This window comes from Aulonocara sp. 'chitande type north' Nkhata Bay, linkage group LG9 (assembly GCF_057382095.1).
Source record: "Aulonocara sp. 'chitande type north' Nkhata Bay isolate Kocher_YH1m ecotype deep benthic linkage group LG9, A_spYH_male_GT1.1, whole genome shotgun sequence".
Classification (NCBI taxonomy): Eukaryota; Metazoa; Chordata; class Actinopteri; order Cichliformes; family Cichlidae; genus Aulonocara; species Aulonocara sp. 'chitande type north' Nkhata Bay.
This window is the reverse complement of record NC_141352.1, coordinates 10727527-10799615: the sequence shown is the minus strand read 5'-3', so window position 1 is coordinate 10799615 and position 72089 is coordinate 10727527. Positions and strand designations below refer to the sequence as shown.

Sequence of the window (72089 nt, the reverse complement as noted above, 5' to 3'; positions counted from 1 at the left end):
CGCAATTTATGACACTATGTTTGCACTGAAGCACCGCAGCAATTTCCTAATGTTGTAAACCTGCTCAACATTTGGCAATAAACCCCTTTCTGATTCTGATTCTGATTCTGATGTGATCATCCCAGTGTTTTCAGTGTGGGAGAAAGTACTCAGGGCCTTCAGGTTACACACTATGAAAGGCAGCAACAAGTTTAATGTTCAGAAACCTAAAGTCTGTATCAGCAGCAGAATGGAGCTAAAAATAAATGTTGGTTTCAGTTCTATGAAGCTTTGAGTATTTTGGATCAGTAGCACTGCTGTGTTTGTTGCATCATATTGCTGTAATTGTTTATATGCTTTATATATTCTGAGCTAAGTTGATCTATAGTGTTACATCATATTCTATAAGGATGTTATGTGTTTGTAGACTTTCTGCCCAGTTTGACCCATTTAGCAGAAGTCAGCCTGTTTAAGGCTCTGATATCTATTCTGTATGACTTAAAGCAGTTATGACATGGTCTGATTTTCTCACCCAATAAAGGAATATTTCATATATCAGTCTACTCTTCATTTTATCAGAAACAGTTATCACAGCTCGTACATTTTCTTTTTATAAATATATGTAAGCAATGAGCCAAATTTAGTAATGCCAACATACTGAAGGAACAATATTTGTCTCTTATGCATAATACATCTATATATACACTGTCAAAGATACTTGTCTTTGAGTGAAGATTTAAGGTGATAGAAAATATAAATAACTGCAACTTGAATCTTTGACCCAGAGTTCAAGCTCACTGTTGTAATATATATATACACACACACACACACACACACACACACACACACACACACACACACAAAACACCCAGCACGCCCCTGCGGGCGGTTTATCCTTCAAGCTCGGGTCCTCTACCAGAGGTCTGGGAGCTTGAGGGTCCTGCGCAGTATCTTAGCTGTTCCCAGGACTGCGCTCTTCTGGACAGAGATCTCCGATGTTATTCCCGGGATCTGCTGGAGCCACTCGCCTAGCTTGGGAGTCACCGCACCTAGTGCTCCGATTACCACTGGGACCACCATTACCTTCACCCTCCACATCCTCTCGAGCTCTTCTCTGAGCCCTTGGTATTTCTCCAGCTTCTTGTGTTCCTTCTTCCTGATATTGCTGTCATTCGGAACCGCTACATCGATCACTACGGCCGTCTTCTTCTGTTTGTCTACCACCACTATGTCCGGTTGGTTAGCCACCACCATTTTGTCCGTCTGTATCTGGAAGTCCCACAGGATCTTAGCTCGGTCATTCTCCACCACCCTTGGGGGCATCTCCCATTTTGACCTCGGGACTTCCAGGTTATACTCGGCACAGATGTTCCTGTACACTATGCCGGCCACTTGGTTATGGCGTTCCATGTATGCCTTGCCTGCTAGCATCTTGCACCCTGCTGTTATGTGCTGGATTGTCTCTGGGGCATCTTTACACAGCCTGCACCTGGGGTCTTGCCTGGTGTGATAGACCCCAGCCTCTATGGATCTTGTACTCAGAGCTTGTTCTTGTGCTGCCATGATCAGTGCCTCTGTGCTGTCTTTCAGTCCAGCTTTGTCCAGCCACTGGTAGGATTTCTGGATATCAGCCACCTCCTCTATCTGCCGGTGGTACATACCGTGCAGGGGCCTGTCCTTCCATGATGGTTCCTCGTCTCCCTCCTCTTTCTTGGGTTTCTGCTGCCTGAGGTATTCACTGAGCACTCGGTCAGTTGGAGCCATCTTCCCAATGTATTCTTGGATGTTCGTTGTCTCATCCTGGACTGTGGTGCTGACACTCACCAGTCCCCGGCCCCCTTCCTTCCGCTTAGCGTACAGCCTCAGGGTGCTGGACTTGGGGTGAAACCCTCCATGCATGGTAAGGAGCTTTCTTGTCTTTATGTCAGTGGCTTCTATCTCCTCCTTTGGCCAGCCTATTACCCCAGCAGGGTACCTGATCACGGGCAGGGCGTACGTGTTGATGGCCCGGATCTTGTTCTTACCATTCAGCTGACTCCTCAGGACTTGCCTGACCCTCTGCAGGTACTTGGTGGTTGCAGCCTTTCTAGCGGCCTCTTCATGGTTCCCATTTGCCTGCGGGATCCCCAGGTACTTGTAACTGTCCTCTATGTCTGCAATGTTGCCTTCTGGTAGTTCAATCCCCTCAGTTCTGACTACCTTCCCTCTCTTTGTTACCATCCGACTACACTTCTCCAGTCCGAACGACATTCCAATGTCATTGCTGTATAGCCTGGTAGTGTGGATCAGTGAATCGATGTCTCGTTCACTCTTGGCATACAGCTTGATGTCATCCATGTACAGGAGGTGGCTGACAACTGCTCCGTTCCGTAGTTGGTATCCGTAGCCAGTCTTGTTAATGATCTCACTGAGGGGGTTCAGGCCTATGCAGAACAGCAGTGGGGACAGAGCATCTCCTTGGTAGATCCCGCACTTGATGGTGACTTGTGCTATGGGCTTGGAGTTGGCCTCTAGTGTTGTACGCCACATCCCCATTGAGTTCCTGATGAAGGCTCTTAGGGTCCCATTGATCTTGTACAATTCTAGGCATTCCAGTATCCAGCTGTGGGGCATTGAGTCATAGGCCTTCTTGTAAGAAGGCCTATGACTTCAGGCCTGGTCAGTCTGGTCTTGCAGTCTCGGCTGACTATTCTGTCTACCAGTAGCTGGTGTTTTGCACCTCTGGTATTCTTGCCAATTCCTTTCTGTGTCCCACTCATGTATTGACCCATGTGCCTCTTCATCTTAGCCGATATGATGCCTGACAGGAGCTTCCATGGAGTACTGAGGCAGGTTATTGGTCGGTAGTTGGAGGGGACTACCTTGTTCTAAATACTAACAAGACCGAGACCATGATCATAGCTCCTCCTGAGCTACATTCTAAAATCAGTCAGGTTCTTGCCTCTTTCTGTCCATCTGTCAAGTCAAATACTCGAAATCTTGGTGTAATATTTGACTCTTCTCTGGGCCTTGACTCTCATGTAAAATCTTTGTCTCGTCCCTGTATCTATCATTTAAGAAACATCTCTAAACTGCGACATATGGTTTCCTCAGCTGAACTGGAAAAACTCATTCATGCATTTGTGTCATCGCGCTTAGATTACTGTAATTTCCTGTTTGCTATCTTGGATAAATCATCTCTTTCTCCCCTCCAAGCTATACAAAACACAGCTACCAGACTACTAACTCGCTCTACCAAGCGTGTTCACATCACTCCCATCTTATATTCTTTACATTGGCTCCCAATAGAGTTTAGAATTCGCTTTAAAATTCTTCATTTAACATACAGAGCACTAAATGGCCAGGCCCCAGATTATTTATCCAAGCTTCTTATAAAATACACTGCTGCTTATCATCTCCGCTCACAGACTGAGTCTGTTAGTTGTTCCCCGTACACGACTGAAGACAAAATGGGACAGCCTTTCAGTCTGTTGCACCAAGCCTGTAGAACAGTTTACCACTACAAATACGTTTGCTTGACTCTGTGGATTCTTTTTTTTTTTTTTTTTTTTTTTTTTATATGGCTCAGAAGATCATCATTGCCTAATAATTTTTTTTTCCCCCCTCCCGGATAGGACAGGGGGAAAGAATGAAGGAAAGAGAGGGAGAGAAAGAAAGAAAACCAAAGGGGAGAAGAGACGGTCAGAAGGGGGGGGAAGAGAGAAAAAAAAACAAACAAATAAAAAAAACAAAAAAAACTCCTGGGTCACCTGTATGGAGAAAAAAAAACAGAGGAGACAGCAAACAACAAAGAGCAACATAATGAGAGAAAAAAAAAGCACCATCACAATAAACTAGCTAGCAGTAGATATCAATAGTTACTAAATAATAAACAATATTGTGCAACACGCAAGATAGACAGCGCACAGTGTGCTTTGAGGCAGCAGCCAAGAAAGCTGTAGTCCGCGTCTGTGAATACCCATGTGTACACCTGTGTGCATACCTGTGTGGATCAGCATGCTTGCATTCCAAAGGTTTCTCCATGTAATGATCTGCTAGGGAGTGTGGGGAGCCACAGCCCTGTCCTTTATGGTATCAAGCAGGTATGGAGGAGATCAAAACTCCAGACATCCAGAGGCCCCCAGAACACAAGAGACCAAGGAAGACCCACAGAGGGGCAGCTGCGCCACTGTCCCAGTAAGAGCTAAGGAGAGTCCCAGATGAGGGCTCATTCAGCAGCCGCGGAGCAGAAGCCAGGGGGAGTTGCAGTGACGCGCCCGTGAGCTCCGCCAGCAGCCAGCTGTGCCTGAGTGACCGAGCCCCAGGCCGAGAGGCCGGGGGCACCCCACCTCCGAAATGGCCCGAGCGAGCCCCAATAAGCGGCCGCCAAGGAGTGAGCCGGTGTGTACCCGGACGCCCACCCCCAGATACAAAGCACCACCAACGCACCGACACCTGAGGGAGTCCGCCACCGGCAGGGGAAGTGGTGGTGGGTGGAGATAGGCCTCCAAACCTTGGAAGGCCCGAGATGTCCCCAGAGAGGTGGCGTCTGATACCCAACCTGACATATAGACACAAACATAAAGGCACACACAGACACAAACATCCATTCCCACCCTCATGCTCTCATGTGCACTTCACACTCAACCGACGTGGAGACAGACATAAAGAGACGCTGTATACACGATCACACTCCCCAAGCGTACTCTACAAACCGGGTCTAGGTACCCTTGCCCCTGGAGGGGGGAGCCGCACCCAGACCCAGGTGGTGTTACCCTTTTCCCTGCGGTGGGGAGAGGCAGACCGCCCCGACTCCGCAGCAGCAGGGAGGCCCCACACCCCAGACCGCAGCCGGACGGCCAACTCCTCCTAGCCCCCCCGCTCCAGCAGGCCGCAGAGAACGGGGGTGAGAGAAGACTCCAAACCTCCCTCCACCCACTCATAGTAGTGTTGATGCATGTGTGTTCTAAGGTGCAATTAAAACCCAGGAGGGCATGGAGCTACCTGCCAGAGAGCAGCAGGTAAGCGCATAGTCCCTCCTGTTAGCCCATAATGTCTACGTGCATTTAAAATTGAGAGGTGGGCAACGATGCCAGGGCTGAGGTGTACACCCTGATGGTAACTTGGACTCCGTGTATTGTGCCCATCCCCAAGATCCTATATCTCTGTGGATTCTTTTAAAAAACAGTTAAAAACTCTTCTGTTCAAACAAGCCTTTTGTTGATCTAGATATTTTATATTTTTTACATTATTTACATTTGATCTTTAACATTGTATATAATGTCTATTGATTTTATTGTTTATTTTAATATTTGTGTACAGCGCTTTGTGATTGTCTGTCTGTGAAAAGCGCTTAATAAATAAAGTTTACTTACTTACTTACAAGAAGTGCTCTTAATTATTCTTTTTGAATCATATTTGCATACACTGTTATATTGATATGAATGTTGAACTAGAAATTTCAAGGATGATAATTTTTTTTTAAATCACATTATGTCTTAAGTTACCACAAATTGTTTTTTAATTTAGAAGAACTTGAAATGTTTGTCAGAGGGTAAACAAACAGTATTGAACTGTCAGAAACATCAAGTAATTCTAAGTACTGTATAATTGCAATAAAAAAGTTGTCAGGACATTGTTATGCTAAGTAAGTTTTACTCAGTTTTATGGAGGCAACAGCTTTGCATATTTTCTTTGAGTTCTGGGAAATAATTAGATTTTGCAGTGTACAAGTAATAAAATATATCATAAGAGTTCACAGCTTCTTACAAAAGAACGGTGATGTTGCTGTGGGACTTGAACAAACATGACAGAAAGTTGGATACTGACGTGGAAAAACCTGTAACACCTGCTGCATTCCCCCGAAAATGTTTTCACTGACAGATGAGAAGAACAAACATTCAGGACGGTTTGCTGTGACAACAACATGTTTTTTAAAGAAATGTCATGACGACAAAAAAAAAAAGGAATTTCTCTGTAGACATTTCAATCATCAAAACTGTCATTGTCTGGTTTCAGCAGATGATTATCTTGTTCTCTCGAGCTGTTTCTGTTTCACTTCAGGATCATAGACTGTGTTGATTTACCTTAAATAATTTCTAAGCTACATGCAATCTTTGTCTATAAACACAGCACCTACTTAAACTATGGAGGCCAATCAGCTGATTCCAAGTGAGTGATTAACAGTGATTACAGTATTTCTGAAACATTTAAACACATTTCCAAAAATTGTGTGTAAACGTGTCAAAATTCTAAAGAAAGTGAAAACAGTTCGTTTTTTTTTTTAAACCCCTCACATTTCTTGCAAAATAAGACTTAAAATCATGTTCCTCTTCTGAAAACTGCCATTTGTGCTGCAGCTGTGTTTAATATCTGCCTCACTGTGGCAAGCTTTATGAATCACAAGAGAATCACGGTGGAGTGAAAGACTGGTTAGATTTGAAAATTATGTCTAAATGTATAAAAACTGCAAACTCTTTTTCTCGACAGCTGAAACCGCTGTTTACAACAACTTGTAAACAGGCGACTAACCCACGGCACAATGCTAATGCTACCACAGCTAGCAGCAGAAAGAACGAACACCAAGTGACAGCGAGGTTCAAGCTCATTGTAGCTCCAACCCACATGCACTGTACTTAAGGAAGTTTAAGACTTTCTTCTGCACTTACATTTGGATCAGCTGAATCGATGACAGTCATTCAGGCAGTAATGCCTGCACTGGAAACAAGCTATCCTTAAAATATGACAACATACCAAGCTGCTGTGTTTGAATGTAAAACAAATGTGTTGTTTGATCTAGAGACTGCACTTGTGACTGAGCAGCAGAGATGGGCAGTAACGCGTTACTGTAATCTGATTACTTTTTTCAAGTAACGAGTAATTAATTAGATTACCGTTACTCTCCCGTAGGAACACTGGGTTACTGCGTTACTAAAACCGTGATTTTTTTGCAAGAATGTCTCATGACAATGACATAAGCGAGTGCGACCTTCGTGACAACAGCTGTGCGCAGATTAACAATGGATAATATATTGAGTGCGGGAGAGAGTATGAGCGTGCAGCGTTTAAAGCGTGGAAGTACTGACCTTACTTTGAGTTTGATTCCATAAAAAGTGACAAAAACATTAGCGTCCGCTGTGCGTTGGAAGAAAACTTCTTTTTACAGTGAAAAAAAAACCCCTAAACTTCCAAGCAAGCACCGAGTGTGCAACGAAGTCATGGGAAATTCACAGAGAAACTCGCGGATTCTTCAACTGACCGCTGCGGCATACCTGCACCAGGGCAAACCTCCGCCTACCCTACTCCTGCTTTACAGGTGAAAATAGAGCAACAGGACCACTAGTCTTTGATTTTATTTATTTTCTGCTGTGTTTTACTTGCATCTATTTGAAAGAGTGAGTGTAAACACAAAAAATATTAAATTTTATGTGCTGGAATGTGCAGAAAATAGGTTTAAATGTTAAACTAATTTCTTCAAGTCAGAGAATGTTTAAACAAGTTTAAAAAAAAGAGACTTTTCCATTTGATTACATTTTGTATGATGGATTATGCAGAAAAAGTGGAATTGGGCTGAACGATCTATCGCTTTATCACCTATTCAGGTTGTAAATCATGTTTTTAAAAAGTAACTAAGTAACTAATTACTTTTGAAAATAAGTAATCGGTAAAGTAACGGGATTACTTTTGGGGGGAAATAATAGGTAATTAGTTACTGATTACTTTTTTCAAGTAACTTGACCAACACTGCTGAGCAGTAAATGCATTTTATCTTAATAATATAAGTAATGTGGGGATAGGTTAATAGGAAACTCTAAATTGCCCATAGCAGTGAATGTGGGAGTAAATGTGAGTGCAATACATTTTATCATGATTACATAAGTAATGTATCTTAAAAAGAAAGTTGTAGAAAGCCTAAACTTAGTTTCAGGATAATGAAATCTTTGTTTCATTGTAAGATTATAACAATGATGGCAACATAATTGCTTGTTGTTCAGCAGAACAGTGTCCAGTATGTTGGCTCATATACTTTTCTTTTGCCTTTGAAAATAAAAGTTGGGCTGATTTTAGCACCATTATAAGAATTTTTGGAATCATAATTGCATACAGTGTTAAATTAATATGAGTGTTGTACTAGAAGTTTCAAGAATTATATATATTTTTAAAATCACTTTATGTTTTACGTTACCACAAGATGTTTTTTTTTATTTAGCAGAAATTAGAAATTACATTTTAAATTTTGCAGTGTACCAGTAATAAAATATGTCGTAAGAGTTCACAGCTTCTTACAAAGGAACGGTGATGTTGCTGTGGGACTGGACTCTCCCAAACACGTCACTATAAGACTGGACTCTCACACACATAACATCACCACACGCACCACCACACATTTCCTATAATCCTATAATTCCTATAATTTATAACCTTTATAATCTCTCCTGCTATTTGCACATTCTTTACTGTAAATTCCTAAATTAATTTGTAAATTTTGTAGTAACCTGTAAATTGTAAATATTGTAAAACTTTTTTTCTGTCATTTAATGGTCGGGCATTGTACAGCTACAAGCATTTCACCCCCATGTCATACTGTGTATGGTCAGTGTTGGGAAGGTTACTTTTAAAATGTATTCCATTACAGATTACAGAATACAAGCCCCAAAATGTATTCTGTAACGTATTCCGTTACGTTACTCAATGAGAGTAACATATTCTGGGCGATCGTGGCTCAAGAGTTGGGAGTTTGCCTTGTAATCGGAAGGTTGCCGGTTCGAGCCCCGGCTTGGACAGTCTTGGTCGTTGTGTCCTTGGGCAAGACACTTCACCCGTTGCCTACTGGTGGTGGTCAGAGGGCTCGGTGGCGCCAGTGTCCGGCAGCCTCGCCTCTGTCAGTGCGCCCCAGGGTGGCTGTGTGGCTGTGGCTACAATGTAGCTGCCATCACCAGTGTGTGAATGGGTGGATGACTGGATATGTAAAGCGCTTTGGGGTCCTTAGGGACTAGTAAAGCGTTATATAAATACAGGCCATTTACCATATTCTGAATACTTTGGATTACTTAATATATTATCATGCTGTTTACAACTACGTGAATGTACTATTGCTGTGATTTATTACTGTTATTGAAGGTCTGCGGCTCCGAACCGTAGTAAAGGGACCTCTGGCTAATACGGTGGGTTCGTGTCGGCTCGTAGCCGAAAAATAGCTTTACTTTGTTGTCTGGGTCAACTTTGCTTGCGAGAGACAGAGAGAGGCGTTGAAAGGCTGCTCCAACGGAACTTGTTGTTTTTGGAGGAAAACACGAACACGGCGTACAGTCGAGTCTTAATAGCTTACTTACAACTGGGCTCATCAGGCTCTCTTCTTGGCTGCAGTGGTTATTATTATATTTACATGCTTCCAGCTCCCGTTTTTCCTTGATGACAGCTCGTACTTTTCCTTTTTCTCCCTCCTCGCGCTCACAGACACATAATCAGAATCAGAATCAGAATACTTTATTGATCCCTGGGGGAAATTATTTTTTGTTACAGTGCTCCATTTTAAACCAACATTAAGACAAGACAGACAATACGCTAACTAAGAATAGTACAATATATACATATATATACATACATACATACATAACGGGTATGGCAGTCCATTCTCCCTGCAACACGGACTACACTGCCCATGATGCTACATTCTTTAGAGCTATACCTGTAGCATTCTGCCTGTTAGCTTAGCACAACAACAATAAAAAAGGTGCTCTCTCACCCAGGAAACACGCAGAGAGACAGCATCACCCTGTAACCATGGCAACCGTAACGCTGCCGCCTGGAACAACAGAACATCACAGATGTCAAACAAAACCCAAACAGTCCTGACCCGCCACAATATGAAAGAGGAAAATACCGCAGTGTAATCCATTTATTTCAACAAAGTAACTGTATTCCGAATACCGCCTTTTTAAACGGTAACTGTAACGGAATACAGTTACTCATATTTTGTATTTTAAATACGTAACGGCGGTACATGTATTCCGTTACTCCCCAACACTGTGTATGGTTGTGTGTGTGTGACAAATAAAAATTTGAATTTGAACAAAGATGACAGAAAGTTGGATACTGACGTGGAAAAACCTGTAACACCTGCTGCATTCCCCCGAAAATGTTTTCACTGACAGATGAGAAGAACAAACATTCAGGACGGTTTGCTGTGACAACAACATGTTTTTTAAAGAAATGTCATGACGACAAAAAAAAAAAGGAATTTATCTGTAGACATTTCAATCATCAAAACTGTCATTGTCTGGTTTCAGCAGATGATTATCTTGTTCTCTCGAGCGTTTCTGTTTCACTTCAGGATCATAGACTGTGTTGATTTACCTTAAATAATTTCTAAGCTACATGCAATCTTTGTCTATAAACACAGCACCTGTTAGTTGTTCCCCGTACACGACTGAAGACAAAATGGGACAGCCTTTCATTCTGTTGCACCAAGCCTGTAGAACAGTTTACCACTACAAATACGTTTGCTTGACTCTGTGAATTCTTTTAAAAAACAGTTAAAAACTCTTCTGTTCAAACAAGCCTTTTGTTGATCTTGATATTTTATATTTTTTACATTATTTACATTTGATCTTTAACATTGTATATAATGTCTATTGATTTTATTGTTTATTTTAATATTTGTGTACAGCGCTTTGTGATTGTCTGTCTGTGAAAAGCGCTTAATAAATAAAGTTTACTTACTTACTTACAAGAAGTGCTCTTAATTATTCTTTTTGAATCATATTTGCATACACTGTTATATTGATATGAATGTTGAACTAGAAATTTCAAGGATGATAATTTTTTTTTAAATCACATTATGTCTTAAGTTACCACAAATTGTTTTTTAATTTAGAAGAACTTGAAATGTTTGTCAGAGGGTAAACAAACAGTATTGAACTGTCAGAAACATCAAGTAATTCTAAGTACTGTATAATTGCAATAAAAAAGTTGTCAGGACATTGTTATGTTAAGTAAGTTTTACTCAGTTTTATGGAGGCAATAGCTTTGCATATTTTCTTTGAGTTCTGGGAAATAATTAGATTTTGCAGTGTACAAGTAATAAAATATATCATAAGAGTTCACAGCTTCTTACAAAAGAACGGTGATGTTGCTGTGGGACTTGAACAAACATGACAGAAAGTTGGATACTGACGTGGAAAAACCTGTAACACCTGCTGCATTCCCCCGAAAATGTTTTCACTGACAGATGAGAAGAACAAACATTCAGGACGGTTTGCTGTGACAACAACATGTTTTTTAAAGAAATGTCATGACGACAAAAAAAAAGGAATTTATCTGTAGACATTTCAATCATCAAAACTGTCATTGTCTGGTTTCAGCAGATGATTATCTTGTTCTCTCGAGCTGTTTCTGTTTCACTTCAGGATCATAGACTGTGTTGATTTACCTTAAATAATTTCTAAGCTACATGCAATCTTTGTCTATAAACACAGCATCTACTTAAACTATGGAGGCCAATCAGCTGATTCCAAGTGAGTGATTAACAGTGATTACAGTATTTCTGAAACATTTAAACACATTTCCAAAAATTGTGTGTAAACGTGTCAAAATTCTAAAGAAAGTGAAAACAGTTCCTATTTTTTTTTTTTAAACCCCTCACATTTCTTGCAAAATAAGACTTAAAGTCATGTTCCTCTTCTGAAAACTGCCATTTGTGCTGCAGCTGTGTTTAATATCTGCCTCACTGTGGCAAGCTTTATGAATCACAAGAGAATCACGGTGGAGTGAAAGACTGGTTAGATTTGAAAATTATGTCTAAATGTATAAAAACTGCAAACTCTTTTTCTCAACAGCTGAAACCGCTGTTTACAACAACTTGTAAACAGGCGACTAACCCACAGCACAATGCTAATGCTACCACAGCTAGCAGCAGAAAGAACGAACACCAAGTGACAGCGAGGTTCAAGCTCATTGTAGCTCCAACCCACATGCACTGTACTTAAGGAAGTTTAAGACTTTCTTCTGCACTTACATTTGGATCAGCTGAATCGATGACAGTCATTCAGGCAGTAATGCCTGCACTGGAAACAAGCTATCCTTAAAATATGACAACATACCAAGCTGCTGTGTTTGAATGTAAAACAAATGTGTTGTTTGATCTAGAGACTGCACTTGTGACTGAGCAGCAGAGATGGGCAGTAACGCGTTACTGTAATCTGATTACTTTTTTCAAGTAACGAGTAATTAATTAGATTACCGTTACTCTCCCGTAGGAACACTGGGTTACTGCGTTACTAAAACCGTGATTTTTTTGCAAGAATGTCTCATGACAATGACATAAGCGAGTGCGACCTTCGTGACAACAGCTGTGCGCAGATTAACAATGGATAATATATTGAGTGCGGGAGAGAGTATGAGCGTGCAGCGTTTAAAGCGTGGAAGTACTGACCTTACTTTGAGTTTGATTCCATAAAAAGTGACAAAAACATTAGCGTCCGCTGTGTGTTGGAAGAAAACTTCTTTTTACAGCGAAAAAACCCCCCCTAAACTTCCAAGCAAGCACCGAGTGTGCAACGAAGTCATGGGAAATTCACAGAGAAACTCGCGGATTCTTCAACTGACCGCTGCGGCATACCTGCACCAGGGCAAACCTCCGCCTACCCTACTCCTGCTTTACAGGTGAAAATAGAGCAACAGGACCACTAGTCTTTGATTTTATTTATTTTCTGCTGTGTTTTACTTGCATCTATTTGAAAGAGTGAGTGTAAACACAAAAAATATTAAATTTTATGTGCTGGAATGTGCAGAAAATAGGTTTAAATGTTAAACTAATTTCTTCAAGTCAGAGAATGTTTAAACAAGTTTAAAAAAAAGAGACTTTTCCATTTGATTACATTTTGTATGATGGATTATGCAGAAAAAGTGGAATTGGGCTGAACGATCTATCGCTTTATCACCTATTCAGGTTGTAAATCATGTTTTTAAAAAGTAACTAAGTAACTAATTACTTTTGAAAATAAGTAATCGGTAAAGTAACGGGATTACTTTTGGGGGGAAATAATAGGTAATTAGTTACTGATTACTTTTTTCAAGTAACTTGACCAACACTGCTGAGCAGTAAATGCATTTTATCTTAATAATATAAGTAATGTGGGGATAGGTTAATAGGAAACTCTAAATTGCCCATAGCAGTGAATGTGGGAGTAAATGTGAGTGCAATACATTTTATCATGATTACATAAGTAATGTATCTTAAAAAGAAAGTTGTAGAAAGCCTAAACTTAGTTTCAGGATAATGAAATCTTTGTTTCATTGTAAGATTATAACAATGATGGCAACATAATTGCTTGTTGTTCAGCAGAACGGTGTCCAGTATGTTGGCTCATATACTTTTTTTTTGCCTTTGAAAATAAAAGTTGGGCTGATTTTAGCACCATTATAAGAATTTTTGGAATCATAATTGCATACAGTGTTAAATTAATATGAGTGTTGTACTAGAAGTTTCAAGAATTATATATATTTTTAAAATCACTTTATGTTTTACGTTACCACAAGATGTTTTTTTTTATTTAGCAGAAATTAGAAATTACATTTTAAATTTTGCAGTGTACCAGTAATAAAATATGTCGTAAGAGTTCACAGCTTCTTACAAAGGAACGGTGATGTTGCTGTGGGACTGGACTCTCCCAAACACGTCACTATAAGACTGGACTCTCACACACATAACATCACCACACGCACCACCACACATTTCCTATAATCCTATAATTCCTATAATTTATAACCTTTATAATCTCTCCTGCTATTTGCACATTCTTTACTGTAAATTCCTAAATTAATTTGTAAATTTTGTAGTAACCTGTAAATTGTAAATATTGTAAAACTTTTTTTCTGTCATTTAATGGTCGGGCATTGTACAGCTACAAGCATTTCACCCCCATGTCATACTGTGTATGGTCAGTGTTGGGAAGGTTACTTTTAAAATGTATTCCATTACAGATTACAGAATACAAGCCCCAAAATGTATTCTGTAACGTATTCCGTTACGTTACTCAATGAGAGTAACATATTCTGGGCGATCGTGGCTCAAGAGTTGGGAGTTTGCCTTGTAATCGGAAGGTTGCCGGTTCGAGCCCCGGCTTGGACAGTCTTGGTCGTTGTGTCCTTGGGCAAGACACTTCACCCGTTGCCTACTGGTGGTGGTCAGAGGGCTCGGTGGCGCCAGTGTCCGGCAGCCTCGCCTCTGTCAGTGCGCCCCAGGGTGGCTGTGTGGCTGTGGCTACAATGTAGCTGCCATCACCAGTGTGTGAATGGGTGGATGACTGGATATGTAAAGCGCTTTGGGGTCCTTAGGGACTAGTAAAGCGTTATATAAATACAGGCCATTTACCATATTCTGAATACTTTGGATTACTTAATATATTATCATGCTGTTTACAACTACGTGAATGTACTATTGCTGTGATTTATTACTGTTATTGAAGGTCTGCGGCTCCGAACCGTAGTAAAGGGACCTCTGGCTAATACGGTGGGTTCGTGTCGGCTCGTAGCCGAAAAATAGCTTTACTTTGTTGTGTGGGTCAACTTTGCTTGCGAGAGACAGAGAGAGGCGTTGAAAGGCTGCTCCAACGGAACTTGTTGTTTTTGGAGGAAAACACGAACACGGCGTACAGTCGAGTCTTAATAGCTTACTTACAACTGGGCTCATCAGGCTCTCTTCTTGGCTGCAGTGGTTATTATTATATTTACATGCTTCCAGCTCCCGTTTTTCCTTGATGACAGCTCGTACTTTTCCTTTTTCTCCCTCCTCGCGCTCACAGACACATAATCAGAATCAGAATCAGAATACTTTATTGATCCCTGGGGGAAATTATTTTTTGTTACAGTGCTCCATTTTAAACCAACATTAAGACAAGACAGACAATACGCTAACTAAGAATAGTACAATATATACATATATATACATACATACATACATAACGGGTATGGCAGTCCATTCTCCCTGCAACACGGACTACACTGCCCATGATGCTACATTCTTTAGAGCTATACCTGTAGCATTCTGCCTGTTAGCTTAGCACAACAACAATAAAAAAGGTGCTCTCTCACCCAGGAAACACGCAGAGAGACAGCATCACCCTGTAACCATGGCAACCGTAACGCTGCCGCCTGGAACAACAGAACATCACAGATGTCAAACAAAACCCAAACAGTCCTGACCCGCCACAATATGAAAGAGGAAAATACCGCAGTGTAATCCATTTATTTCAACAAAGTAACTGTATTCCGAATACCGCCTTTTTAAACGGTAACTGTAACGGAATACAGTTACTCATATTTTGTATTTTAAATACGTAACGGCGGTACATGTATTCCGTTACTCCCCAACACTGTGTATGGTTGTGTGTGTGTGACAAATAAAAATTTGAATTTGAACAAAGATGACAGAAAGTTGGATACTGACGTGGAAAAACCTGTAACACCTGCTGCATTCCCCCGAAAATGTTTTCACTGACAGATGAGAAGAACAAACATTCAGGACGGTTCGCTGTGACAACAACATGTTTTTTAAAGAAATGTCATGACGACAAAAAAAAAAAGGAATTTATCTGTAGACATTTCAATCATCAAAACTGTCATTGTCTGGTTTCAGCAGATGATTATCTTGTTCTCTCGAGCGTTTCTGTTTCACTTCAGGATCATAGACTGTGTTGATTTACCTTAAATAATTTCTAAGCTACATGCAATCTTTGTCTATAAACACAGCACCTGTTAGTTGTTCCCCGTACACGACTGAAGACAAAATGGGACAGCCTTTCATTCTGTTGCACCAAGCCTGTAGAACAGTTTACCACTACAAATACGTTTGCTTGACTCTGTGAATTCTTTTAAAAAACAGTTAAAAACTCTTCTGTTCAAACAAGCCTTTTGTTGATCTTGATATTTTATATTTTTTACATTATTTACATTTGATCTTTAACATTGTATATAATGTCTATTGATTTTATTGTTTATTTTAATATTTGTGTACAGCGCTTTGTGATTGTCTGTCTGTGAAAAGCGCTTAATAAATAAAGTTTACTTACTTACTTACAAGAAGTGCTCTTAATTATTCTTTTTGAATCATATTTGCATACACTGTTATATTGATATGAATGTTGAACTAGAAATTTCAAGGATGATAATTTTTTTTTAAATCACATTATGTCTTAAGTTACCACAAATTGTTTTTTAATTTAGAAGAACTTGAAATGTTTGTCAGAGGGTAAACAAACAGTATTGAACTGTCAGAAACATCAAGTAATTCTAAGTACTGTATAATTGCAATAAAAAAGTTGTCAGGACATTGTTATGTTAAGTAAGTTTTACTCAGTTTTATGGAGGCAATAGCTTTGCATATTTTCTTTGAGTTCTGGGAAATAATTAGATTTTGCAGTGTACAAGTAATAAAATATATCATAAGAGTTCACAGCTTCTTACAAAAGAACGGTGATGTTGCTGTGGGACTTGAACAAACATGACAGAAAGTTGGATACTGACGTGGAAAAACCTGTAACACCTGCTGCATTCCCCCGAAAATGTTTTCACTGACAGATGAGAAGAACAAACATTCAGGACGGTTTGCTGTGACAACAACATGTTTTTTAAAGAAATGTCATGACGACAAAAAAAAAGGAATTTATCTGTAGACATTTCAATCATCAAAACTGTCATTGTCTGGTTTCAGCAGATGATTATCTTGTTCTCTCGAGCTGTTTCTGTTTCACTTCAGGATCATAGACTGTGTTGATTTACCTTAAATAATTTCTAAGCTACATGCAATCTTTGTCTATAAACACAGCATCTACTTAAACTATGGAGGCCAATCAGCTGATTCCAAGTGAGTGATTAACAGTGATTACAGTATTTCTGAAACATTTAAACACATTTCCAAAAATTGTGTGTAAACGTGTCAAAATTCTAAAGAAAGTGAAAACAGTTCCTATTTTTTTTTTTTAAACCCCTCACATTTCTTGCAAAATAAGACTTAAAGTCATGTTCCTCTTCTGAAAACTGCCATTTGTGCTGCAGCTGTGTTTAATATCTGCCTCACTGTGGCAAGCTTTATGAATCACAAGAGAATCACGGTGGAGTGAAAGACTGGTTAGATTTGAAAATTATGTCTAAATGTATAAAAACTGCAAACTCTTTTTCTCAACAGCTGAAACCGCTGTTTACAACAACTTGTAAACAGGCGACTAACCCACAGCACAATGCTAATGCTACCACAGCTAGCAGCAGAAAGAACGAACACCAAGTGACAGCGAGGTTCAAGCTCATTGTAGCTCCAACCCACATGCACTGTACTTAAGGAAGTTTAAGACTTTCTTCTGCACTTACATTTGGATCAGCTGAATCGATGACAGTCATTCAGGCAGTAATGCCTGCACTGGAAACAAGCTATCCTTAAAATATGACAACATACCAAGCTGCTGTGTTTGAATGTAAAACAAATGTGTTGTTTGATCTAGAGACTGCACTTGTGACTGAGCAGCAGAGATGGGCAGTAACGCGTTACTGTAATCTGATTACTTTTTTCAAGTAACGAGTAATTAATTAGATTACCGTTACTCTCCCGTAGGAACACTGGGTTACTGCGTTACTAAAACCGTGATTTTTTTGCAAGAATGTCTCATGACAATGACATAAGCGAGTGCGACCTTCGTGACAACAGCTGTGCGCAGATTAACAATGGATAATATATTGAGTGCGGGAGAGAGTATGAGCGTGCAGCGTTTAAAGCGTGGAAGTACTGACCTTACTTTGAGTTTGATTCCATAAAAAGTGACAAAAACATTAGCGTCCGCTGTGTGTTGGAAGAAAACTTCTTTTTACAGCGAAAAAACCCCCCCTAAACTTCCAAGCAAGCACCGAGTGTGCAACGAAGTCATGGGAAATTCACAGAGAAACTCGCGGATTCTTCAACTGACCGCTGCGGCATACCTGCACCAGGGCAAACCTCCGCCTACCCTACTCCTGCTTTACAGGTGAAAATAGAGCAACAGGACCACTAGTCTTTGATTTTATTTATTTTCTGCTGTGTTTTACTTGCATCTATTTGAAAGAGTGAGTGTAAACACAAAAAATATTAAATTTTATGTGCTGGAATGTGCAGAAAATAGGTTTAAATGTTAAACTAATTTCTTCAAGTCAGAGAATGTTTAAACAAGTTTAAAAAAAAGAGACTTTTCCATTTGATTACATTTTGTATGATGGATTATGCAGAAAAAGTGGAATTGGGCTGAACGATCTATCGCTTTATCACCTATTCAGGTTGTAAATCATGTTTTTAAAAAGTAACTAAGTAACTAATTACTTTTGAAAATAAGTAATCGGTAAAGTAACGGGATTACTTTTGGGGGGAAATAATAGGTAATTAGTTACTGATTACTTTTTTCAAGTAACTTGACCAACACTGCTGAGCAGTAAATGCATTTTATCTTAATAATATAAGTAATGTGGGGATAGGTTAATAGGAAACTCTAAATTGCCCATAGCAGTGAATGTGGGAGTAAATGTGAGTGCAATACATTTTATCATGATTACATAAGTAATGTATCTTAAAAAGAAAGTTGTAGAAAGCCTAAACTTAGTTTCAGGATAATGAAATCTTTGTTTCATTGTAAGATTATAACAATGATGGCAACATAATTGCTTGTTGTTCAGCAGAACGGTGTCCAGTATGTTGGCTCATATACTTTTTTTTTGCCTTTGAAAATAAAAGTTGGGCTGATTTTAGCACCATTATAAGAATTTTTGGAATCATAATTGCATACAGTGTTAAATTAATATGAGTGTTGTACTAGAAGTTTCAAGAATTATATATATTTTTAAAATCACTTTATGTTTTACGTTACCACAAGATGTTTTTTTTTATTTAGCAGAAATTAGAAATTACATTTTAAATTTTGCAGTGTACCAGTAATAAAATATGTCGTAAGAGTTCACAGCTTCTTACAAAGGAACGGTGATGTTGCTGTGGGGTGGGACTGGACTCTCCCAAACACGTCACTATAAGACTGGACTCTCACACACATAACATCACCACACGCACCACCACACATTTCCTATAATCCTATAATTCCTATAATTTATAACCTTTATAATCTCTCCTGCTATTTGCACATTCTTTACTGTAAATTCCTAAATTAATTTGTAAATTTTGTAGTAACCTGTAAATTGTAAATATTGTAAAACTTTTTTTCTGTCATTTAATGGTCGGGCATTGTACAGCTACAAGCATTTCACCCCCATGTCATACTGTGTATGGTCAGTGTTGGGAAGGTTACTTTTAAAATGTATTCCATTACAGATTACAGAATACAAGCCCCAAAATGTATTCTGTAACGTATTCCGTTACGTTACTCAATGAGAGTAACATATTCTGGGCGATCGTGGCTCAAGAGTTGGGAGTTTGCCTTGTAATCGGAAGGTTGCCGGTTCGAGCCCCGGCTTGGACAGTCTTGGTCGTTGTGTCCTTGGGCAAGACACTTCACCCGTTGCCTACTGGTGGTGGTCAGAGGGCTCGGTGGCGCCAGTGTCCGGCAGCCTCGCCTCTGTCAGTGCGCCCCAGGGTGGCTGTGTGGCTGTGGCTACAATGTAGCTGCCATCACCAGTGTGTGAATGGGTGGATGACTGGATATGTAAAGCGCTTTGGGGTCCTTAGGGACTAGTAAAGCGTTATATAAATACAGGCCATTTACCATATTCTGAATACTTTGGATTACTTAATATATTATCATGCTGTTTACAACTACGTGAATGTACTATTGCTGTGATTTATTACTGTTATTGAAGGTCTGCGGCTCCGAACCGTAGTAAAGGGACCTCTGGCTAATACGGTGGGTTCGTGTCGGCTCGTAGCCGAAAAATAGCTTTACTTTGTTGTCTGGGTCAACTTTGCTTGCGAGAGACAGAGAGAGGCGTTGAAAGGCTGCTCCAACGGAACTTGTTGTTTTTGGAGGAAAACACGAACACGGCGTACAGTCGAGTCTTAATAGCTTACTTACAACTGGGCTCATCAGGCTCTCTTCTTGGCTGCAGTGGTTATTATTATATTTACATGCTTCCAGCTCCCGTTTTTCCTCGATGACAGCTCGTACTTTTCCTTTTTCTCCCTCCTCGCGCTCACAGACACATAATCAGAATCAGAATCAGAATACTTTATTGATCCCTGGGGGAAATTATTTTTTGTTACAGTGCTCCATTTTAAACCAACATTAAGACAAGACAGACAATACGCTAACTAAGAATAGTACAATATATACATATATATACATACATACATACATAACGGGTATGGCAGTCCATTCTCCCTGCAACACGGACTACACTGCCCATGATGCTACATTCTTTAGAGCTATACCTGTAGCATTCTGCCTGTTAGCTTAGCACAACAACAATAAAAAAGGTGCTCTCTCACCCAGGAAACACGCAGAGAGACAGCATCACCCTGTAACCATGGCAACCGTAACGCTGCCGCCTGGAACAACAGAACATCACAGATGTCAAACAAAACCCAAACAAGTCCTGACCCGCCACAATATGAAAGAGGAAAATACCGCAGTGTAATCCATTTATTTCAACAAAGTAACTGTATTCCGAATACCGCCTTTTTAAACGGTAACTGTAACGGAATACAGTTACTCATATTTTGTATTTTAAATACGTAACGGCGGTACATGTATTCCGTTACTCCCCAACACTGTGTATGGTTGTGTGTGTGTGACAAATAAAAATTTGAATTTGAACAAAGATGACAGAAAGTTGGATACTGACGTGGAAAAACCTGTAACACCTGCTGCATTCCCCCGAAAATGTTTTCACTGACAGATGAGAAGAACAAACATTCAGGACGGTTTGCTGTGACAACAACATGTTTTTTAAAGAAATGTCATGACGACAAAAAAAAAAAGGAATTTATCTGTAGACATTTCAATCATCAAAACTGTCATTGTCTGGTTTCAGCAGATGATTATCTTGTTCTCTCGAGCTGTTTCTGTTTCACTTCAGGATCATAGACTGTGTTGATTTACCTTAAATAATTTCTAAGCTACATGCAATCTTTGTCTATAAACACAGCACCTACTTAAACTATGGAGGCCAATCAGCTGATTCCAAGTGAGTGATTAACAGTGATTACAGTATTTCTGAAACATTTAAACACATTTCCAAAAATTGTGTGTAAACGTGTCAAAATTCTAAAGAAAGTGAAAACAGTTCGTTTTTTTTTTTAAACCCCTCACATTTCTTGCAAAATAAGACTTAAAGTCATGTTCCTCTTCTGAAAACTGCCATTTGTGCTGCAGCTGTGTTTAATATCTGCCTCACTGTGGCAAGCTTTATGAATCACAAGAGAATCACGGTGGAGTGAAAGACTGGTTAGATTTGAAAATTATGTCTAAATGTATAAAAACTGCAAACTCTTTTTCTCAACAGCTGAAACCGCTGTTTACAACAACTTGTAAACAGGCGACTAACCCACAGCACAATGCTAATGCTACCACAGCTAGCAGCAGAAAGAACGAACACCAAGTGACAGCGAGGTTCAAGCTCATTGTAGCTCCAACCCACATGCACTGTACTTAAGGAAGTTTAAGACTTTCTTCTGCACTTACATTTGGATCAGCTGAATCGATGACAGTCATTCAGGCAGTAATGCCTGCACTGGAAACAAGCTATCCTTAAAATATGACAACATACCAAGCTGCTGTGTTTGAATGTAAAACAAATGTGTTGTTTGATCTAGAGACTGCACTTGTGACTGAGCAGCAGAGATGGGCAGTAACGCGTTACTGTAATCTGATTACTTTTTTCAAGTAACGAGTAATTAATTAGATTACCGTTACTCTCCCGTAGGAACACTGGGTTACTGCGTTACTAAAACCGTGATTTTTTTGCAAGAATGTCTCATGACAATGACATAAGCGAGTGCGACCTTCGTGACAACAGCTGTGCGCAGATTAACAATGGATAATATATTGAGTGCAGGAGAGAGTATGAGCGTGCAGCGTTTAAAGCGTGGAAGTACTGACCTTACTTTGAGTTTGATTCCATAAAAAGTGACACCCCAGGTTTCTGATTGGCTTTCAAGCAACTACCTTGTTCTAAATACTAACAAGACCGAGACCATGATCATAGCTCCTCCTGAGCTACATTCTAAAATCAGTCAGGTTCTTGCCTCTTTCTGTCCATCTGTCAAGTCAAATATTCGAAATCTTGGTGTAATATTTGACTCTTCTCTGGGCCTTGACTCTCATGTAAAATCTTTGTCTCGTCCCTGTATCTATCATTTAAGAAACATCTCTAAACTGCGACATATGGTTTCCTCAGCTGAACTGGAAAAACTCATTCATGCATTTGTGTCATCGCGCTTAGATTACTGTAATTCCCTGTTTGCTAGCTTGGATAAATCATCTCTTTCTCCCCTCCAAGCTATACAAAACACAGCTACCAGACTACTAACTCGCTCTACCAAGCGTGTTCACATCACTCCCATCTTATATTCTTTACATTGGCTCCCAATAGAGTTTAGAATTCGCTTTAAAATTCTTCATTTAACATAATGACATAAGCGAGTGCGACCTTCGTGACAACAGCTGTGCGCAGATTAACAATGGATAATATATTGAGTGCAGGAGAGAGTATGAGCGTGCAGCGTTTAAAGCGTGGAAGTACTGACCTTACTTTGAGTTTGATTCCATAAAAAGTGACAAAAACATTAGCGTCCGCTGTGAGTTGGAAGAAAACTTCTTTTTACAGCGAAAAAAACCCCCCTAAACTTCCAAGCAAGCACCGAGTGTGCAACGAAGTCATGGGAAATTCATAGAGAAACTCGCGGATTCTTCAACTGACCGCTGCGGCATACCTGCACCAGGGCAAACCTCCGCCTACCCTACTCCTGCTTTACAGGTGAAAATAGAGCAACAGGACCACTAGTCTTTGATTTTATTTATTTTCTGCTGTGTTTTACTTGCATCTATTTGAAAGAGTGAGTGTAAACACAAAAAATATTAAATTTTATGTGCTGGAATGTGCAGAAAATAGGTTTAAATGTTAAACTAATTTCTTATGAGAAATAATAGCAGAAATTAGAAATTAAATTTTAAATTTTGCAGTGTACCAGTAATAAAATATGTCGTAAGAGTTCACAGCTTCTTACAAAGTGTCCTGATTCGTGATTTGAGGTGCAAGACAAACGACATCGTGTGTCAAAACAATGATTTTATTTACACACGCGTGTGGGGAAGATGAGTTCTGCAAAACATCAGCCTCAATCTCCCCAGAACAATAAATTAGCAGTCATATATTTAACATAGTTGATGACGAACATCATGCCTCAAAGCAGATAACTAACATGCATCAGTTCCAGTAATTCCCAAGCTTGGACACATTCAAAAAAGAACAGTTCCTTCCTCTGTTCCTCCGCCACAGCCAGATGCTTCCTGTTATTTCATTTACTGCACTTCACTTATCTGTGGAACTAAACTGTCACGTATGCAGGTAAAACAACTTTGCGGTTTTGAGCAAAACAAGTCTATGTACTGTGTATGTGTGTGCAGGCAGACTATGTGTGTCTTGACCTCAGTGCATGACCTCACTCAGCAAACAAAGACATTTTAGAAGTATACTTCCTGACTCCGTCGGAGTCATCTGTTACCAGGCAAACTCCAATGCAGCAGGCTGCTGAACACACAGGCCTGTATTCTGTTTGTAGATTATATGTGGTGTATTGTAAGCATGTATGCAATCCTTTCATGGCTCGGATCACCTTAAATTACTCAATAGATCGGCCAGACGTCGCGCTGGCCGAAACTTCAGACCATTATCAATTAACTGACCGAGCTTCAACTCCTTAATAAGCACAAAAATGCAATGTGTATAACATGATTACAGTTGCACCTGCAATGAAAGATTATTATGTAGTTATGCTCACACCTGAAATACAGACTTTAATGTAACATCAACAGCTTCAATAAATGCTCTGATGAAATGATAATGATAAGCGATGCAACAGTAATGACAATGGTTATGAATAGTAACAGTAAAATAATTTCCTAACCTCCACACTCCACCTCGTTGGCCTTTGAAAAAGGCCAACACTCCTCTTACTGTCTTACTCCTCAGGCCACTCAGCCACCTCCTCTTTGAGTGAAGTGATGCTCTGCGATCGTCCTCTTCTTACTTCCACCTCCCAGGTAGACTACTTGTTAGTCGTTGCACGGGTGAGAGGGTTTATTCTGCCTCTATTCCTTTTTTAGCCCCCGTGTTATTTTGGAGATGAGCTTGTCTCCACCAAGCTCTCATCCGCTACTGCACATTGAGACCAATGGAACCAGGTCTCGCCTTTCCCCTTCAACTGGACCGCTGTTGTGGTACGAGCCGTCACTCTTGGAGCTTGGCACGCTCCCTTCATCCCTCAGGTTCTCAGGTTCCAGCGCTGCTGAAGATTTAAGGCAGGGCACGTCGTACACCTTAGTCGTCTTCCTCAATGTCAACGATGAATCTCTCATTTTATTTAAAACGTTGCTGTGGGAAGTCTCCTCTCAATCTCCTGGAAGCTCAGTAGCATAGCTCTCTGTGCTATGTCTGCTGTACCTTAACATGATCACTGATCCTCCTCAAGCCTCTATCCTGGCCTCCACTTCCACCCTGTAGGCGCTCTTCCTCACTCACTTCTCGTCATGGCACCTCACGACACCTACAAATTAAAAATGACCCTCCTCTTGCACATGGCTTCCGCCATGTGTCAACTCCCCACGGAGACATGTACAAGAATGTTGCACATTCTCTGTAAAACAATCTCCAGCCAACCTGTAACCTTGTGTAAAAACATTAGTCAGCAGTTACATGTTAAGCTTGTTTAACTCCCAGCTCCACCTGGAACCTGTATCCTGGAAGACAAATCTGTTAAATCAAACTTCTTATTTACAACCAACCATAGATCATGAGAGTGATAAAGTATTCAGCATAACAGACAAGTATCACGTTCAGGTTTTCTACACTCATTGAATCACTATTATTACCATAATTTGTCCCAAATCATGAATCATCCCAATTTATTCCCAACCCGTTCTCACTCCCGACGCGTAAAATAATGACGATTTGTCACGTCCCTTAACTTCTCATGCTGACGCCTAAGGTACCCTTCCACGTTTTTATGTGACGCTGTGGGTTGTCAATTCATTCCAATATGAACCCGCTCGCGGCGATCAGAGACGCTTCGAGCAGAGGCTCCAGCCATCCATTTACTCCAATAATAACCCCGTCACGGCGAAACATGACGCCGTGAAGCACAATCTAACTGGAGAACCGGGGACCCTCTCCGCGAACGGGTTTTTCTCCCTAATTTAATGCTTTCTTTTAATGACATCGTTAACATTTCTCAACAAAAACACGAAAGTATCACTGATAATTCAACAATAAAATCGCTTCATGTTGTGGCCATCACACAGTGTTTTCCAAACTGATTCACGATCTGAAAGTGCGCAGATTTAACGTACATAATCCTTCGTTAGGTTTATTATTTTCATTTCACACGTAAAACACATTTATAGATTCATTCACCACTCCTGTTAGTTTTGGACGCGCTCGGCTCCAGCCAATCAGACGCAACCTGTGTAAGCAAAGGCTGATGGGAGAACGGAGAGACCCATTTATAAGAATAAGAAAATGAGGCGGAACTGATTGATTCTAATGCAGGTATGTAAAAAATACATATATTTAAAGTAATACCTTGATGTGTGTTTCAAAGTTTGTTTTTTCATAAAAGCTTCAAACAAACAGAGGTGACTGATCTCGGAAACGGTGTAATGTATTTAAAAATGGCTACAGCTACCGTCAGCATGCTTGCTAGGTAACGACTACACGTGTCTACTGCAGCATTAGCCATTTAATCCAACGATGATGGATTAAATCTATTACAAACGTTAAAGGACTTGTGTGCCGCAAAATACCCTCACATGGTGCGTAAAGCAGTTTTTGCGCTAAGAGTTCTGCTAGCTCTTTACAAACTGATGATGCTAACGTTAATAGCTAACATTAACCGGAGCGCCAAGACTGAAAATCATTTGAATTGCGTTAGTTATGTGTTTATGTCACTGAGTTCTGCAAAAATCTCTTTCCTCTTTAGCTTGAAAATGAGTGATTCAGAGGATCCCGAGCTGGAGGAAGAGCTTCAGGCTGCTGACGAACTCCTTCAAGATATGCAGGTAACATTTTTAGTGGAAACAGTTGTTAAAGAGGGAACACGCTTGTCTAATATTTTGTACGGAGTAAACGTTATGTTATTTGAATTTTTTTTAAAGTTTATGTCAAATTAAGTTGGTTAACTTAAGATGTTTGATAATCTTTGCTTTAATCATAGACTGTATTTTAGGTGTTCCCTTTTTTCCTAGTTAATTGCGTAGAATGATGCACAGAGTGAACCTCAGCCAAGACCAGTGCGCTGGAAAAAACGTGACAGACAGGGAGATTTTATTCCTCAAAGACCATCAACCAGTCGAAGTACTAGTTGCATGCCACGTGGTCAGTGTTCACACAACCATTGATTTTATCTCACAACTTGTTTTCACCAAAGAATTTCAGTAAGTAAATATTCTTCATTCCCCCCCCCCCCCCCCCCCCCCCCAGTGTCCAGAGAGCAGCATCAATGTCCACGTGAAGAACCTAGTTATGTTGCCAGTGTCAACCCAACAAAAGGTACTTTACCTTCTTGTATATATTGTGATTTCTGTTTACTTTTATATTTGTTGTTATAGTTGAGTTATGCAGGGCTTTTGTGGAGTCCTAAGAAACATACTGCCTAGAGTGTTTTTCAGAGTTTCTTCCTTTCTTTATTTTTTTTCTGTTAGTGTATGGAACTGAGGTGCTTCGTCAGGAGCTCCTTCAGTTGTTGGAGGATGGAGAAGAGGACGCAGCCATGACTTGTGAGACGTCGTCTGAGTCAGCTGCTACTCACTGGGCGATCAGAAATATGGTGTCCTCGCAAAAGTGGAAAGAGGCCAGGCCTTGTCTTATAGACAATATGTTAGCTACTCTGGATCCACAGTCACACCGTGTGTGTCAGTGTGGCAAACAAGTAGTTGTGAGGTGTCTGGACTGCCTGCCTCTTCCATTCCTTTGTGCTGACTGTGATATTGCAGTTCACACACGCTTTGTCCTGCACAACAGAGAGGCAGTAACAGGAGGGTTTTTGCAGCCTTCATCAGAGTTTCACAAGCCAATAGGTACAGTTTTTAAGTCTTATGCATTTCTTGCTATGTATGAGTATGAGTGGGTGCTGTTATTGTATATTTATTGTGTATCAGTTAATTTCTAATTCTTTTTATATATATTGTGTGTTTTAATGTTAGTTCGGCTGTTGCCTGTGCAAAGGCCAGACCATGTGTGTGACTGCCCAGCAGGTAACGTTGAGGTTTCACCCGGCGCAATTGTGGCTCTTGTAACCATAAATGGTAAGTTGCCCTTTTGTCACACACTACATACACAATAGATGTGTTTGGAGGTTTTATTGCAAATTGTGCATTGCTATCTTGGTTTTAATTACCCTCGGCCCGCAGTATATGTGGGCACCTGTCAAAGGTCATTTGGATTTACCAGACCGATTTGAAAACAACATGAAAAAAATGAATGCTTTGAGCCATGACTGAATTTCTCCTTATCCTTTCTAAAGGCCGTTATAACCTTGCACTGCCAGTGGTGAGCTGCACCAGCTGTAGCCTAATGTGGTCCCCCTCAGTTAAGGACATCCTGGGTAGTGGATATTGGCCTGGCACCTTAAATTTCTGCACCCTGTTTTCAATGGATGTCTTTCAGTCTTTCTATGACATTAAGAAGGCTGCACCAGGGATGTCACTTAAGGCATTTGTCAAAATGCTGGATGAACGAACAGCCCATTTTGGAAGGGTGAGTTTCTAAATTTGCTAAGTTTAAGGAAATTGTGCAAATCAATGTTTATGATGACTGTCCTTGAATATTCTGTTGTATGTCCTCTATGTAAAAGAATGGCCGAATATCAGCTGATGCCATCAGTAAAAGTTTCTTGGAGTGGAGTGCTGTAAAGTTTGAGGTGGACAGGATGTGCAAGGAGCCATGCTTTAGCTGCCCTGCCTGCACTCCAGACATGCTTGCCGTCTCAGTTGATGGAAACCGCAAGCTTTATCGCTTTCAGTCTAATGCAAGGTACGTTATGCATTGTGTACATAAGTCAAATATGGATTTGTAGAAAAATGTATTTTAATGTTTCTTTTCAAACAACTGTCACTGTGTTCGTTCAGCACTTCAGAGCAGGGGAACTTTGAAGGTGTCTTCATTGAAAAAGATGAGGAAGTTGCTGAGTTTGTGAAATACATCCAGAGACACACAAATCATGTAAGATACACATATATATATTAGTGCTGTTAGCGTTAATCTTGTTAAAATGACGTTAATGCCGTAACCATATACACATACGTGTGTGTGTGTGTGTGTGTGTGTGTGTGTGTGTGTGTGTGTGTGTGTGTGTGTAGACATATATGGATGGGTCGATATTTTTTTTATTTTTCTCTTGGTGTTGTCGTAATACTATTTACTTTACTTTATCTTAATGTTTACTTAATTTTGTCACCATGTGTATTTAAAAAAAACAACATGATTTTTATTTTGTGTTATCAGTGCTGTCCTGGGGAGATCTGAGGTCTTGTGTGACTCGAGGCTAATTCAGCTAATTGTTATGCGTTTGTTTTAAAAAGTTTGTCCCTGATAGGGCTTAATCATGTCATGTCTTTTATGTTAAAATCTTTGAGTGTATAGGTCCCGGGGAAAGGGTTGTGCGGATCTTCATCTTGGACTGCAGCAAAGGAGTCGTCCAAAAAGTCCACTGGGAAGTTGGATGAGGAGGGCATGGAAATAGCTGTTTGTCGCCACGGAGTCCTCTTAGCTGCATTGAACATGTTTCGAGGGGAGATCTTTGCTTACCCCCTTTTTCTCCAGAGGAAGTTGGCAGCTAGCATCCCAGGACATATTACGTTCCTTTGCTCCGATGTGGCCTGTAAATATTTCCCCTATTTAACCAAGGTGGCTCAGCAGTGCCCTGAGCTGAGGAACCTCTTGTCAATGCGTCCTTTTCTCTCCGTCATGCATGCAAAGGCTCACACTTGGAAATGCGAGGTATACTGCAGCTTGTAGTTTTGGATTAGTTTGAGACATTTTGTTATAAGGTTGAATGAATTCAGCAGTCATGTATTGTGACCTCCTTTCTATAGATCAAATGGGGAGGTGCGTTTCAGGATGGGGCCGGTTCAACAGTTGGAGAAGAGGTGGAACAAGTAAACAGTTTCCTGTCTAGGGCGGCCATCACAACGAAGTACATGTCTAAAGCAGGTGTGTGTCCGTGTCTGAGATTCCACTCAGTCTCCTGCTCATTAATTCTAATTTGTATACTAACTGAAATGCAGGGCGAACAGACATGCTGAGCCTCCTGGCTTTGGGCTGGAACAAAAGGAAAGTGGAACAACTGGGCCGCACTTTGAGCCAGCGATATCTAAAGGTCATTTTTTCAACACCCATTTTAATGTGTGTGGTAATGGGGGGAAAACACCAGTACTCTTTTAATGTCAATATGAATGACATTTATGAATGCATTCTTAGATCATAAGGATCCTTAGAGAACAAGTGGAGAGCCTGAATGCGACCAGAAATGAGCTGGGTGTGGATGACGACACACTGCAGCAATGGGTGGCCGATGTGCAGAAATGGGCTGAAGGTGAGTCTCAATATAATGCACTCATGTATAACAATAGGACCCACCATGGCCTCATTAAAGAACTTAGAGTTAAGATCTTTCTGACAGTGTCAACAAACAATGAAAAATAAGCCTTGGAAAAGCAAATTTATGGCAGAGTTGTTGCGTTTCATCAAATTGGATAGAACCTGGGTTGAAATGATGTCGTACTAGTTGGTTTTATAAACCTGAACACCAACATACTTGTTATCTCATGATTATCATGAGATAGCAGCACATGAAGGCTCCAGATGTCTTATAATGAATGTCATCAAGTCAGTGATTACAGAGTCCACTGTAGTTTGGTGACTGTTACTCATCCTGTATTCTGATTAATATTCCTCTCACTTAGAAAGTGATCAAACTGATGGCAGCCTTGGAGCGTTGCAGGCACGAATAGAGGAGCTTGTCGTCATCATCAGAGTGCGAACACAAAGTCTTTACAGACAAAATGGTACGTCCCAGTTTCTTTGAAACGGACCGTTTGATGCTCAATTTGTACAGCTTGTGCAGCTACTTTGTAAACAGAATCAAATCAGATCCAGGTTTGTTTAAGCTGGATGTGATTTGTTCTAGCAAACAAATTGATGAGTGTAGATTAAAATGAAACTATATACATTATGTGAAGGTGTGAATTTTTTATGATTATTTACAGATAGCAACAAGAGGCGACACAGAATTCGCAAGGTCATCTTAGTTGAGAAGAAACGCTTGGCGGCTGCTGTTGACGACTACAACAAGCTCGCTGAACCAACAAAGCAAATCGTATCCAGTGATGCCCTCATGCAGACCGATATTTGGCCCTGGCAGAGCACAAGTGAACGTAAGCTCTTGATTTATAAATATCCTTTTTAAACAAGCTCCCAGTATCTGAGCAGTAGTTGAATGTTTTGTTCTTGAATCATAATATGCTGCTATGTTTTCCCATCTGATGTTGTTAAACTGTAGCTGCTGCTGACCTCCGGACAAAGAGAAAGGTCTTTGAGAAGGTGATGGCTGTGAGGCGCCTGAGAGAGGAGGAGATGATCCTTTGCAGGGAGATGCGGCATCACTGGACAGTGTTGCGAATGCGTTCTGTGGTGTTGGGGACAATCTCCTCAGACTGTAAGCACTTTATTTATTTATTAATTTTTTGATGAATCGATTGAAAATAAGAGCAGATGCTAAAGTCTTACTGGATCTTTTACCTATATCTAGATTGCTAGCTAACACTGCCTTCTCCCTTTTAAAAAAATGTTTAATTACAGCATCCTAATTCCTTGTGTTTATGAGGTGATGTTTTTTTGTTGTTTGTTTTTTTTACTTTTCTCATTTATTTGTTTTGTTCTTTTTACAGCCTCCTTTGTTGGCATGTCGGAGGATGCACAGAAGGGACTCTGTAGCCTGGTTTTAAAAAAACAAAGTGAACTGAAAGCTGAAATGCTCAAAGTAAAGGACATGTACAAGAGAATCCTCAGCCACCAACCACTCCTGGAAATGGACTCGGAGGAGGACATTCCAGACGATGCCACTGAGAGTGATTTGAGCACTTCTGATGAAGACTGATTGTGTCATCATTGATGTTATGTTTGGTAAAATAAAAAGTTAATCACATCTCTGTTCAATGTGATTTTTCAACAGACATTTTACATTTTGAGAAGAAAAATGGAATTTCCTTGGTGCAGTTGTTTACCCTGAATCATTATTTCCCATCTAATTTAATGACTAGTGTACATGTTCAGATACGATAACATAATTTAATTTATGGGATGCTTTCTGGGCTGCTCAAATAATCACCAAATTTAAAAGCACCAGGCAGCACACTCACAAGTAAATTTTTTGTTCAGTGTTTTGTCGAAGAAATCAACAAGTACAACTGAGATGTTTGCTGTAGTGGTGTGTTTGTTAAGAAGCATGCCAGCACACTGGTGAACTGACAGTCCCAGAATGCACCCGAGCCATTGACTCGCCCCAGAGCAAATGAAATTGCTTATCTAGAAAGACAACCGTCATCAAAGAAGAAGTAAAAGAGTAGGAAACAAATGGTAAGGGAAGGTACTGTGGGGTAGGAAAGAAAGGCCAGAGCTGTGCAAAATGACCTCCAGCAGGCCACAAATGTGCACGTCCGCTCAAACGGTCAGAAATGGACTCCATGAGGGTGGTATGAGGGCCCGACGTCCACAGGTGGGGTTGTGCTTACAGCCCAACACAGTGCCGTATGTTTGGCATTTGCCAGACAACACAAAGATTGGCAACTTTGCCACTGGCGCCCTGTGCTCCTCACAGATGAAAGCAGGTTCACACTGAGCACTTGTGACAGTCTGGAGACGCCGTGGAGAACCTTCTGCTTCCTGCAACATCCTCCAGCATGAGTTTGGCAGTGGGTCCGTTTTGGTGTGGGGTGGCATTTCTTTGGGGAGCAGCACAGCCCTCCATGTGTTCGGCAGAGGTAGCCTGACTGCCATTAGGTACTGAGATGAGATCCTCAGACCCCTTGTGAGACCATATGCTGGTGCGGTTGGCCCCGGGTTCCTCCTAATGCAAGACAATCCTAGACCTCATGTGGCTGGAGTGTGTCAGCAGTTCCTGCAAGACGAAGGCATTGATGCTGTGGACTGGCCCGCCCATTCCCCGGAACTGAATCCAATTGAGGACATCTGGGACATTATGTCTCGCTCCATCCACCAACTGCACCACAAAATGTCCAGGAGTGGGCAGATGCTTTAGTCCTGGAGTCTGGGAGGAGATCCATCAGGAGAGCATCTGCCACTTCATCAGGAGCATGCCCAGGTGTTGTAGGGAGGTCATACAGGCATGTGGAGGCCACACAGACTAGTGAGCCTCATTTTGACATGTTTTGAGGACATTACATAAAACCAGATTAATGATTCTGTATTGCATTGATCAAGGAACCAACCCAATAGGAGCTAAAGGAATCCTCTTGACATTACTTCACTCAGTAAGTTTATACTATGTTTAATGTGCATTTTCTTCATCAGTTTAGAACATAACATGTTAGCGCTCCCTGGTCCTTTTTGGAGACAGATCCTGAGACAGCAGGCAGCTATGGAGAACTCGTGTCAGCTGTGGTAATTAAGGAATACTTTGATTTAATATTGATTTCATGACAACTATCCTCTGGCACATATTCCTGGATATATATAATGACATAAGTAAACTCCCATTTTAGAATCATTGCCTTCTTTGATCTGACTTATTGCCTCAGACTTTGGCCCTGTGTCCCCAAAAGTATAGAAAATCCATGACACTGAGTAAGAGGCCTTTATCATGTTATAAGTGAGAGAGTTTGGTGTAACAGTGGTTGAACATGCCAAATCAATCCACAACATACTGCCATTCCCCAGCTGTAACCTGCATATGCATCAAACCAAAATCCAGTATCATAGCCACAAAAAAGACATAAAGATTAGGTTAAAAGGGTTGTCTCATTTTGCCAGATAGCTTCATCCCAAAAAAGATAAACATTCTTCAAAAACAAAAGTTTGTGAATATTTGCTGTATTGCCAGGCCTAAACCAACCTGTTAAACTTATCAAATTATTGTCATAGATACAAACCTATTGATTGAAACAGAATAATCCATTGAAGCCTCCATCATCATCCACAATCACTGTTACTGTTCAGATTATTTTATCTCTGTTTTCCTCTAGAATGTTTTGAAAATCAGCATTTGATCAACAGACTTTTTAAAAGTTTATTTTGATCCTATTGTTTACGTGTGTAATTGCATTTTTATTGAAATTATGACAGGAAAACCCTCAATCAAATTGTATCTTTGATATCTAATAATAATATTAACAATAATGTTACATATGTAATATGTACACAATAATATTGTGCAAACAAACAAGAAAAATAGCAAAAAATGTCAATTTTTTTTAATACCCTGTATATAAAGACCACATATGACCACAACTCCAAATGTGCAATTGTCACTGCATCTAAACATGACATATTACAAAAAGGTAGAAACATATAATATACAATATGTTCTGAAGCTGGTACTGGTGCAGTTAACTTTGCTTTAGGCTCCCATACACAGTAGGTGTTACTTACTATACGTGCAGTGCAGTATTACTTTACCTTGTAATATGTTATAATAAGCAAGTCACTTCTATATTTATGAGGATGTAGACAATAATGTTGGCTGATATGTAAAACTATGAGATGTCGAGTGCAGGGAAGATATTATTGATCGATCAGATTCATGAATATGTTAGGTACTTAAGCCACAATTAGAGAGTGAAACAGAGACTGACACTGGTTGAAATGTATAGTAAATATTTTATTTTGAACTTTTATGCTGAACTACAAGCTGTGAACTGTGCGATCTCTGCGACCTGTGGTGCCTGGTTTACTGTGTGTAAAACTGCGCAGGTTCCCATGTGTCATCCCCCGTTGCTGTCACTGAATTAAATAAGAACTGTTTTTGATTCGAAATATTAAAGTATGTGTCACAGTGAGTTTTATATATTTACTAGGTATGTGTGTTTTTAAAGGGATGTCAAATGCTGTCATTTTTCTGTAAAGCAAATTTACCTTGCCTTTAGGTATAAATAAAGTTACCTTACCTTACCTTACCTTACACTTTGCCACTGTCAGGAGAAAAACATAACAAACAACAACGACAACCACACACAAAATAGGACAATTTAGGTTGTGACATATGACAATTTTTTAGGATGAAATATCTTCTATATTCATGTCATGCTTTATACACCTTCATTGTAATATAAATTAATCAAATCAAGTCAGAGAGTATTAATATATGTAGTAGATGTCAAGCAGGACCACAGCAGCAGCCACGATCCATTGGAACCTGCTGGATGAGAGAGCACAGAAACTCCAGGGAAGAAGTTTAGTTAATAACATGCATGAACTGCATTACTGAGACATGTATGTTTACAGATGGTGGTGAGGGAGAGGGGGAGAGTTTTCAGTAAAAGGAGACGTGACTGCATCTTCAACCAATACTGAGCCTGCATAACCCTGAAAGAGACAGAGAGAGAGGGGGGGGGACACTAACCCCCAGCAGTCTGGTCCTATTACAGCATAACTAAGGGCTGAGCTGAACCAGCCCTAACTATAAGCTCTATAAAGAAGTAAAGTCTTATGCCTACTCTTAAAAGTGTTGACCATGTCCACCTCCAAAACTCATAATGGACTTTGGAGGTGGACAGCTATCAAGCTCCTCACAGAAGAGGAGCTCGATAGCTAAAAGCTCCCAATTTACTTTAGTCCAAATACATGAATTCAAATTGAGTTGATAACTATTTATCAACAATATGAATGTCTGTTCCCGTCCAACAAAGTTGTTACTACATACCATGTTGAGCAAGGCTTCCACTTGACTTTAACTTCTTCTTTTTCCTGAAAAACATGATATAAACAAACAATTAATTAAGAAAGACATGCAAGTTGCATACAAAAAGGAGCTTATAAACATTTGTGTACTATTGAATGGCTCAATATATTATACAATTAGTTTACAAAAACATAAGAACCACTACAATGCTTGTACTGCCAGCATCGAGTGCATGTCAGCAAAGCAACACTGCTTACATTGTGGCTCACAAGCAAAACTAACTGAAGCAGATGTTACTGAATGGGAAGGAGCACCTCCACATCAATCACTCCTTCTGAGCATGATGTCAGGAGGACTTTAAAGAACGTAAACATCAGGAAGGCAGCATGACCAGGTCGTATCAGGTGGTCTGTTCTTATTTAATGTCCTATTTGGAGTGAAATCCTGACTCAGTGGCTGAATTAGTGTAGATTCATCAAATACAAAAGCTTATGGATATTCAGTCAGGCACAGTTCAAATCCGGGAAGTCCAAAGACGCAAACAAATCTGCACAACAGCAGGCTAAATTACTTACATTTACAACTCTCCTGTCTACTATCTCTTCATATTTGAAAATCTTCTGTGTACGGTGTTTTCGGCATTCTGAAAAATAACAAATGAAATATTTACATGAGTTCTGTAAAACTGGAAAAAATGCAAAAATTAAGAAAAAGAAATCTTAACAAACTTAACGAACATGTCATGTGTTTCGTACATTTACAATACCATAACGTCTAACCTTTCCTTGTCCTTTTTTTGTTTGGGACATCCGAGGTGTACACCGTAGAAATTGAGGGAGATGCAGGATGTGGAGATGGAGAGGAGGATGCAGGAGAAAGCAGAGATGAAGAGGAGGATGCAGGAGGAAGCAGAGATGGAGAGGAGGATGCAGGAGGAAGCAGAGATGGAGAGGAGGATGCAGGATGTGGAGATGGAGAGGAGGATGCAGGAGAAAGCAGAGATGAAGAGGAGGATGCAGGAGGAAGCAGAGATGGAGAGGAGGATGCAGGAGGAAGCAGAGATGGAGAGGAGGATGCAGGATGAAGCAGAGATGGAGAGGAGGATGCAGGAGAAAGCAGAGATGAAGAGGAGGATGCAGGAGGAAGCAGAGATGGAGAGGAGGATGCAGGAGGAAGCAGAGATGGAGAGGAGGATGCAGGAGGAAGCAGAGATGGAGAGGAGGATGCAGGAGGAAGCAGAGACAGAGAGGAATATGCAGGAGGAAGCAGAGATGGAGAGGAGGATGCAGGAGGAAGCAGAGATGGAGAGGAGGATGCAGGAGGAAGCAGAGATGAAGAGGAGGATGCAGGAGGCTGACAGAGGGAAGATGTTGGTACAGGCTCTAAATGAAGAATAAATTCCTCGTTTAGAGCCTCTGGGTCTGGGACTGGTCCAGCATCGACACTGTCAGCAGAGGATGGTCCAGCTGCTGGTGTAGAACTTTTAGCAGGAGGTGAAGCTTGTAATTCTGAAAAATTTTAAATATTAAACATTCATTAAAATGGGTTGAAAAAATGTACAGTACACATAAACACATAATAAGTAGTGATTTGCATGTTTTCAGTTAAGTTTTTACTAAAGATACAACTGGTAAATATTGGCATCAAATAAGTCATCTCGCACACTCACTGACCCAAATAATTCAGTACAAGTGCCCTCTAGGGTAGTGTGACATCTGTAGTGCTTTTCTACATTGTACATTAAAAAATTAATGAGTGTGACTATAAATCCAGATAGATAATGACTTTTTCCTCTGATGACACTACTTTCCTGACTTTGTAGTGAATAACATTTGACACTTCAAGCTAGTACTGTGACTTAGGAGTTTTGTACAATGGTGATGCTAACTACCTCAGGGAGGTAATCAGGTGACCTCTTAAGAAGTATATAAGTTATTTAAGAATCTTGGTGTTCATATTGGTAACATTATATAACATTTGTTATACTAGAAAGTCTCGAAGAGAATTATCAGGTCTGGTTTTCGTGAAGATTTTTAAAATTACATTTGTATATACATGAGTGTGAAAGACCATACTATACACACACACACACATACAAAATTGTTCAGGTGGGTAACACCAGAGGTTCAGTATGGCTAGCTTTGGTGATGTGACCGACACATGGGGAGGTAATAAGGCAGATATAACACTATTTTCATGTTAGCAACAGGACATGTAGGGCAGCTGTCACCTCACAGCAAGAAGGTTACTGGTCTGAACCTTGGCTGAATAATAGAATAGAACAGAATAGAGTAGAGTAGAACAGAATAGCTGGTGACTGTTAACTATCCTCATCCTCACCATCTTGTTTGTCTCTATGTACCCCGTGATGATCTGCCTTCTTATCTAGGGTGTACCATGAGTATCACCCAAAGACAGCTAGGATAGGCTACCTGATAAGGACACCTGGTTACAGATAATGGACAAAGCATATCTTACTTCTCAGAAGGTGTTCATAAAGCTTCCTCATCTTCATGAGGATGTCACGTGCAGCACCTTCCGCTGGTTCGATCTGAGTGATCACGTCCCCTACTATACGGCCCTTACGGTCAAACTGTCCAAGAAACAGAATTGGTTGGTAGCCCAGGGCATGTAGCTTTGAAACCTGCAAGAACAACAAAGAAAAACATGCAGCCAGTCTTTCATGTAAGCAAATTGATGTATAACAAACCTTTAAGTTTCACATCTTTGTTGTTTTATTGTTGTCGATAGTTAAAAAGTATTTATGGTGACCAAACCTGTAAATGTATGATAAAATCCATCTTGAAATGTTTTGTCTCTCAGTTAATAGCCGATTAAATTAAAAATCAGAAGTAGCTTGAATAAAAATAGTTTTTAACAAGTTTTTTCTAGTTGGATGTCTTTAGTGTGATGATGTTATTCTGATGTGAATAACTTTTTTATTTATGCTCTTTTATAAATTAATATTTTATGTGTATATACATGTCTTGTTAGTTTCTTACTTCATGATATACAAGAAAACATTGACAACTGTGATTAATAAAGAATTGTCTACCAGACCAACCACTTATTAGATCAGAACTTTTAAACTTACTGACAACTGGGCTGAATTAACCACCCTGCTCGCATTTCTGTTTTTTTTTTAACAGAGGCAGCCCAGTTACTGTTTTTAAACTGTTCTTGTTTTTTTTTCAATCCCTCCTTTAGGTTCAGGCTGCCCAGGCATCCACTGCATGTCTTCCTGTTGCAGGTGTTTGGGGCCTGACAGGAAGGGCATGGTTTGGTTTTTGGCTTTGTCATTTCTGCAAATGAAAATGGAACATGTAGGGATTATTTCAGGTCTGTTTTGGTGAAACGATTACAAAAATAATTTATGACCAAAGAAATAACTTATATTACGAGGCAGTATTACACCATATTTAGAAAAAAAAATCAATTACGAGATTAAAGTCATTAATATTGAGTTAATTACGTGAATAGGGTTAAAAAAAAAACTGAATTGATTACAGAAAAGATACATTGCTAAAATAGAGCAGTACTAACATTAGCTGGGTGGCCAAGCAAGTGTCTTACACATGAGAATACATCACAAAAAAATTTAAATAAACTTTTGCAGAAGTAGTTCTCTTGGTACACAGACTGCTCTGTGAAAACATTTCAAGTTTAATATCAGTTTAATATCACTGAAATTAATATTTCAGTGAACATGCAAATTACCCACAGTTTATCACAACTTACTTAGCTAGGATCTGCCTCGTGTCCAGTCGAAAACTTCGCTGCAGGACCGTGAGTTGAAAGATACATTTACTACGACTCCCAAGATGCATTGCAGTAAAAACCATCCAATCGCCTTGCTTAAGATCTGTTGACGTGTCGCTAAAGGCGCGCTGTAGATAAATATTGCAATTTGTAAAAAATAAAATACTACAATTTGCATTTTTTAATTACATAATTAAACACTGGGCCAGTTTAATTTCGTATTATCGCTGGTTATTATTTTAGAGTAAATAAAGGAATAACGGGTAGCACCAAGCTGTTGTCATCTTCATTTCCATAGCGACGGCGGTTGAGGATTATGGGTAGTGTGCAGTTACGGGATTAGTGCGTCTGCGTAAATTGGTCTGATTGGCTGGAGCCGAGCGCATCCAAAACTAGCAGGAGTGGTGAATGAATCTATAAATGTGTTTTACGTGTGAAATGAAAATAATAAACCTAACGAAGGATTATGTACGTTAAATCTGCGCACTTTCAGATCGTGAATCAGTTTGGAAAACACTGTGTGATGGCCACAACATGAAGCGATTTTATTGTTGAATTATCAGTGATACTTTCGTGTTTTTGTTGAGAAATGTTAACGATGTCATTAAAAGAAAGCATTAAATTAGGGAGAAAAACCCGTTCGCGGAGAGGGTCCCCGGTTCTCCAGTTAGATTGTGCTTCACGGCGTCATGTTTCGCCGTGACGGGGTTATTATTGGAGTAAATGGATGGCTGGAGCCTCTGCTCGAAGCGTCTCTGATCGCCGCGAGCGGGTTCATATTGGAATGAATTGACAACCCACAGCGTCACATAAAAACGTGGAAGGGTACCTTAGGCGTCAGCATGAGAAGTTAAGGGACGTGACAAATCGTCATTATTTTACGCGTTGGGAGTGAGAACGGGTTGTTATTCCACAATTTAATCGGTGACTTTCCTTAAGCAATGTCACTCCACCCATTTTATCACTATGAGCTCAATAGTGGCCAGCTAGTGAGCTCCATGTTAAACTATTCCATAAACACTGCATCTCTTATTGGTTTTCTCATGTCACTTGTCTGTTTTCTACCGAATCCTCCACATGCACTCTTAACAAAAGCAAAACAAGCATTAGCAACACACATTGACCATCCCGGTGGTCAGGCGTCGGCCATCCACATTCCAGAGGTGCTATTAAAAGACCTTAAAGTTAAGCCTCCTGTAACAAGAGTAACACTGTTTTCAACACAGGATGTGTCTCACACTATATTCACTTCCCTGTAGTATTCAACATTTTCCCAAGAGCACAGTGTAATAGCATCACCAACTCATAACCTATAAACACAGTTTCTTCACACATAAGCCCAGAAATCCTGTAGTAGAAAAACATTAATTACTTGTCCTGTTATCAATCACCTCATCAAACCACATCCAGAACTGTAATGCTGTAGAGAAGAAAATGCAAATGTTAGAGCTGCGCAGATGTATACACCCTTTCTCACAGTAACCTCTGTGAGCAACACACAACACAAACCCATGAATAACACACCCCTGGTAGATTCACAAACAGAGAAAGTGGCATTTAAAGGCTAAATCGGTATGGCCAAAGCTCAAGCAACCTCAGATGTTGCTGTCCCATACGGTAAAAAAAAATATTTTAAAGTACATTTTGAAATATATTTCAAAATATACAAAAAATGGCCAAAAAATATATGTGCTAAAATACATTTTAAAATATATTTATATATTTTGAAAACCTCCAGTGGGAAGGCAGCCATTAGAAGAACACGTACCATTGAACCTGAAAATAACAAAAACAAACAAAAAACAGAACAATATATAAGAGTCAGGTAGGGTAAAAAATTTCTTCTGAAGCAATATAGTTCATTTTGGGTGAAAAACAAAACATTCCTCTAAAATATATATACTGACATCAGCAATCAACATCATGATTGTAATTATTTCCTTTTTAGTACATCTACTGCTGTGTGCATGTGTCAAGCACTACGACTGTATCTATGCATATAAATTCACTATATATATCCTGCAAAAATGTTTTGTTATAGTCAAAAAAGGCAAACAAACAAAGGCATTCAATCAGAGGTGAGAAATTAATTGGGAATATCAATTGTAGATGCACTATTCTTTACCTACTAGCAATCAAGCTTCTTTAACCAAGTAGCTTTAAATATTTGAATGTAAAATAAAATAAATAAATAATAATAAAAATAACATGTAATTAAAATGCACAACTTACATTAAGGAAATCTGCATTTGTATCCACAGGCTAAAAGTAAAACAGTAAATGTGTTAGTGATAGTGCAGGTATTTGTAATAAAACAATTTTTTTTTTAAAAAAGAGGCAGTAACTGTGACTCTTCTAGTGAGATGCTAAATATAATACTGCATGTACGGGTAGCTGTGTTGTGAACTGTAACTGAATATTAGAGGATCTCAGAGAAATTAAATGTATTAATTTTTTGAATTTATCAATCATAAAACCGTCTGTTTTGAAGGCCTGTTACGAGACTCTCCTGCACGCAAAGGGCTTTTGGAGTTGACGTAATGTCGCAATGCATTGTGGGAGCGCAGCACCATCTTGGCAGGCCACGAATCAAAACAAGATTGCTACGAACCATTCTGAAACGTAGCTCAAAAGAAAATGACGGTATAGAGACAGATTGTGTCCAGATGCAAAGAGACGGTACTTGATTGTTGAAATGTGGACCCGTATGAAATATAGCCGTGGAGTAGAAACCCTGAAGACCAAACCGCTATTGACTTAGCATGATCTACTCTCATACCTTGTCTGTGGAGTCAGAGCATACACGGTGCACCAATTTCGGAATTATAAATCTCTGGAGGCGCAGATTCCAATTCACCAAGGACTGGGTACAAGATTTGGCTATTTTAAAGCCTCCACGTTGTGAGTACGCCGTCATTCAAGCAAAGGTAAGTCAGCTTTAGTACTGCGAGTAAAATGCATTTGATTCCCCCCGAACATTCAAATTAGTGCTAGCAAAAATTCATTCGTGAGGGGGAAATTACAGTGAGAACATGTAGAGGCTCTGTTAGAGGGATAACATAGTGAGTTCAGTGCATTGATGTGACATTGTCCTGAAGGATTTAGTTATTCTTTATGGTTAAAGAAATTGCCCTAATTAATTCATATTTATTATAAATAATCCTAATTACACATCTTGCTTCCTTGTTTGTGTCCTGTGTCACTAAAAATACATTCTGTTTTAGTTTTATACTTTGATTAATGACCTGCAGAATCTGCTTGTCATATTAGGTGTCCATAATTGTCACTTAAAGTCGAACTTTATGTTTTCTCCCTCTTGAAAGTGATTACATACTTGCATTACATACTTTAGGTTCATTTTTTGCTGATAGGTTTCTAAAAAGAAACATGCAGATTTAGAATATAACATGCAGCGTTCTATAGATGGATACATAAAAACACTTTGTTACATTTATGATAAATGGATTTGAAAGTAAATAAAACACATTTGTGTCGGCCTTGGCTTATTAAAGTTCTTGTCTTTAAATGAACTTTGTCTGTGTGTGTTTTAGGTCCTGCACTCTTAAAGACTGAATTGCAGCATTGCAGCCACAGGTCATTGTGAGCATCACAGGGAAGGTTGAAGCCGCCCACTGCAGCTGTATGGCTAGAGTCGTGGAGACTTGCAGCCATGTCGCTGCTCTTCTGTTTAATGTAGAAGCAACAGTGAGGATCTGTGGCACAAGGACTGTTACAGATGAACCTGCATACTGGGTTTTGCTGGGTAATATGACCAAGATACAGCCAGAGGTTGGCCATAAGATAGACTTCTCCTCTTCAGCTGCCCAAAAAAAAGGTTCTTGATCAAAACATAAACAGACCATTCGTTGTGACAGGTAAAAGAAGCCATCCTCAAAAAAGAAAAGTTACACCTGCTACTGTGGAGGAGTTGGATCAACTGATGGGACAATATTTTTCCAAGCATAGTTCTGTTCTGAATAACCCATAATGTTTTAATTTAGGGGGCCATGTAAATACTTTGCACATACTGAATATGTACTTATTAAATACCACTGTTCAAAAGTTGAATAAAGAAACAAAGACATGTTTGCCTATTTTTAATTAAAAGCACTTTGTCGAACATCACATCAGTTACAATGTAGAATCAATGTTATGTATAGTTTACAAATGACAAAATGTTCACATAAAATCATGACAGCATTTGTATAATATCACCCACTACTAGCATTCTGTAATTTACTGTCTCTTTTGAAAACTTATCACTACATAAACAGCACAAGACTTAAAAAGAGTATTTAAGAGGAGCATTTTTCCCTGGTTTTACTACCACACTGGGGCACATGTTCACCAAAACGCAACAAACCTTTGCCATCTTATCCAGAAGGGTCACCTCTTCACCCTCACATGGAAGAAGTAATCTGATTGGCATGGTGGTATGTTTGAAGCAGGTCCCTTGTGTAGCGCTGGAACCCAGTCAGGATTTGTTTCATTCATTTCATCGACTGGTTTACTGCAATAATGCCAAATAATTAGCAACTCTATAAATAGAAGGTAGTTCTGCATGTTTGTTCTAAGTTTGTGCTATGATCTCAGAGCGCATTGAAAATAAAACTAACAGGCTATAAAGAATAATATGAACTTATTTAGAACTTGAATGAAAATACTGGAGCACACCAACAGATATCTGTGGCTGGTAGAGAACTGAATATCAGCTCATCTCGCAGCTGCTATCCAGGCTAGACGCCTTCTTTTGGTAACATCCAACACATAAGCTCCCTCATGATGCTTCCAGGTGAGGAAACAATGAAAAGAGAGCCTGTTTTCAAGCTTATTCCTTTGTCGGTAGTGCAATCTAACATTACAACCGACCACACAGCAAGCATTTGTTTGGCCTGCTAATATGGCGCCTTGACCAAAAATCCTGGCTACGCCCCATCCCGTAAGATCACGCTCCAGAGCCCTATTAACGTACGGATCTAGAAAGAAGACGCTGCATTTTTAACTCTAAAGGAGATGGAGAATGAGCCTATTTCCAAAAAAGTGGAGTGTGTTCCTTTAAGTACTAAATTGTATATATTGTCACAAACTAAAGTGTACATAGCAGTTGTTGTATCTTGTTTACTGTATCACTGACAAATAATTTCAAAGTCAATGAATGCTAGATTATAGTGAGATGTTGTGTAATGTGAAATACTGTAAGCAAATGAATAAACAACCTAATTCGTGATAGACCTTTGACTCTGTTTTGTTTGAATCCAACTGTTTTTTGCAGATGTGCATAAAACATGTTACTTTTAGTATTATTATTATTATCATCATTATTGCACTAAATACATTTTAAATAAAGGATACTTTGATATTCATTCTACTGTAAGGTTGGAAATGTATTTTCTTCACCCTAAAATATGTTTTGAAATGTATTTTGGTTTGAAAGAAATATATTTTTAATTTCAAAAATATATTTTTTGGAGCATCACAAATACAAAATATATTTAATAATAATAATAATAATAATGGATTGGATTTATATAGCGCTTTTCAAGGCACCCAAAGCGCTTTACAATGCCACTATTCATTCACTCTCACATTCACACACTTTACCATATATTTGAAATATATTTTGGCCAGGAAAAATTTATTTTTTTACCGTATGGCGTCACTGCAACTCCCCCTGGCTTCTGCTCCGCGGCTGCTGAGTGAGCCCTCATCTGGGACTCTCCTCAGCTCTTTCTGGGACAGTGGCGCGGCTGCCCCTCTGTTGGTCTTCCTTGGTCTCTTGTGTTCTGGGGGCCTCTGGATGTCTGGAGATTTGATCTCCTCCATACCTGCTTCATGCCCTGGAGGACGGGGCTGTGGCCCCCCCACACCCTCTAGCAGAGCATTACATGAAGGAACCTTTTAAAAAAACAAGCGCGTCCATGCTCACAGGTGTACACACGGGTGATCACACCCACAAACTACACCCTTTTTGGCTCCTACCTCAAAACACACTGTGTTCTGTTGATCTTATGTGCTGCACAATAATGTTTAATATTTAGTATTTACTGTCATATTCCCATATATCATTGTGATGTTGTTTATTCTATTACTCTTGTTCTCTTCTGCTTGTTTTCTTTTTTCTTTCTCAACAGGTGATCCAGGTGATCGATATATGCATTTTTTTTTTCTTTTTCTGCCCATTCTGTTGGTTTTTGTTTTTTTGGCCTTCTCCCCTGTCCCTCTTCTCAGCTCTTTCTCTTTCTTTCTCCCCTTCTTTCCCCCAGTCAAGTCTGTCCAGTATTCAGCAAGTGAAAATAAAATAAACAATAAAAGGTGAATCAAATGGACCATTATGGCAAGGCTGGGATGGTCAATTTGGTAAAGTAAATCCGTTGGGCATCTTTCTTTGCCTTTAGACAATAATTCTGATGGCAAAAGAGCCAAACGGGACAGGCAGGAAAAAAAAAAAATTCAGATATTTTCTCAATATAATGAAATATTCTATTCTATTCAATTCAGTTTTATTTATATAGCGCCATATCACAGCCAAGGCTGGACTGGGACTAAAAATTGGCCCGGGCATTTTGACTAGAGACCGGTCCACCAGGATAAAGATTGAAAATGTGACATCATTCAGCGGTAAAACCGCAAAGGATTCTGGGAACTTGTGGCAAGAGGTACTAGCGCACGCAGGCTTTCAATTGAACTCAGTTACACAGCGATAAAAAGAAACCCAAAAAATGCCAAGAAGCTGTTGTATTATTAACTGCAATAGCCGGTCGCATGACAGCCACGGGAAGCCGACGGGTAAAGAGATCGTTTTTTTTTATCGGATTACGTCGTTGAAGAGAAATTTTTTAAGCCATGTTTCCGAAGTGAGAGCCGACGGATGGTCTGGATATACCAAATATAACGTCTCAGAACACTCCAGCTCACATGTTAGTCTGCTCCAAGCATTCCCACAAAGGTCAGTCTTCTGTTGTAGTTAATGCGTCATTTTTCATAACATAATTGGTGATATAGGTTACAAGCAAGTCTGGCGCTGAACAGAAATTGTCGTGCTATGCTCCTTTGTTTATTGTGCATAAATAGTGAATTGTCCTGACACAATATTGCGTTTCGCTTCTGTTATTACCATGGTACATTGACAGAAACATGTACTTTTATTCACAGGATAAAACAGTTGTTTTGTATCACTAATTGTCCAGTACGATTACAACATACAATATTATTGTCACTGCTACATTTCTGTAACGCTACCAGAAATTATTTCCACTACTAATTAATTACCGTTGAGCTCAAAGGTTATATTAATAAACGGTTAACGAATGTGTATCTATGAAGACGATTTGTGAGACTGGTAAACTTACCTTTGTTCGTACGATGGTCTTTCGTTCTACACGGTGCATTTCAAGGTTCTGTACCCATCCGTCGGTAAACTGTACCTGGGCTCGTTGCAGTGACCTGAAGTTACTAAACTTCACGAGTGTATGCACTCACTCCAAGAACCGTATGATTATAAATCTGAGCGTGGTGAAAGTTGGGCAGCACGCTAACGTATTTTGTCCCTCTGTGTGCTCGTAAGAGTCTAACCCTTTCACTCCTTTGATTTTTTTCCTCGTACCTTTTCTTGACTTTTCATCAAGTCTGTCTTTGTACGGACCGGCATTGTTCTCCTTTTGTTTTGTACATTCCTTTTTTGTGCAGCAAAGAAAAAGCAAGAATTTATTAGAACCGAAGAATGAACGTTTTGCGGTGCTGCAAATGCTTGCATTTGATGCGGTACTTGGATTGTTTTGCCACGAGTTCCCGGCATGCAATGCGCGAAAATCACGTGATTGCTAAACAAGGGGGAGGGTGAATCCGGCCTCCTCGGCTGTAATTGGTCCAGCCCAGAGTCGATCATGACCATTTGGCCAATCCAACACCTTTCATTATATCAAATCAAATCAAATCAAATCACTTTTATTGTCACATCACATGTGCAGGCACACTGGCACAGCACATGCGAGTGAAATTCTTGTGTGCGAGCCCCACAAGCAACAGAGATGTGCAAAACACAACAACACAAACGAACAAAATACAAGAATGGCCAACCTGAAACTAATAAATATATGTACAATATATAATAGTGTATGCATTTCTGGATGTGTATACTAAATGTTTTTCTACGTGTGTGTGTGTGTGTGTGTGTGTGTGTGTGTGTGTGTATACACATTTTTACAAATTAAATAGTAAAAAATAAAAAAATAAAAAAATAATAATAATAATAATAAATAAAATATATAAAAATATACAGAGTTGAATATGTGCAAAACAAGTGGCATTTATATACAGTGTGGAGTGCATAATGTTGTTATATATACCCTTCCTAAAAAAAGAAAAAAATCCATCGGCCCATAAAAACAAAAAATCGCCAGCGGCCCACCGGGCAAATGCCCGGTATGCCCGATGGCCAGTCCAGCTATGATCACAGCAACAGTTGACTCAAGGCACTTTATATTGTAAGGTAGACCCTACAATAATACATACAGAGAAAAACCCAACAATCATATGACCCCCTATGAGCAGCACTTTGGCAACAGTGGGAAGGAAAAACTCCCTTTTATCAGGAAGAAACCTGCGGCAGAACCAGGCTCAGGGAGGGGCGGGGCCATCTGCTGCAACCGTTTGGGGAGAGAGAAGGAAGACATGCATAATGAAATATTATATTAAATTATTTATATTAAAGAACCTCTATGTATTCTGTGGGAAAAAAAAAAAAAGGAAACTGTTATCCATGCTTTCATATCGTCACCTCTTTCTTGACTATTGTAACTCTCTCTATAGTTAGGGTTAGGGTTAGGGTTTGTCACTCAAGCCTGACCCGCCTGCAACTTGTTCAAAATGCAGCCGCAAGGCTCCTGACGGGTACTAGAAAGAGAGAGAATATTACTCCGGTACTTGAATCTCTACATTGGTTACCAGTTAATTATAGAATCGATTTTAAGGTTTTACTATTTGTTTTTAAAGCTCTCCATGGTTTGGCTCCAGGTTACATTTCAGATCTTCTTAGCCTGCACTTACCCACTCGATCTCTGCACTCCTCCAGTCAGATGGTTTTATCAGTTCCACGCTCCCAGCTCAAATCTAGAGGTGACAGGGCTTTCTCCGTTGCCGCCCCGAGACTTTGGAATAGTCTTCCCCTCTTCATAAAGTCCTCTTCAACCTTGGAAGTCTTTAAATCAAATCTCAAGACCTACCTATTTTCCAAGGCTTTCGGATCTCTTTGATATCCTTTTTTATTCTGTCTATTTGGTCTCTTATCTTATTGGATGTTGTTGTATGTGCATATACGTTATGTTCACATATGTGTAGCTTGCCTCCACCAGTGTGTGAAGGGGAGAGTGTACGAATTGTGGTATTGTAAAGCGCTTTGGGTGCCTTGAAAAGCGCTTTATAAATCCAATCCATTATTGTGCGTGAATTTGTACAGTTTTGTATATGTATGTGCATATTTGCATGTACATCATATATACCAAGATGGCGCCGGTGAGGTCGGCTGCCGTCACGACTGCTCCGACCACTTTTTCTTTGTCTTTGTTTTTTAAGTTAGTTTTCAGCGTTTCTAAATAGGCAAAATCATCACCATTGGGTACATTAGGTATGACAGTGACACTCTGACCTGCACTCAATCTACAGCAGGCGGTGCTGGACCAAGGCCAGGAAGATCGTGAAGGACCTCAGCCATCCCAACAACAGACTGTTCTCTCTGCTGAGGTCAGGAAAGCGATTCCGCTCCCTGAAGACCAACACAGAGAGACTGAGGAGGAGCTTCTTCCCGCAGGCGATACGGTCTCTCAATCACACCACCACACAGTACTGACCCACACATACAGTTCTTACACACACACTGGACTTTCTGGACATTGTTTTCACTTCATCACTTAAATCACTTTAAGCATATTTGCACTGCACAAGACATAATGTGGATTGCACAACACTGGACATTATATTCTTCATTTCCAAATTCAAATTCAAATTCAAATTCAAATTTTATTTGTCACGTACACAGTCATACACAGTACGATATGTAGTGAAATGCTTGGACAACTGCTCGTGACCTAAAGAGAACAAAAAAGGAAAAGGCTATGAATAAGATAGGAAATAAATATGAAAAATTAAAAAGGGTAAATTTAACTAGGAAGGAATAAAATATAAATTAAGGTTAAAAATGAAATAACTGTACAACACAAATTAGAATGAAGGGTAAATTTAACTGGGAAGAATAAGATAAAGATAAATATATAAATTAAAGTTGAAAATAAAATAACTGTACAACAAAATACACAATACACAATATAGAACTATATAAGAATGTATGAAGAAATCTAAATATAAATAAATATATACACAATAACAGCAGCTGTACAAGTATTAACCGGAAATGAAGAATATAGTGACCAGTGTTGTGCAAAACCAAAGTCCAGAAAGTCCAGTGTGTGTAAGAACCATATGTGTGGGTCAGTACTGTGTGGTGGTGTGATTGAGAGACCGTATCGCCTGCGGGAAGAAGCTCCTCCTCAGTCTCTCTGTGTTGGTCTTCAGGGAGCGGAATCGCTTTCCTGACCTCAACAGAGAGAACAGTCTGTTGATGGGATGGCTGAGGTCCTTCACGATCTTCCTGGCCTTGGTCCAGCACCGCCTGCTGTAGATTGAGTGCAGGTCAGGGAGCTCGGAGCGGATGGTGCGCTCAGCTGACCGCACAACCCTCTGTAGAGCTCGTCTGTCCTGCATGGTGCTGTTCCCGAACCAGGTTAAGATGTTTCCCGCCAGGATGCTCTCTATGGTGCACGAGTAAAAGTTCCTGAGCACCTTGGAGGGCAGTTGGAAGTCTCTCAAGCGTCTGAGGTGGTAGAGACGCTGTCGGGCCTTTTTCACCACGGTGTTGATGTGACAGGACCATGACAGGTCCTGCGTGATGTGAACTCCGAGGTATTTGAAGCTGTCCACTCTCTCCACTGGGCACTCGTTGATGACGGGGGTCTGGTAGTTCCTCTCCTGCTTAGTGCTGAAGTCCACTATCAGCTCCTTTGTCTTACTGACGTTTAGAAGGAGGTTGTTCCTCTGGCACCAGTTCTCCAGATTCCTAATCTCCTTCAGGTAGGCCGTCTCGTTGTTATCAGAGATCAGGCCCACCACGACGGTGTCGTCAGCAAACTTGATGATGGTGGTGGAGCTGGTAGTGGCCACACAGTTAATACTTGTACAGCTGCTGTTATTGTGTATATGTTTATTTATTTATATTTCTCATACATTCTTATATAGTTCTATATTGTGTATTGTGTATTTTGTTGTACAGTTATTTTATTCTCAACTTTAATTTATATATTTTATCTTATTCTTTCCCAGTTAAATTTACCCTTCATTCTAATTTGTGTTGTACAGTTATTTCATTTTTAACCTTAATTTTTTATATTTTATTCCTTCCTAGTTAAATTTACACTTTAATTTTTCATATTTATTTCCTATCTTATTCATAGCCCTTTCCTTTTTTATTTTTTTTCCTCTCCTCTTTAGGTCACGAGCAGTTGTCTAAGCATTTCACTGCATATCGTACTGTGTATGACTGTGTACGTGACAAATAAAATTTGAATTTGAATTTGCTATATACTTTTACATGTATTACAATTCTTTTTTAAAATGTTTTCTTTCTACTTTAATTCTTTCATTATATTATCCCTCAGTTCCGCACTTTGGCTGAGATTTGATGTCTTTTAAATGTGCTATATATATATATATATAAATAAAGATGACTTGACTTGACTTGCTCTGTTCCTGTGCTACTGCAAGTTTAACTACCGCCCCTCCCCCCTCTTCCCAGCACAAAGCACAAGGCTCGCGTGCGGAGTGAAGTGGAAAAAAGTGCAAGAGAGCGGGTGAGAGAAAGAAAAGAAAAACCCACGGCTCCCAATAAGGAGCTGGCTCGCGTCGTTCACTTCAAAGATCCAGCTCTAAGAACAGTTTTGTTTGTGAAGGACACATCACTACGGTACGCTGCCTCTCCACCACTGACACTACTTCTTCTAGTGTTGACAACATTACGTTTTACAAGTAACCTATACAGTTTCATATTCATATGCACCACTTTTAAAAACTGCTTAAATCACAAAAATACATTTTACTAGACAAATGAATAACATAGTGAACTCATTACAGTTTTATCTTGTTTTTACTACTGTTTTAATCTATTTATGAACCTGTCTTATTAACTATATTTATTAAACTAGAGTTCTGTCAAATAAACATTTTTCTTAATATATTCCTATAGCATTCACTCTTCATGAACTAAACACACATCAGTTCACATTTTCTCTTATTGTGCAAAATATATTAAGTGTGGCTTTAACCCCAAAATATACCTGCAATGAACTCACAAACTTCCGGTACAGTCTAAAACTTGGATCGGCACAGGCTAACAACTGGACAAACTTGGAAATTAGCTCTTTAGCTTAACATTTGCCACAAACAAGACATTTATCATTAATCGCCACTGCTGTCTGTCACTTTAAGAACCTCTGTTTTATACTATCAACCACTCAGCTTACCTGTAAAGACAGTGCCGTACACTGCCTCTTCACCACTGACACTACTTGTTCTAGTGTAGCGAGCGACCGATGTGTATGTCTGTGAAGGTTCTTAGTCATCCAGGTCATCGTAGTCTAAGGAGCTTGGAAAGAAAGACGTCTGGAAGATTGGAGAGACCAAACAGCCACTTCACAAGCGCATGGCACAACATAGAAGAGCCACCTCCACAGGACAAGACTCAGCAGCCCATCTGCATCTAAAGGTCAAAGGTCACTCTTTTGAGGATGCCAATGTTCACATTTTGGACAGAGAGGACAGATGGTTTGAAAGAGGAGTGAAAGAAGCCATCTATGTCCACTGTGAGCGACCATCTTTGAACAGAGGCGGTGGTTTACGACATCAACTCTCTGCCATCTATAATCCAGTTTTGAGATCCTTCCCAGACGCTTTAATGCCCACTCACATCCTGGGCCATCTGACCTCAGGAAATCGCATGATAAGGTGGGGCCAGGTTTCACAATGAGCTCACCCGAAACTCTGGCTGATTGGGATCCACACACATTTTCACAACATGGCTCATGTGATTAGGTAGAGGATCCTCAGGGGGTCCTTTTTTCCCTCTTTTGGGGGGAAACTCCCACTGGGTTTAAAGCTGGGACTCCCCGCCATTTGACCTTAGAACTGAAGAAGCTTCTCGGATGAGAGGTGAAACGTCCTCAAGCAACTTAAAGAAGTCCAGACGCTTTTCTTTCCAAGCTCCTTTGACTACCGATGTGTATGAGACTGAGCGCCCTCTGCTGGTGGAACTTATACAATAGTAAAACTGACATTACAGTGGCCTACTAAAAGAAAGTGTTTGAGTATAAAATAAAATGTAGGGCTACTATTGTCTTGTCTCTATCTTTAACATAGTGTCAAAATAATGAACAGAGAGAATTATTGATTATGTCTGACTGTCATCTGACAGAATGGATTCTGCTGGTACAGGTTTAATCAATGGAAATATGTCTTCATAATAGGATTTTCTCCTTTTAGCTGTTAAAAACTGGTCCTTCAGAAACAATAAATCTTAGCAAAACATTACTCTCTGAAATTGACTGGATTGTCTCACTCAAAAGTGTATTAGTAAAGGAGCAGTTATATTTTTTGGTACTGTAACAGTGGCACTCCGTCTCTATTTCACTCTTCTGTACCACCTTTAGGAGTCAGTCCAGCAACATGCATTTGAACGCGAGCAAGTCCAGGTACTTTTCTTGCAAAAAATATGTTTATTGAAACTTTTAATTTACATGGCAAGACTCGGTCACAAAACTGTGTTGCTTCCAGCTTATCCGACTCCCCAACCAGGTAATTACAATGTGCCGGAAGCCCAAAATACTAAAAAGCGCATTAGAATGTCGCACTTCTATATTCTATACATTTAACAAACAGTATTTTGAAATCAACTAGAAATTATATTCTTAAGATCAAACATGTATATTTCTTCTCTAATCGTTTTACCAGTACCAATAAAATAAACCTTTAATTGCCTCTTACAGGTACCTTAATTATGGATTCTTTAACAACAGGTTCTGACAGTGAAAACTGTGTTTAAACACATCTCAGCATTTAAGATTAGTTAGTATTAATCTCTTTTCCACAGTAAAGCACTATACAAATACAGGCCATTTGCCATTTCAGTATCTCTTTTGTCCTGTCTCCCTTCCCTCACCCAGTCACAGCAGATGCCTGGTTCTGCCAGAGGTTCTTCCTGTACAGAAAAACTTTTTTTCCCCCACTATCCCCAAGAGCTTGCTCACAAGGGGTTGTCTGATTGTAGAGGTTTTCTCTGTATATTTGTATTACTGAATTGAATTGCACTGAATTGTACTAGATGGATTACAAAAACCTCAAACATGACATGCTGACATTACATTTGAAAAATTCTTTAAGAAATTGGCCTCCAATTTATATACCAGTTGTTTCCTGCCACCTATTAAATCTGTGCAAATATAGCATGAGTTGCTTTCAACTGTTAGATATTAGTCATTATTCATGGGAACTTTGCAATTAGGGTGTACACAAACGGATGTTGATAGAATACTTTAATTAGACTGGGTCAGTCAACTTCACAAGACAAAAAAATTAAATGTACATAATATATTTAAAGAATTCTTAAGTGAAAACACTAAGCTGTCTGAGGAGCAAAGAACAATTAAACAGTGAAAAACAAACAATGACAGCTTTGCTAACTAAAATGTTTCCACAGAACTAATTGCTTTGTCATTTGACAACATTTCTTTAAGACCTTTATTGTTTGCGGTTTATTATAAACTGTTTGGTGCACGCATCAATGAAAGTCTTTTCAGTGTAAACCCACAGGTGTGGTTACACAACACCCTTTTTGCATGTCATTGCATATTTTATTACTGAGCAACAGAAATGCAGAGGTTTTACAGGCATTTCTACAATGTGATCCAACTTTCTGTCATATCTTTCTGAAACTGATGACGACACCCTTGTTTCTCTCTGAGAAGCTCTATCACCTTTCATTTTCAGCCTCGTATGTTGGACGACCAGCAAGCCCTGATCACATGACCTCAGGGACCTGCTGGGGATGTACTGATGTAAAAGACCTCTGATATAGGTTGGTGCTTGTCCATGCAGAGCTCTGAATGTCAAAGTCAAAATCTGGAAGTGGATTCTGAATTTTATGGGGAGCCAGTGCAACTGAATAAGCAGGAGTGTAAGGTGGGAGTATTTAGAAGACTTGGTCAGAAGCTTTGCGGCAGCATTCTGAACAGCTTGCAAATGATCCACAGAGGTTTTACTTAAACAAGTGAATAAAGAGACAAATGCATGGACGACCATTTCTAGTTCTTAGCGTGAAACAATGGGATTCAGCTTAGCAATATTTTTATAGAAAAGCCAAACAGAAAGACTAAGAAGCAGGCAGACTTTTGCTAACTAAACTGTTTCCACAGAACTAATTGCTTTGTCATCTGACAACATTTCTTTAAAAAAAATTGTTTTCAAGAAATTGAAAGTTACAGCAGACCTTTATTGTTTGCCGTTTATTATAAACTAATTGCATTAGTTCAATAACCCAGCAAAGACTGAAGACCAGCCATTGCCTTAAATAATGGTGGTAACAACTGAATCAGGATCAGGTGAGTTAATTACCTCCAGGTGTGTGGAGCCGAGAGCAGGAACCAGGGGAGAGTCCCGCCCCTCATACAGGCAAAACAAAAACACAGAGAGTAGACAGGAGAGACATAAAACTAAAGAGGAAAAAAAGAGAAAAAAATAAAGGAAATATACCGAGACTGAGAACCGAGGGACAATGACATATATAGATTAGATTAAAGGTGCTTCCCTGATTTAGTTGAAACCATAATTTGTCTTAAATGCCTTCACTTCACAAGCTTCTGTTTATCAGATTGTTTATTTATAGCTCTACAATTGACACACCTCCAGTTTTTGAATAACAGGTTCATATAACACAGGCAGAGAGCAGCACAGCCTGCAGACACCACACAGTTGTTTTGGATCTTGGATCTTCTGGACATACTTTTTACTTTTTGGTCAAAAAGTAAGTACTGCCAGTGTATTCTGTTCAATGCTGAGGTAGCTCTGTATTACTGAAAGATCAAGGAATTCAGGGATAGTCGTAAAATGTTAGAAACTCGTAATTGTGTGTAATCTGCAATTAAAAAATATTATCCTTTTTTTTTTTAAACAAAGACTACATTTTCTGTCCTGGTAAAGGAAAAAGTATGAAGACATTCCTAACTTAAATCTTTGGGAAAGATTTCTGTGAATGAAATATTCAAGACAGCGAACAAATTAAGAAATGAATAATAATACATGATACAATGATACAAGTTGTATGTAGCAGAAATGAATTTGATATAAGCACACTTGACTATATGTGGGCAGTTAATTATAAGTGATTATCCAAGAATAACACATGACATGTATTTTTTGGTAACAGAGCATAGATCGTCACCCAAACATTGAGAAGTCTTCAGACTAAGAGTTGACAGACTCTGAACAAAAAGAAAACCAGGTTGAGTCGTGCACCATGGATTCTAACAACAGGTAACTGTGGAAATTGTTAAACTGCAATCAAATAACTGCTTAATCGCAATCAAGCATTAAATTGGGTTTATGATATTATTATTACATAATTACATAAAAGCAAACACTTTCTGGATCCATTAATGAGGTTCAACTCTTTTATTGTAGTTGTGCAAATTCTGAGTCCAAAGGGCAAGCAAAAAAAAAAGGTAAGATAATCGTCTGTTTTCAAATTGTTTGATGCCAAGGCACATCAAAGATATGACCTGGTACAGATAATGTCACTGTTGATGTGTTTTGATGTTAATAAACATGAAATCATAAACGGGTTTAGATAAACTGGGTGGTATAGTAATACATGAACATGTGTACACGGATATGTTGGTGTAATGTCTGACAGTGACTACCTTAGTGACTAGTTACACCTGTATGTCTGGTTTTTTTTTTTTTACTTTTTAATTAAGACTCACTGTTACTGTGGTATTTTAAAACATTGTTTCATCTGCATTCACACACTGACTTCCTCAAAACACCTCCCATCTTGATGTTAATGTTGCTAAGCTTTAAGTTAAACTATTGAAACATGAGATTACTTGCAATAACTTGACTCAATGTTACATGATTCATTTTCAAACTTTCTGTCATATTTGTTCCAGCTTCATGACACACATGGAAGATAGTGTAGCTTATAGCCATTTTCAGCTAGTTTCTATCAGAGGTGGGACCATGTCATTGGTGTATAGGTCCAAGTCAAGTCACAAGTTTTTCACGTCAAGTGTAAAGTCATAAAATTAATGATTCAAATTCCACACCTCTGGTAACGACTTTGCTCGTCATGTCATTTATATGTAATATAAATGCCAAACAACATTGCAATAACAGAAGGTTAGGCATACTAATATGGAACGCCAGGACTGCCATAATGAATTAATTAAATACACCATTAAATAATTAATTAAATGTGGCAATAATTAATTAAAATTGGAATTAATTAATTAAATAAATAGTTATGATGACACATTTAATTAATTATGTATTTCACATTTTAATTAATTATTGACACATTTAATTAATTAATTATTGACACATTTAATTAATTAATTATTGACACATTTAATTAATTAATTATTGACACACTTAATTAATTATTTATGTATTTCACATTTTAATTAATTATTGACACATTTCATTAATTATTGACACATTTAATTAATTATTTAATGATATATTTATTTATTTCATTTTGGCAGTCCTGACGCCTGGCTCTCATCATGAAATAATTTTATCTGTCAGCCTCACCCATCAAACTCAGGGGGCGGGGTTAACGCTGATCGAGTCAAAACCATTGCTTTGGCCTGGTGGCCATTGTTTCTAGCACACAACAACCGGCATGTGGAAGCTAACAGAACTGAGCTTTGAAAAACCCTGTTTGTGTGTTACCAAATACCGTTTTAATATTTTTTTAGCCGAGAATGTAGTGGTTTAATCTTCATGTGTCTGGTCGGTTTGTCAAGATACAGCCTCTTTGCAAAAGTGTTTCGATGATTTCGGAGATGTCTGCCCAGTCTCACGGCAAAGCGTGGGATAGACCCGCTCGCCTCGCAAGCAATCCCACCGACAAAGCGCAGGCCCCGGTACACAGCTGTAGTAACCCCCGCTGACTTCTTTTACTGAGGTTATATTTATCGATGTTTTATTTCCTGATGTTCTTATGTGTCCTACGTGTTTCAGTCGCCAATTCTGAATTATAACTAACATTAAAAACATGTTTAAGGAGGAGAGAGAGCAAATAAATCTGTTTAACATCTGATCTTTGGGTTTTTGTTCAGTAATCAGCGTGACCTGTGTATAAACACATAAAAGAGATAACGTTGGTGTTTCCGTCATGTAGTAACTGCTGGCTTTAACTGTACAAAGGTTGTTCGACACTATGAAACACATACAGACTTCATGATGTTCGGCTAATATTTTTATTGTGAATATTAATCATGCTGACCTCGCTCTGTACACCACGCAGCGAGGTCAGCATATCCACGATATCCTCAGCTCCATGAGTTAACACAAAGTTTCCCAGCTGACTATCTAACTGCCAACTATTCCAGAGACGTGAAAATATACAGCATAAAGAAAAGTGTAAGAGACTCAGCAGCAGATTAGAATAACAGTTATACATTTAATAAATCACCAAATGAATCCAAGAAACGAGCAAACCTGTTCCGACAATTTGAATTTGTATTCCCTCAGCTGCAGACTCGCTGCTGTTTAAATGTTTGAAAAGGAAGATTAGATATAAAAAACGTCAAACATAGACTCAGTCTGCCTTCACATTTGATATGAGGCCAGCACGTATAGTGGCCTCAGCAGGCTATTACTGAAATACACGTGCTATATCATAAACTATGATATAAACAGGGAGGTCCTATTAACATGTTTAGTTTTAAAGGACACCTTCCTGCCTTTAGTCTCATTCATGAGCAGTATTCGTTTTCTTCTAACATCCAGAAGTCTGCACAATGTGTTTCATAGTTTGTAACAAGCCTTTGACAGGTAAACATAACATGACCGAAAAAGCAAAAAAAAAAAAAAGAAAAAAAAAAGAGAGAGAGTGTTGACATAAGAAGAGAAAATGCTCTCAATTATGGAGACAGACAAATGGTTCATTTATGTTTGATGTGTGTTTATTCCTCCCTAAATATCGTCGGTGAAGTTCGCCATGCACGTCAGATTTTCCTGCGCATTTTTATACCTCTGCCAACAGAGAGAGAGAAAAAATCACATTCTAACAGACAGCTGGTGCTTAGAATACAGTTGAATAACTATTAAAAAACAGATGATATTTAGATGATAGTTCAGTCTAACACATGTGCCAGTGAACCATTAAACGTCTGTGAAACTATGCAGTTATGAAACGTAACTTTAACCTCAGCCAAACCGATTTGCTCAGTTGTAAATAAAACAGCGAAGTAAACGTGACCCGACAGACAGAACCTGAGTGAATGAAGTCCAGCGTTTAACCACTGAGAGCTAAAACTCAGCTGAGGTTTCAAAGCTGTGTGCCGGTGATTGGACATCAGCCGCTGATAAAGCTGTTCGCCTATAAAGTGCTCTGTAAGGAAACGAGCTCCAGCAGCTCTGCGCTCGGGGAAAACACTATATTTACTTATCTTGTGCAGAAAAATGCGCTGACATTGCTTTATATCGAGCACCGGCTGCCCAGTTAAACTGTGACTATCACCAGGTAACTAGGCGTGTTTCTTGAATTAGCAGCAGGTGTTAAACAGCTGACAGATGAGGAGGAGGAGGATGCATGCAGGTAAACTGAGGGTCTGTTGAGCTGATCGCTGGTTTCGTGAGAAAAATGTCAGCTCGTTCTTTATGTTACAGAAGCACAGAGACACAAGACCAGGCGGAAAGAGACGATCGTTCGGTGAAAATCTGCGAATGCAACATGTGGAACACGGAGAGTGGAATATGTAAACAAACCGGTTAATGTACCCCCTCGGTGCACTCTGCATGCTAACTGTTAGCAGAGCTAGTGAAATCTCTGAAAACATCTGAGCACTTTTGCAAACATGTTCTATGTTGACAACCTGACCAGACATACGGCGCGACATTCGCAGCTAAAACACTGTTAAAAGTGTAGCTGGTGACAGAAAAACGGGGTATTTTAAAACTACACCACCACCATTGCTGCCTGTGATTTGATCTGCATTCTGGGATAACTGGCTGCCCCAAGTCTACACAAGCAATCGATTTTCTAGGATCGACCTGTTTTGACTTACTTTGCACGGCAACCAATCAAATGTTAGAGAAGCTGCATGGGCAGCGTTAACCCCGCCCCCTGAGTTTGATGGGTGAGGCTGACAGATAAAATTATTTCATGACGAGAGCCAGGCGTCAGGACTGCCAAAATGAAATAAATAAATATATCATTAAATAATTAATTAAATGTGTCAATAATTAATTAAATGTGTCAATAATTAATTAAAATGTGAAATACATAAATAATTAATTAAATGTGTCAATAATTAATTAATTACATGTGTCAATAATTAATTAAAATGTGAAATACATAAATAATTAATTAAATGTGTCAATAATTAATTAATTACATGTGTCATAACTATTTATTTAATTAATTAATTCCAATTTTAATTAATTATTGCCACATTTAATTAATTATTTAATGGTGTATTTAATTAATTCATTATGGCAGTCCTGGCGTTCCATATACTAATGGGTAGTTTTAGGTTTTATCCTATACCGGTGCCAAACCGGTATACTTTTAAAACGGTGCCGGTGCTTAAACGGTGCTCAATCCGGTGCTTAAAGAATGGAGAACACAAAATTGGTCCAAAAACCTCCCATGTTCAGCTGTTTTTTTTTCGTAAATGATAGTCTTTTCTGCAGCTAGAGGACATATATGGTTTCACTCTTGGCTGGAAGCAGTGCTTAAACAATGGAAAAAAAACACAAACTTTGTCCAAAAACCTCTCATGTTTAACTGTTTTCCACTTTTTCGTTGGTCATTTTAGCCAGGGTGAAGGGAGTATCTGCCATCAAACAAGAAGACAGCCGCATGTAGCTATGATGATGTTTGCTAGTTCACCTTACATGCATTAATGTAATAACGTGGTTAGCCTACTCAACGTAAATTACACACGAACAACATTAAGCTACTCACGCAGAGAAGAACGGCTGCTGCTGCCATCATCATCGGTCATCATTTCTGCTACACTGGCAGGGCTAGGGGCCAGGACTCTCCCCTTCGGGTTTTGGGGGAATGTTACTAACTCCAGGTCCAATAACAGGCAACCCACCCGCAGTAGATGTGCTCGGTGTGAGGTCTCGCAGCAAGCTATCAAATACGGCGCATTTCTCGGCTTTTAAAAAAAACGCTATACGTTTCATCAGATTTGAGGTGTTACCTCCTTTGACAGCATCACAGTATCAGCTTAAAGCACTTGTTGCTGCTGAGTTTACATCTTTTGCTGTGAAGTACAGCCAGACTTTTGACCGCTTCGCCTTGGACATTTTTAATCTGTAGCTCTGCTCTAAAAGAACGTACGTACCTGGACCCGCCTACTATCCTCGGAAACGTAAAATGATTGGCTAGAATTCAAAGTGTATCACATCTCAGGAAAAATGCACCGAGATAAAGCACCGAAATGTGCGCTGCTTTTCTGGTTACTACCGTTTATGTCAGAACCGGTGCCATCATGGCACTGGATACCAGTACCCATCCCTACTAATGGGTGTGTCTATGTCCCATTAACAATGGCTGGAGCTTGTCAAGCTGAGAAACCAGTATCTTGTGGCTTGTTGTTTGAATATGCACATTGTGGATAAATCTCTCATTTTTGACAGGAGACAGATGGCAGATTAGCTGCCGCTGGCTGTTCTTTCACTGATCTGAAACCAGTTACAATGTGCACATTTGTGGATCTATAGAACTAACATGCATGACCTCTATGATTCTGAATTATAAACTATAAGTTTCCTCTTAATAACCACCTTGGACAACATGTGTAACGTATGAAACTTTTAAAAGCTGTTTAGAACATTTGTAATAAACCTTTAATCATGGATTAAATCATGGTAATTAATAAAACAGGCAAGTTGAAAAGGTGCAGGCTCCACCAATATCACATGGTTGACCAAATGTAATAAGTTATACTGGTTGTTTTGCTAACACACCACCTTCATCAAAATGATGAATGTAGATTCAACCAAAAAAACCTAGACAAACTCAACTTTAAACAGCTGTAACAGTAATACTGATCCATATAACACTGATGAGGAACATTGTTCTTGTCACAGTACTGGGTCTGTGACCCAGTGTTTTTTGCGTTTTAGTCATATTATTTGAAATCGCTTTCCTGCCATACAGCAAACATGATAATTCTGCAGAATAAATAGTCCAATTTTTGATACTATATATACAATTTGCTAACATTGTTCCTGAGTACTTCCCTGGCATAGGAAGAACTAAATGCTAATTAGGGATGGACCGATCCGATATTATGTATCTGTATCAGTCTGATACTGGATCGGATATATGTTTTTGAGTGTGTGTGTGTGTGTCTGCCTGCCTATCTTTCTGTCTATCAATCTGTCAGTCGTGATAATTGATTACTTATAGAGAATCAAGAGAGAATACAAAATTCTTTAACTAAGGGTATTTGTGTGTGTGTGTGTGTGTGTGTGTGTGTGTGTGTGTGTGTGTGTGTGTGTGTGTGTGTGTGGTCATAGAGGGCACATCTTCACCTGATGTTGGACAGGACCAGACAACATATCAGAGCGAGACACCTGAGGAAGCTTCAGAAGAAACGACAAACAACCAAACACAAACAGAACAGCAGGTTGAGTCCTGCACCCAGGATCAAGACTCAAACACAGAGAACAATCTGCCAGAAGACAAACAACTAAAACAAAAGAAGAAGAGGTAACAATGAAAAAGGAGAATTGTAGATTCAGGAGTGAACTTTGTATCAAAGGAATATTAAAGACAACATTTATTTAATGCTGTACATTCATACATGCACAATTCTTTGTCAGTTTAACCTTTCTGTTGCAATTTTTCAGAGCAATTCAATGATCATTTTTATTTTATCACATCAATGATAACCTGAATACACACACGCAGGTTTTGGATCAGTTAATAAGGCTCAAATCTTACATTGTAGATCTGCTGAAAACCCTGAGACAGAAAATCAAACAAACACTGAAGGTAAGCTACAACCTTCCACAACAGTTTATAACTATATTATTAGATTATTAGCTAGGACTGTGTGTGTGTGTGTGTGTGTGTGTGTGTGTGTGTGTGTGTGTGTGTGTGTGTGTGTGTGTGTGTGTGTGTGTGTGTGTGTGTGTGCAGGTAACAATCGCTTAATTCAAAGAGGATCAAAAAATTAAATGGAAAAAAAAACAAAATCCATTGTTTGGATATTTAAAATTAGCAAGTTAACAATTATTTTAGTGCTGTTAGCATTAATCTCCTTAAAATGACGTTAATGGCATAACTGCATTAACAGGGCAAATCTCAGTTAGCAAGCTAGTGCGGATCACCACGTGTGTGGGGCTGCACAGCATCAATGCGTTAGTGTAGTTAGATTGTGTCATGAATCGCTGTGTGACTGGCAGGGATTGGACCCAAACGCAAACTCACGGGGACAGAACTTGAACTCAAAAGCACAGCTTTATTGCTGGAAAATAGAACAAAAGCAATACAAAACTAAACTGGGAAAAGCTAATTATAACACATACCAGAAGACACGGGGAGAACTACACACAGCATGAGGGACGACGCGACGCTGACTCAGAGAAACACAGGGTTTAAATACACTGGGGAGTAATGAGGGGAATGAGACACAGAAGGAGGGCACAGCTGGGAGAAATCAGGACTGACGAGACAAGAAAAGCAGGACGCATTCACATAAGACACGGACCATCAAAGTAAAACAGGAAGTATCACACAGAGATGCGAACTTGACACAGTGGAGACAGCAACTAAGAAATACAGAGACATAAACCATAAGGCAGAGGTCTAAGAACCAAAATACACAGGGAAATACTCAGCTTGGAACACAAAAGACTAGACTAGAGGGAGTAACAAAAGACCAACCATGAGAACATAATGCACAATGCACAGTGACAGAAAACAAGAAACTCAAACATGCAAAGACACACAATTACACAGAACAGAGGGGACACAGAGAGACATGAAGGGCAAGGGATCAAAACTAGAAACCATAGAATAAATCACACACAAGTACAATAATACAAAAATCACAAAGAACTAAAAACGCTGGGTCAGGAGACCCAGGACCGTGACAGATTGTTAATGTGTTAGTGCGGTGCAGCCCCACATGGGGCGATCCACTTTAACTTGCTAAAGGAGATTTGCTTCGTCAATGCGGTTGTGTCGTTAATGTCATTTTGAGATTAACGCTGACAGCACTAATTTATTTATATCAATGGGTAAATAGATCTATTATGAGTTTCTTCCTGTTAAAAGAGAGTTTTTCCTTCCCACTGTCCCTAAAGTAATTGGTAATAGGGGGTCATATGAATTGGCAGGATTTTCACTCTTTTCTTTGTATTTTTGTAGGGTCTTTACCTTACATGTAAAGACCCAACATGTAGGAGCGCTAAATGTTTCCACTGGAGAAATTTTGATTGCTGTAACGGGAAATTGAGAATCTTTGAAGACAGAATTAGAAGAAAATGTTCAACAGGTGGTAACGGTACAAATGACTTCGCAAGGACAGTTTGACATCTGGTGTGTGTGTGTGTGTGTGTGTGTGTGTGTGTGTGTGTGTGTGTGTGTGTGTGTGTGTGTGTGGTCATAGAGGGCACATCTTCACCTGATGTTGGACAGGACCAGACAACATATCAGAGCGAGACACCTGAGGAAGCTTCAGAAACGACAAACAACCAAACACAAACAGAACAGCAGGTTGAGTCCTGCACCCAGGATCAAGACTCAAACACAGAGAACAATCTGCCAGAAGACAAACAACTAAAACAAAAGAACAACAGGTAACAATGAAAAAGGAGAATTGTAGATTCAGGAGTGAACTTTGTATCAAAGGAATATTAAAGACAACATTTATTTGATGCTGTACATTCATACATGCACAATTCTTTGTCAGTTTAACCTTTCTGTTGCAATTTTTCAGAGCAATTCAATGATCGTTTTTATTTTATCACATCAATGATAACCTGAATACACACACGCAGGTTTTGGATCAGTTAATAAGGCTCAAATCTTACATTGTAGATCTGCTGAAAACCCTGAGACAGAAAATCAAACAAACACTGAAGGTAAGCTACAACCTTCCACAACAGTTTATAACTATATTATTAGATTATTAGCTAGGACTGTGTGTGTGTGTGTGTGTGTGTGTGTGTGTGTGTGTGTGTGTGTGTGTGTGTGCAGGTAACAATAATCGCTCAATTCAAAGAGGATCAAAAAAATTAAATGGAAAAAGAACAAAATCCATTATTTGGATATTTAAAATTAGCAAGTTAACAATTATTTATATCAAAGGGTGAATAGATATATGAAAGGTTTCTTCCTGTTAAAGAGAGTTTTTCCTTCCCACTGTCGCCAAAGAGTTAAAGGGGGTCATATGATTCAGGGGATTTTCCCTCTTTTCCCTGTATTATTGTTGGGTCTTTAACTTACAAGATCAAACATCTTGAGGCAATATATGTGATTTAGTGCTATATAACTAAAATTGAACTGAACTGAGTTAAATTGAATGTATTTATATCAAAGGCTATAAGAATTTCGACTATCGTGTAGGAATATTAAATATCATAAACATATTATTCGATTATTAGATAGGTGTGTGTTCATGCATTTTGTGTGTATTGTACTTTAAACGAGAAAAACAGAAACCAAAAACATATGTCTGTCTAATAATTTTATTTCTTGATTGTGTTAATTATTTGTATTTTTTTTTCTCTTCTCAAAGATAAGATTTCAGTCGTCATTTTGGGCAATGAAGAGTCTTTGAAGAAAGCTCTAATAACTGTCATCCTGGGGACAGATTTATCTGATATAAGCAAAAGAAAGATTCTAAAAAACACTGAGATTCATGAAGAGGAAAAATTTATGTTCATATGCACACCAGATTTGGGGACACCATATGATGATATTTCAGAGTTTTTATCCAAGAATCCACCCCCTGACATGTGTTTGTTTGTGGTAAAAAAAGGATTTTCAACCGAGCAGATATGGCAACAGATAGATGTTCTGAATGAGAAAACAGGAAAACCCACAGAAGAGTTTAAAGTCGTGCTGCCGTTGGGATATAAACCCAAAGATTTCCCATTTAAATCCTTCACCCTGGAACAGCTTTTTAATGAATTGGACAAAGTGATTGAGCTGAAACAAACAACCTATACCAGGTAAATGACAAAGCATATTAATTTGTTATCATTAAATTTAATTAATCGACACCTAAAATTAACTGAATAAAAATGAAACTTGTTAATATGAGCTGATTGCTGAATTACAGGTCAATCTCCAGTCCTCAGTCAGAAGATCAGTTGGACAGAATTGGTGAGCTACAATCTGTTTAAGGAGCATCTCGCCGTATTACCAGCACTGTGTGTTCTGTGTGTAATTGGTTACTGTTACAGAGAAAGAGTTCTTGAGGAGATTCAACCAATACAGACACTATGTAAACCCACATGTATGAGTACAGACAATGTCTGTAGGGCACAGCTTAAAAGTGTTTTGAATGTGATTTTATTACAAAATTGCTATTACTGAGAAAAAACTATTATTACTCAGCTCGTGCTAAGACTACTGAGTTAACTAACTTTAAATCCTATTATCTGAACAGTTTTGGCAGTACAATAAGCAAAAAGATTTAAACTGAACTGAAGATAAAAGATATCGTAACACTTTTTAGAACTCAGAAAAAACCCAGAAAAGCAGTTGTTTTGACTTAAAGAAATTAACTGTTTGAAATTTTGCTTAATTAGTGTTTGGTCTTCATCATTTCAGGAAATCATACTTACACCACAGTGAACCTCGTTCTTCTGGGATTGGCTGGGACTGGAAAGAGCGCCAGTGGAAACACCATCCTTGGAAAGAAGCACTTTGTTTCTAAACCCAGTTCAAATCCAATCACCACAGAGTGTCAGGTGGCAGAAACTGACATAAATAGTGTACATGTGCGTGTGATTGATACTCCAGACATGTTTGGTGATGACACTAAACCATCAGTTCGGAACAAACATGTAAAAAGGTGCAAAGAGCTCTGTGAGTCAGAACTCTGTGTGTTTGTGCTTGTGATGCATGTGAGCAGATTTACAGATGGTGAGAGAGACATACTGAAAAAGTTAGAAAAGACTTTTGGGACCAAAGTGAAAGAACAAACTGTCATCCTGTTCACCCGAGGAGACAACCTGGAGGAGGCAGATATGAGCCTGGAGGGTTTTCTTCATTCCTGTCAACCTGGTCTGAAGAAAATCATTGAAAAGTGTGGCAACAGGTGTGTTGTTTTTGAGAACCGCAGCTCAAGTTCAGACCAGGTGGAAAAGCTAATGAATACAGTGAGCGTGGTGTTAAAGAAAACAGCAAAGATAGATTAAAAAAGGTCTTAGTTGTGATTTTTAAGTGAATAAATATATATTAAACCTTTTTGGGTCGGGATGGCAATAATCAAAAGTTACAAAAGTAACAAATTTCCCACCTGTGTGACTAATAAAGGTCATTTTATCTTATCTTATCATATCTTATCTTATATTTCTAAGAATCTCCCAAACAGTTCTTCAGCTGAGACAACTGAGTTAGAAAACACAAACACTGCAGTTGATTTACTTGCAAGGGCAGCCACAGAGCGCTCGTACTCGCAGAGAGACACTCACGGACTCGCGCTCTGTCACTGTCTGCGTTCTTTATTTATACAAGCTGGTTACACGTGTGTACAAAGATAACAAACTTATTCCAAGAACTCAGAGCTGAGGTTCCCCTTTTCTGCACCTGTATGTTCTCAGAACAGAGGAAGCTGTTAGTTGCTAAAATAAGTTTATCACACAAAAGTTGTTATATGAAAAGTCACGTAGACATGTGGTTTTGCTTAGTGATCCTAAAAAGGGCACATTTCATGTAGCTGATCACACTATGTACAATTTTCTTTTAACAATGTGTAATGTGGTTTATTGCATGTGATTTCCAAATGCTCTGAGTCTGTAAATGCAGGCTCAGATGAAGTTATGCTGTGCTGTAACTAGTCATGTACCACCATCTACTGAACACTTGATGTTCAAGTACCTTCAAGTACTTTCCTACTTAATTCCTACATTCCGACTTAAAGTTGGTGGTTATTATAACTGAATTCATTTTTAACACATTATTTAATACTTCAAACCTTTTTAGGGGTCCTTGACGATCAGTTATAATTGTTTGGAGACCTGGGTTGTCGACCCAGAGTTTTGGGTTTACTTTATTTTGATATTATCATTTCTAGTCTTTTGGTTTCTTTGTTGATGTTCTGGTTTCTGTCTGTGTTTCTTAGTTGCTCTGCCTCCTCTGTCTGCTGAGTCCCCTTGTCAAGTCTAGGTCTCTGTTTTATGTGTCCTCTTTTACTTTGAAAGTCCGTGTCTTGTGTTTATGTATCAGGTTTTGCTCCCCTTGTTTCGTTAGCCCTGATTTGCACCAGCTGTGTTTCCCTCCTGTCTCTGATTCCCTGATTGCTCCCTGTGTGTATTTAAGCCCTGTGTTTCTCTGTGTCCGTGTCGTGATCTGCCCTCATTCATGATGTCTTTTGTCTGCCTGCCTTCCTGAATTTATTCTTTATATTTTGAAGTTTTTTACTTTTATTTCAGCAATAAAGCTGTTTTTTGGAGTTCACATTTTGTCTCCATTCACCACTTCTGCCTGCACACAGCCTAAACATCATAATAATAGAACTATACCTGACTATAATATAACTATAACTGCATCAGCAATGCACAGGCAGAAATGCATCTCCAACACCACTTCATAAGAAGATTGGGGTGGTCGAAACTTCAGCATCTTCGATGTGCTATTGCTGTAAGTAAAGTAAGTAAAATTTTATTTATATAGCACCTTTCAAGATAAAAATCACAAAGTGCTTCACAGAAGCTAAAACCTAAAAATAAAAATCAACCAAAAGCAAGTTTAAAAAGATGCGTTTTTAGCTGTTTTTTAAAAGCGACCACAGAGTCCACAGATCTCAGGCTCAAAGGGAGAGAGTTCCACAATCTGGGGGCCACAGTCACAAAAGCTTTGTTGCCTTTTGTTTTCAGCCTTGTGTTTTGGACAGCACGCAAGCCCTGGTCACATGACCTCAGGGACCTGCTGGGAATGTATGGATGTAAAAGTTCACTTATATATGTTGGTGCTTGTCCATGCAAAGCCCTGAAAGTCAAGGTCAAAACCTTAAAGTGGATTCTGAATTTAACGGGGAGCCAGTGCAGCTGAATCAGCAGGGGTGTGACATGGGAGTACTTGGAGGACTTGGTCAGAAGCTTTGCAGCAGCGTTCTGAACAACTTGCAGATACTCCAAAGAGGCTTTACATAAACAAGTAAACAAAGAATTACAATAATCCAGACGAAATGAAACAAATGCATGAATGACAATTTCTAATTCGGAGCGAGATACAATGGGACTCAGCTTAGCAATGTTTCTCAAGTGATAAAAACAGGAGCGAACCAGAGATTTTACATGGGTATCCAAAGTCAGAGCTGAGTCAATAGTAACACCAAAGTTCCTGATAGACGGTTTGGCAAATGTAGCAAGTGGACCCAAGTTTCCCATAACACTAGGTACAAAATTTTTAGGAGCACAAACAAGGACTTCAGTCTTCTCCTCATTTAGTTGAAGAAAGTTTCCAGCTATCCAACATCTAATGGAGTCTATGCACTTGTGCAAAATCTGTAGCTGTAGGAGATATATAACTGAATATCATCTGCATAGCAGTGATACGAAATGTCCTTAACAGTGCTCAATAAGTGTTGAAGAGGAAGTAAATACAGCAAGAACAATAAAGGCCCCAAAACTGAACCTTGTGGCACACCGTAGGCAAGAAAAGTAGAAGAGGAACTGTACTTAGAGGTAGCCACAGAAAAGGATCATTCATGCAAATAGGATTCAAACCAGTCCAAAGCAGCCCCTGATATACCCACCCAGTGTCTCAGCCTATCTAGCAGAATATGATGGTCCACAGTATCAAAGGCGGAGGTCAGGTCCAACATCAACAGACCGGAGCATTCTCCTGCATCACATCTCATCAAAATGTCGTCGGAGACTCTAAGAAGTGTAGTTTCAGTAGAGTGAGCTCTACGAAAGCCAGATTGGAATTAATCCAGAATGCTGTATTCATCTAGAACAGCTATAAGCTGCTTAGCCACAACCTTTTCTAAAATCTTAGCAATGAACGGTAATTTTGAAATCGGTCTGTAGCTACTGAGAAGAGAAGCATCAAGCTTAGTTTTTTTTAACAGTGGGTGAATAACAGCATTCTTACAATAAACAGGGACCTGACAAGAAACCAGTGAGGTATTGATAATTGTAAGCACACAGGGACCAATAGACTGAAAGACATTTTTAAACAAAGATCCAGGTAAACTAGAAAAATTTGCATTTCCTGCGAAAATGCTGTGTGGATGCCTTACGCTGAAGATTTCTGCTGAAAAAAGCTGAAAAGGTTGAAAGTTGAAAAAAAAAAGGTTGCCCTGAGCAGGATTCGAACCTGGCCCTTCTGGTCTAAAGGCAGTGTCTCACCTGACTGCACCAAACTCATTCGCACAAAGAAGAGGTGGAGAGACTGACAATTCTGGTGAAATTAGCAGAAGTTGCTGAGAATTGTGCTGATAAGAGGTGAAAAGGCTAAAAAGTTTACAGAAAAGAGGTGAATCAGCAGAACTTCTGCTGAAAAGAGTTCCATCAGCAGAATTTCTGCTGAAAAGAGTTCCATCAGCACAATATCTGCTGAAAAGAGTTCAATTAGCAGAATTTCTGCTGAAAAGAGGTTTTTGCTGAAAAGAGCTGAAAAGCTGGTATTTGTGCTGAAAAGAGTTCAATGAGCAGAATTCTGTTGAAAAGAGGTTTTTGCTGAAAAAAGCTGAAAAAGCTTGGATTTGTACTGAAAAGTGGTGAAAAAACTGAAAATTCTGCTGAAAAGTGGTGAAAAAGATGAAATTTGTATTGATGGAGTGGATGGAGTCATTCTAATCTCGCAGAGGACTTGAGGGAGTAGCTTGACCCAGGTCATCCCTGTTTCTACCATTGCTTTAGTCAGGCGATCTTTTATGGTCCTATTCATTCTTTCTACAACTCCTGAACTCTGGGGGGGTAGGGCACGTGATATTTCCAGTCTATTCCTAGAGTTTTTGCACACTTTTGGATTACTTCCGATGTAAAAGAAGGTCCTCTGTCACTGTTAATTGGTGAGGTATTCCGAATCTGGGTATTATTTCATTGCACAGCTTTTGGCAGACTATTTCTGCAGTTTCTTTTGATGTTGGGTACACCTCTACCCATTTGCTAAATTGATCCACTATTACCAGTAAGTACTTGATGCTTCCTTGTGCTGGCATGTGTGTAAAATCAATTTGCAATGTACACTGAACAAAAATATAAACGCAACACTTTTGTTTTTGCTCCCATTTTCCATGAGCTGCACTTAAAGATCTGAAACATTTTCTACATACACAAAGGACCCATTACTATCAAATATTGTTCACAAATCTGTCTAAATCTGTGTCGGTGAGAACTTCTCCTTTGCCGAGATAATCCATCCCACTTCACAGGTGTGGCATGTCAAGGTGCTGATCAGACAGCATGAATATCTCACAGGTGTGCCTTAGACTGCCCACAATAAAAGGCCACTCTAAAATATGCAGTTTGATCACACAGCACAATGCTACACATGTCGCAGCTTTTGAGGGAGCGTGCAGTTGGCATGCTGACTGCAGGAATGTCTACCAGAACTGTTGCCTGTGAAATGAATGTTCATTTCTCTGCCATAAGCTGTCTTCAAAGGCATTTTAGAGAATTTGGCTGTACATCCAACCGGCCCCACAATCGCAGACCACATGTAACCACACCAGCCCAGGATCTCCACATCAGCATGTTCACCTCCAGGATGGTCGACCAGGTGGAGACCAGCCACCCAGACAGCTGCAGCAACAATCGGTTTGCATAACCAAAGAATTTCTGCAAAGACTGTCAGAAACCGGTTTCTGTCACCTGTGAGATATTCATGCTGTCTGTCAGAAACCGGCATCCTACTCGGGGTCTGGACCTGACTGCAGTTTGTTGTCGTAACCAACTTGAGTGGACAAATGCTCACATTCGATGGTGTTTGGCATGTTGACAGATGTTTTTACTGTTCAGGGCAGATGGCAGACAGCTTGTGTCGCGTCGTGTGGTTTGCTGACGTCAACATTGTGGATTGAGTGGCCCATGGTGGGTTATGGACAATGAACACGAGTCCATTTTATTGTTGGCATTTTGAATGCACAGAGATACCGTGTTGAGATCCTGAGGACCATTGTTGTGCCATTTATCCATGACCATAACCTCATGTTACAGCATGATAACGCACGGCCTCATATTGCAAGAATCTGTACACAGTTCCTGGAAGCTGAAAACATCCCAGTTCTTGCATGGCAGCAGACATGTCACCCATTGAGTATGTTTGGGATGCTCGGCTTGCCGTATATGACAGCACGTTCCAGTTCCTGCCAATATTCAGCAAATTTGCACAAGTATTGAAGAGGAGTGGACCAGCATTCCACAGCCCACAATCAACAACCTGATCAGCTCTATGCAATGGAGATGTGTTGCACTGCGTAAGGCAAAGGGTGGCCACACCAGATACTGACTGGTTTTGTGACATGTGTAGCATTGTGCTGTGTGATCAAACTGCATATTTTAGAGTGGCCTTTTATTGTGGGCAGTCTAAGGCACACCTGTGAGATATTCATGCTGTCTGATCAGCACCTTGACATGCCACACCTGTGAGGTGGGATGGATTATCTCGGCAAAGGAGAAGTTCTCACCGACACAGATTTAGACAGATTTGTGAACAATATTTGATAGTAATGGGTCCTTTGTGTATGTAGAAAATGTTTCAATTCAATTCAATTTTATTTATATAGCGCCAAATCACAACAAAAGTCGCCTC

The 72089-nt window shown here is 39.4% G+C and overlaps 2 protein-coding genes across 3 annotated transcripts; both read left to right on the top strand.

Moving 5' to 3' along the window:
* Nucleotides 1–26041: 26041 nt before the first annotated feature.
* LOC147321657 (uncharacterized) lies at nucleotides 26042–31288 on the top strand. Of its 2 annotated transcripts, XM_086305746.1 has the most exons (14): nucleotides 26042–26192; nucleotides 26391–26508; nucleotides 26614–26682; nucleotides 26835–27209; nucleotides 27336–27437; nucleotides 27656–27888; nucleotides 27986–28164; nucleotides 28260–28353; nucleotides 28774–29130; nucleotides 29226–29343; nucleotides 29418–29509; nucleotides 29611–29725; nucleotides 30096–30197; nucleotides 30399–30669. In XM_086305746.1, the coding sequence occupies exons 1-14, from the start codon at nucleotides 26076–26078 to the stop codon at nucleotides 30596–30598; spliced, it is 2271 nt and encodes a 756-aa protein (XP_086161872.1). In that variant the 5' UTR covers nucleotides 26042–26075; the 3' UTR covers nucleotides 30599–30669. The 2 variants fall into 2 exon arrangements, with proteins under 2 accessions (XP_086161872.1, XP_086161873.1); XM_086305747.1 differs by lacking the exons at nucleotides 26042–26192; nucleotides 26391–26508; nucleotides 26614–26682; nucleotides 26835–27209; nucleotides 27336–27437 and adding exons at nucleotides 30692–30847; nucleotides 31080–31288 and having other exon boundaries at nucleotides 27625–27888; nucleotides 30399–30560.
* A 23315-nt stretch (nucleotides 31289–54603) lies between these two features.
* Nucleotides 54604–67784, top strand: LOC147321656 (GTPase IMAP family member 8-like). The gene is made up of 11 exons (XM_086305680.1): nucleotides 54604–54699; nucleotides 54823–54923; nucleotides 55326–55432; nucleotides 55580–55620; nucleotides 61664–61856; nucleotides 62098–62141; nucleotides 63763–63952; nucleotides 64194–64237; nucleotides 64894–65329; nucleotides 65440–65483; nucleotides 65934–67784. The coding sequence occupies exons 3-11, from the start codon at nucleotides 55416–55418 to the stop codon at nucleotides 66521–66523; spliced, it is 1599 nt and encodes a 532-aa protein (XP_086161806.1). The 5' UTR covers nucleotides 54604–54699; nucleotides 54823–54923; nucleotides 55326–55415; the 3' UTR covers nucleotides 66524–67784.
* The last annotated feature ends 4305 nt before the right edge of the window (nucleotides 67785–72089 follow it).

What these genes read in the sequence shown, in the direction of transcription:
- LOC147321657 (XM_086305746.1), top strand. Translation starts at nt 26,076, where the DNA reads ATGTCACTGAGTTCTGCAAAAATCTCTTTCCTCTTTAGCTTGAAAATG. An exon ending in AACTCCTTCAAGATATGCAG is followed by an intron (nt 26,193 to 26,390) that starts GTAACATTTTTA and finishes TTAATTGCGTAG; the next exon opens with AATGATGCACAGAGTGAACC. An exon ending in CGCTTTCAGTCTAATGCAAG is followed by an intron (nt 28,165 to 28,259) that starts GTACGTTATGCA and finishes GTGTTCGTTCAG; the next exon opens with CACTTCAGAGCAGGGGAACT.
- LOC147321656 (XM_086305680.1), top strand. An exon ending in AAATCAAACAAACACTGAAG is followed by an intron (nt 62,142 to 63,762) that starts GTAAGCTACAAC and finishes GTGTGGTCATAG; the next exon opens with AGGGCACATCTTCACCTGAT. An exon ending in AGATCAGTTGGACAGAATTG is followed by an intron (nt 65,484 to 65,933) that starts GTGAGCTACAAT and finishes TCATCATTTCAG; the next exon opens with GAAATCATACTTACACCACA.